Raw genomic sequence first — 71,281 nt, forward strand, 5'->3', positions numbered from 1 at the left:
AATGATTTTATAAAATTATAGGAATTTAAATATATTTAAATGAAGAGACAGATGAAAAGAATCTTAACCCTGTTGATAAATGGACATGAATGTCATGAATGGAATCAACATTCAAGTTACTAACATCTATGCCTATGGATGCATATTGTAAAAAACAATTTACATGAATGATAAAAGTTCACACTCATGATGAGGTTTATGATTTTGATACTAATCCCAATTCTAATATGATTATACGAATCAAACGCCTCTTTAGTAGCATTATCCCACCTTAGCAATGTCTATGGTTTCTAAAGCTCGCTCCAGTAACACAAGCAACATTTACATTAGAGGTTAAACTTTTAAGCAATAGTGAACACAGGTTTACCAAAACACAACACAAGAACACGTTATCCAATAAATGGGATAGGACAATTACTCATTTAGAAATTATCATAGTCAAAAGATTCCGTACTATAAATGAATAATAACTCAAGGAAACGTAATCACGATAATATTATTATCAGCAAATTAAGGAAACATCCGGATACGACAACAATTATTAAACTCTTTGTGGGGTGTGTTACCATATTAAACTCTAAGCCGAGGCGATTTAAAATTAAAGGGACCACACATAAAGTGTATCTGGATGATTATAAAAGTCTAAGTTGAATAGTTAATGCATTTTGGTATAACTCCAAAATGTTGGACTCCAGGAAATTCAGCCTTTTTTTCCCACACAAAATAATGGGTCCGAGAACAACAATACGCACATTACCGTTTTGACCCCAAAAAAAATAAAAAGAGACTACCGCAATTTGCATTTCTTATTATCCTATTATGGAGTCGACTCGAGTTTGAGTAGTGTATTATTCGAATAAAAATGCTTGAGTTCAAACTCGTCAAATTCTTTAAAATTGAGTTCGAACTCGAGTTCAACCTTATTTTACCTTAGTCGAACTTGGTCTCGAACTCGACCAAATCGAGTTTAAACGAGTTCAATTGAAACTTGATTTTTTAAAATAAATTTCATAATTAAAAATTATATTATAAACACACTACTCGACGAAGGTTCGACTAATACATGAAATTTGGTTTTTTCTACTCAAACTCGATTAGCATCAAGTTGAAGTCGATAGTAGTAAATGATTTGGAAAGGAAAAAAAAGTCTACCACAATATGAACTTCTCATACTGCATCTGGACGCCATAACCACAAGGGGGAAAAAAGGCATGCTCATTCACGCATGTAATAGTCAATACAGTAATCAATCATTTTGGGTGCGGTTTTACATTTTGTCTGTGTTTTTGCCGAGCATCATTCTGGGCTAGTTCGTTATGCAGTGTATACTTGTAAGCCTCTACTGGTGCCTTGCTGGTTGCTTTCCAAGGACTTCGTTTTGGCTATGTTTGCGGCTGAGTGAATTGGAGCAAATCAGCAAAATGATTATTCTACTGTACTACCAAACTGGCCAATAACGATGTCATGACTATTTTTAACCACAAAAAAACATTGGGAGTGAGATCGATCTGTACACTAATGATCCAAATCATATTAGCATAATGTAACACTAACCTAGCTCTTCTATTTCATACAATAATAAAATCGCATCGATCAAATGTTAATTGATTTAAATCATAGTCCTTATTCTGCAATTGTCAGTGACAACTGCAAAAGCCCTGAATTCCGGAAACACCACCCGCCGGTCATTCCAGTCCAAGAGCGGGCTCATCATAGTAGCTAGTATATTGCTGGAGTGTCCTAGGTTGAAAAATGCAAAAGCCATATAATTAACACACTATTTAGCAAACAAAGAATTCACGTTAGTGGGGTTAGCTTTGATCACAAGGGATCCTCCTAGAATTGTCAAGTCTTCAAAATATAAAATAGCTTTTATTTGGGGTAAGTCGGACAAAGACTAGAGATGGGGAATGATAATAATCATCATCAATCAATCTAAGAGAGCGTTTGATAAAATTGAAAAATCTAAAATATGAATTCATTAAATTAATAAATTTTTATATATTAAATCTAATATATTTTAGTGTATATCGTATTAAATAATAAGTGAATAATTTATCACTTATTTTTTATATCAAATTTTGTCTAAAAAATTCAGTGACACTTAACTAATTCAGATATTTAATTTTTTATTATTAAATATATTTTAACATGTTAAAATATGAATTCATTAAATTTAAATATTAAATTGAATTATTGGGGCCAACTCTTTATACATTCCACCATTTGCGTTTCCTTTAACGTACAAGAAAATACAAGTAAAAGGAAAGGACGAAATAGTCATTCAACTGAATTTCAATAAGGTCGGCGACCTTTTACTTTGTCTGTTTCACAACTAAAACGATCACACGGGTGGCTAAGGCCAAGCATTCTTCTTCCTTTCTAGTTTCTACTCTCTCTTCCTCTCCCCGCGCTTTCTTCCATTCCTTTTACTCTCAACACTGTATCTTTGTTCTTGGCTTCTGCTTCAGAATTAAGCTCAATCTTCACTCTTTTCTGCAGTGGATTTCATAAAATTCGTGCAGAAATTTGTTTGTCGTGTACAGTACGTGCTACTCAGGTAGTTAATTTCCCCCAGCAACTTTTATTACCACTGCGTGGTGGTCTTTTAATTGCTTCTCCTGCCTTAAACTTTGTACTTTTTTGCTGATTGGAGCTTCTAGAGGATCGGAAAGGAATCTTTTAGTACCCTTCTTTGCAAATATAGCTCAATTGGTTGGTAAAAATCAGTTGGGCATCATGAGGTTCCTATTCGACTCTCACGCTCTCCTTTTCTCTCCTTCCCCTTCTACTGCTCTCTTTTTCTTTATTCCATAAATAAATGAAAAAAACTGGGTTTTTATTTTTTAATTTTTTTTGGGGGAAGGGGGGGGGGGGGGTTGTTTTAGCTTCTCTTTCATTATGCTCTGCAGCTATATACTGCTAATTTGTTATGCTTGATGGCGTTGTATTTAATTTAACGTGGAAAGTTTTTATGGGGTGTTGGCTGATTTAAAATTACGGGCTTGGATAGTGGTATTTTGGTTGTTGGATTATGATCATGATCTTTTGTCGTCCGGGAAATATATGCTTAAAAAATGTTTTGCTATTGCAATTTAATATTAGCGTTTGTTTTCTTGGACTGGTCACCGGTGAAATGGTAATTGACGTGTCTCAGGTTCTCGAACTTAATAATTGTTTATTGACTTTAGGGATGACTTTTCAGGTCCGTTTCTGCTACTGTTCATTGGCCTGGTGAAGAAAAGTCCATAGGCTGAGTTGATTGTTTATGTCCATTTCTGTTTGTACTAGCAGCAGCCTGCAGTATTACTAGATAAGTAAGAAAAATAGGCCTATGCAAAAGACGCTATTGAATTTTGTTTCTATAAGTGACTAGTTTGTGTAACTGAGTCCATGGGTTTTGCGTGTTTCAAGTCCTAGCGGTTACTCTGTACTAGGTGTTTTGTTAGCACCCCGTCCAGGGAACTGCTTGCTTGTGTTTAATTTTGGGAGAAAAATTGAGTATCCGATAATCATTAATGTTTTCATGGCGGATAAGATGTTAAGAGTGATAAAGCAAGAGAAATGAAGTTTACTCATGAGATGTGTCAATAGGGCAGATAATGTAAATTGCAATTCCTTGGACATGTTTTTCTCATGGCATTGACTTTGATATTAGACGTCCCATTTTCCCATTGCTAGAAGATTAGTATATTGGCGTGCCTTTTGGAATTCTAACATGCAACATTAAAGTTCAATGAAACAAAATTAACATATGTGTTGCAGGTAACGCGTCACATGAATAAGGATATTCGCCAAAATTGAATCAGGTTCAGCAATACAACTCATGGAGCATGAGGCAACTGCTATGCATAAGGATCAGTGGCAAAAGCAGGATAATTTTCTTGAGGTGACTTTAAAAGCTGTTTAATTAGGAATAGTTTCTCATTAATATGTTGTAAGTTCAGTTTTTTCAGCAATCGGGTAAGTGAAGTTCCTGATACTTGGTGTTCTTTAGGTTCTTAATATAGAGAAACAGTTATTGGCATTGATCCATTCTAAAGGTCTGTTACACAAAGATGTTCAAGAGTTGTACCGCAAGGTGAGAACTGCTTATCAGAGCATCATTTTGAATGACTATGATGTTGTGGACCTTCAAGAAGTTGAATACTTTTTGTGGAAGCTTCACTATAAGCACATTGTTGAGTTTCGCAAAAGCATGAGGCAACATTGGATGAGTGGAGAGAGTACAAAAGGGGAAACTTCCCCAGTTGACATTGACTCACAGGGCAACATCAATAGATATGTGGATGGATTCAAGACATTCCTGTCTGAAGCGACTGACTTCTATAGCAATTTGACCAAGGCTTTCAGAGAAGTTTGTGGTCTGCCAGGGGAGGTGTTCCTGTATAACAAAGGAGACAGTTCATTTTCTACTGAACAAATGAAATTGAGCAAGTGTCAGTTTGCATGCCACCGCTTTCTAATATGTCTTGGGGATCTTGCTAGATATGGCGAGCTTTGTAAGAAACAGGATGCTTCTAAATGGTCGGTTGCGTTTACTTACTACTTAGAAGCAAGCAGGATATGGCCAGCTAGCGGGAATCCCCATAATCAAGTAGGTTTCTTCATATTACTTAATGATGAACACAGGCTTTGCTTAGCTCTGGAATGTTAGAAAAGCTTTGTATTTGTCATTTTTGCTCTTACACTATTTTCAGTTCCAAATTCTCTACTAGTGTTGGGGACAAGCCTGAATTGGCGAACAAAAGTCACTTTTGAAACCATCCTGCAGACCTTGTTTCATTTCTAGATTGATTCTTTGGCAACAGTTGGAGCAATTGTTTAATCCTGATTTTTAAGAAGTTTCTACATTCAAATTCATTTGCTAAACTTATTCTACTGTATATTTCCTCGATCTTAAAATTTGTGTTTCTTTGCAGCTGGCACTGTTAGCAACATATGTTGGCGATGCTTTCCTGGCATTGTACCACTGCACGAGAAGTTTAGCTGTTAAAGAACCTTTCCCTGATGCATGGAATAACCTTATGCTACTCTTTGAAGAGGTAAGAGTTCTTCTTTTTTATTTATTTTTTTTCATCCTTGCCTTTTTACCAAAACTATGTAACAAAAGAGGAAGGAGGGAGGTAAACTCAGTAATTTTACTTGTAGTTTTTAGAATTCTTTGCTTTATTTTTAAATTTGATTTTTGAAGTTAAGTAGTTAGGAATCTATTGTTTCTTCTGATTTTGCAGAACGGGTCATCCCATCTGTCTTCGCTTTCCAGTGAGACACACATCGATTTGTTAAAGCCATTTGAAAAAGTCTCCTTGCAGGCCGCACCACAGTCTCTCACTGGATCTTCAAATAAGAGTAACTTGGAAACTAACATCATCTTTTCTACTGCAAAAACTGAACTCTGGCCCCTCTTTGTGAGATTGATAAGTTTTTTCCTTGGGAGATCCAGGTAATTAGAGCAACACAATATTCTCTTGATCTGACTTATATTCTGGCTAACCCATCAGAAGACAACAAACAGGATTAGTCCCTGCTGATTTTGTGACTATTTTCATTTCTGTTATTAGTTATGGTGCTTGTGAAGATAAAAAATCATGTTGTTATTTGCTATTACTTCTGTGTGGCGGACCATTAGTTAGTCAAGCTTGCAAGAACGTGTTTTAACTGGGTCACTCCGTAGCAAACTCGGCAAGTTTAGTAGGTGTACCCTAAGGCATGGTATATCTTTCTTGAATTTATTTGGAATATCATCCTACAAACTGGTCGAGATCATCACCTTAATTCTCTCAGTTCCCTGTTTGGGAACAACAGGGAAATTCGTTATCATCTCCTCAATTCCCTTTTTGCGAACTACAGGGTGGATGTCAGAGAAATAGTGAATTTTTGCTGATTGAAGAGGAACTGATATTGTAGTTGACTGATTTAAACACCAAAACTCCACTATGGCCTGTGGAGTAGTAAGAAAAGCATTTGGTGCATCAGATTTAGTTGAGAGTGAGACCATGAGAGGTTATTTAGTTGGCGATTTATGTCCTCCATTAATTTATGAGAAGAGGCTACGATAAAGTGAACTTAGAACTAGAGGCTGATGAAGATTTTTCTACATCTCAGCTTTTAATTGCGAATTATACTGGTTACTGGACCATTCCTGCAACATCATTATAGTACTTGCTTGTGTTGAACGCAGCTTGATTAATAGAGTTAATAGGTAGTTCAATAGATGATGACACACATCAATCATTTACCAATTTTGTTAAAGCCCCTTGGTTGTATGGTGACAATTCTCTTATCTTCTGGCTTATGGATCCTTGAGCATTTTGAGAATTATGACACTGGCATGCAATTTTGTTATTTTACAATGACATGTAATGCTTATATATGCCAGAAAGAAGATGTGACTGGCTTATAAGAGCTTGTGTTATGTGCTTTTTACATCTTAATTAAGCATTTTGGGTCATGATTTTGGGTTCTAAAAGTTAACGAGTTAGTGCACATCTAGGTTGTTACAGGTCCTGAACTTCAAGATGGATGTGAAGCGCAATAAGTATATGCACAATATAGAGAAAATTTGTCCTGGTTTTAAGCCCTTATCTATTTTGAAAGTCCTTTCACATGCTTCTACCTTGTAAGTTACCCTCCTTCCCCACAGAGCAGAGGGAACTAAAAGAAAATTGAGAAATATCTAAAATTCTTTTGGGGCTTATTTTGTTTGCTTTATGTGAAGACACTGTGATTTGGGAGTGTTCCTATGCTTATAATGTCAATACAGCTTGAAAGCTGTACTATTGTTGCAGAAGATGTTTTACTTACTTTCTGCATTTTTTCTTTTGGAAATGCAAACTTTATTAATGGTTTTACACTAGAGTGCTCCAGTTGCACTCTAGGTACTCGAATACTTGGGGCCTTTTGATACAAATCATTAAAAGACTCTATGGTGCTATCTAATTCTTGTGGATGGTGGTTGTGGTGTTTTTAATGTTTCATTTTTATTTGGTTCGATCACAATTTTCTGTACAGCCTCAATAAATCACGTACCAATGTATTCAACTTATTCTTGGAAATATGATACTAAGAACCAGGAAGATTGGTAAAGATGCATAAATTAAAATTGCATGTCTAGGTGATACTCTTGTACATTGAGACCAAGTTATTTTCTTTTTCCCTGTCCTCTTCTCTGGCAATTCATGGATATAAGTTTGCATGTTTCTGTCTGGCTTCTTTCTTCTGGAAGGCTGCTATGTTATGTGAATGTCTAATTGATTCTGAAGTTAACCATGATGTTTTCCTTGTCATGCAGTTTGGAGGAATTCGAAAGCACTCTTTCTTCCACTGTCGAACATTTGGAATCTTTGGTACTTTTAGATGATGAGCAACTGAAAGCTGCTTTGGAGTCATATAAGCTGATGGATTCATCCAGAAAAGGCCCTTATCGTGCACTTCAACTTGTTTCAATATTCATCTTCATCTTACATAACCTTACAGAAAGCCCTCAGAATGAGAAGCTGAATGAAAATGACAAGCAGCAGAAATCTGGGCTGACCCAATTGGCTCTAATTGCTACATATATTTGTATTGCTCGCCTTCTTGAGAGATGTCTAAAGTGCAATCAACTGGAGAAGTGTCCGCTTTTGCCTGCTGTGCTGGTCTTTGTTGAATGGCTGGTTGGAACACTTGATGAAGTAGAAAAATATGCTGCCGATGACAAAGTTATGAGTGCCATGTCCTACTTTTTTAGTGCTCTTGCTGATCTTCTCAACCGATTTAATATAGGAGAGGGTGAAACTGCTTGCGATAAATCTGCTCTTTGGGAAGATCATGAATTGAGGGGTTTTGAGCCAATGGCCAATGCACATGCCTCTCTGGATTTTACGAGTACTCACTGGGAATGGATGGAGACTTTGGATTCAAAACGTTCGCATCGGATCTTTCATGCAGGAATGAGGATTGTGAACAGATCTGCTAATAATAAACAGTGGATTTTTTGTGACAAAAAAGGATTGAAATTCTTTACCTTTGGGTCAATGGAACTTTTAGGCCAAGGAAAAACAGTAGGGGTATCTAATTTAAATGTTAAAGTCAAGGAGGTGGATGAACAGATTAGTAGAAATGTAGAAGTACATGAACAAGATTCTCTTGGGGAAACTCAACCTCAACGTTGTCAAAAGAGTGTACCTGTTTCCACTGAAGAGGAAGAAGTCATTCTCTTCAACCCTATTACACGACATAACTCAGCACCGCTCTATAAATATATCACTGAAAATGACCATATGTATAGAGAAGGATTGAAGGAGCCTGCTTTATCTGCTGATGAATGCTTGCGCCGAGCAACATCAATGTTCATTGGGAAAAACCAGCCACGAAGTGATCGAGCAAGTTTTTCTCCTGATGCCACAAATGTGAAGTACAACAAACCATTGAAGGAGTCAGCAACTTACCCTGCTGGACCTCCCTCTCTTAGTGCCTGGGTATTTGATAGGGATAAATTAGATTATGAGCCAGAGAAAGGGATCAAGAACTTCACTAAACATGAGTTGATGCCGATTCAGGAAACAGCTTTTGAATCCTTGACTGGTCTATTACATGACAGAACTAGGGATTCTGTTGCTGGTTCCGCTCATGTCTCTGCAGCCGTCCAAACTCTTTCTCCTCCTACATATGTCGCTCCGGTGCCTTCAGCTCCTTTATTGCCGGATGATGCTACTTGGTCTAGGGGTAACTTGCCAAGTTTTCCTGAGTATAAGAGTGCACTTGGTAGTAGGGAGACAGACGGCATTCTTGGTGCTCCACCTGTAAGTGGCTACTCGAATGGTTCTGCACCTCATGGACCATTGGATTTTAGCCCTGTTCTTCCAGGATTAGTCCATGGATACCCTCCACTACTGGGAATGAGTTCTTCGGAATGGCTTTATCACTACAGAAACAATCACAAGCTTGATCAAACCAGTACTCTTTTCTGGCCAGTTCACATGAATGGACCAGGACCTCTATCAAGTTTCCAGACAAATGACCTCTCAAGGTTTGATCTTTTCAGTCAATGGGGAAATCCTTTGGCTTCTACTCCAACCTTCTATATGGAGAGCCCCCAGTTGCATCCAGGTTCTTCTTTTGTTTACAGTGCAGGTGACCCACAAAAAGATAGCCTCCTTTCTTACCAAAGGGCATCTCCTTTTGTTTGTGGTGCTGTTACCGATCCAAGACCTGAGCAACAGCCACTTCTTCATTACCTCAAAGAGAAAGAATGGCAACTGCATTCTCCTCAGTTCAGAGGTTCTGCATTTATGGGAAACTGAAACCCTGATATCTTAAGCACTTCATGACTGTACATCTGTCTTTGCTTCATGCTGTGCTTTGCTTGTTAATTACTGATTGCTTCAGAGAAAGTTTCAATTGCCAAAAAGATTGATCTTAACTCACACAGGTTTATGACTATTTGTGTACAATTTACTGGAGAGTGAAGTATGAAAATTTCCTAGCAGCGTCTGTTTCATCTTTGAAGCGTTGCGAAAAAGCCAACGCATTCTCCATTTTTAAAGCTATCTGTCATGAGCAGGATACAATATCAAAATACAATGCAATATCAATCATGTGGTTCCACAGGAATGACGCTTGAAATGGAATTGGAAGATTTTGAGATTGGGCTTCCAAATAGTTTTATCTTTTGACATGACTTTACACTTTGATTTGAATTGAGATATAAGCCCTGCATCTACAATTGTAATATCTGGAATTAGAGTAGAATTCAGTGCAAAAAGTTCTTTGTTTGGATAGTCATTATGTCTTCAAATATTATTTTGCTTATGTCACAATTACAATTTCAAATCAACTTTTTATCCTCTTAACACTCTTTTTATACTGCATACATTGCATTATAAAAATTGTTATAGTAATTATTCCAAATAATAACTCAAATAATCATTACTATACCAAAGTTCTCTTTTTCTTTCTCCTTGTATTTATTCTTCTCCACAAGCTCCAAGGCATAAGCAATTTCAATGGGTCAATGGGCACTAAAAACATGATTCAAGAGTCAAAACCACTCCCTCGATGACCAATCACCATTGCAAGACGGAAGATATCTGTACAATATATAGAGGGAAAGGAGGGAGGTTTAATGTAAACATTATTTGTCACTTTTTGAACTTTTATTTTTATTCTTATAGGAACAACTTTTATTTTAGTTGTCTAAAGACATGTTTATGGTTAGTTATTTTGGAAACATATTTTGCTTTAATTATTTGCTTTTCACCATGATTAACCCTAAATATTATAACTATCAATATAGCAATTATTATGTGAAAGAAACTTAAGAGATTAAAGTTTGCTTTAGCAATGAAAAATTCATATAAAATTTATTGATTATAAATATTATGCATTCTTTTATTACACATCAAGTATGCAAAAAGCACTAATAATGATCAGTAGTGATAAGGACACGTTAGACGTGTGTGCATAATTTTTAAAAAATAAACTTTGATCTTTTAAAAGTTCAAATGTTGGTTACAATTTTAAAAGCTTTTGGAATAAAATTTTAATGAACTTGATGGTTAAAATACTTGTGGGTGGTTATGGGTGAAAGTTAATTATGGTTATATTGGTTGGTAATATAATTAAGTTATTGTAAAAATAAAGTTGAAAATAAAAAAAGTGACAAAAAATGTAAAATGTTTACACCAAATTCAATGCTCTCCCATTATATATAACTGCCACAAAACTTGGGGAAGGATTGGCTTGGTGGTTCGGCGAGGGAGTGTAATTGAGAGATTTTGGATTTATGCACTTCTACTCACAATCTTACAGTACAAAAAAAAAAACTGCCACAAAACTTGAGGGGGCGAATATTTAGAAACTATATCGGTATATCCTATGTGAGGAGTAAATGAGAACTAGTCTCATATTGGGGGATTATAGTTGCAATATTCTCCCTAAATGTCTTTAATCCAAGAAGTAATCTGGACAGGACATATTACGCTTTAGAAAGAAATAGGGAAAATCGTTCAGAACATTTTTATCTAGGTTTTTTATTAGTTTTTGACTGGAATCTACCACGTGCCTTGCACATGATCTTTTTTTTGGGATAAAATTGTCAAACATATTTCACATAATCTGATCCATAGTCCCTCATATTTCATAAAATGAATTTTTTTTCGTCCCTCACATTTCACAAAATGAATTTTTTCGTCTCTCACATTTTGCAAAATGAAAAATTTTATCTCTCATTGATCATGTGTACGATAGTCTTTTCTTATTTTTGAAGACTCATATATATGTCTATTTGATTCCACGTGAATAGTACAAATAGCATATAATATATTTTAATTTTAATTTTACCTGAATAAGCTAATTGCAGTTGTAGATGAAATTAAATACATATATATTACATGCTATTTGTATTATTTAGATGAAATCAAATAGATATATACATGGATTTAAACAAAAAAGAAACTATTCGTACACATGATCAATGAGAGATGAAAAAATTGAATGATGTGAAATTTGATTCGATAATTTTACCCCTAAAACATGATCACGTGCAAGGGACGTGGTGGATTCCGACAAAAAACTAGTTAAAAAACTAGGTAGGGACTAAATTTTATCAATGTAAATTTGTAAGGGATGTAAAATTATATTTTTAAAAGTGATGGATGAAAAAAATTATTTTACAAAATGTAAGGGACGTTTTGAACGATTTTTCCAAAGAAATATAGAAAGGAAAGTACTAAATGGTCTCTAGAATATTTTCACAACCAATTTAGACCTACAAATTTTAAAATTTTAAATCCCTAGCCGCACCAATTCTTTTTTTTTTGGCACTAATGGCATCTTAATATTTTTTTCTTCAACAGATTATTTATTAATATTAAAAGTTTCCAATCTATATTTTGATGATTCAAACTTGCAAGTCTTTTTGTTAGAAAAGTATCTTAACAAAATTGTCCTTCGTTATCAAATATTATTATAGTATATGTTATGTTATGTACAACAAATCAATGCTCTCTGAACGAATTAAGTGACAATCTATATCTATATAAATTTGAGAAGGGATTTTTAACAACAAGCCTCCACGCATCTTCCCACTATCAATTCCATTTTTCTAGCATTTCACATTTAATTTAATTTATAAAATATATTCCTCTCAACTTCCACATCTACTTTTCACATTTGAAATTGTTTGTTACTTTTTAAAATCATTTCATTTCAAATTGTTGGTTAATGTGAATGTTATCCTATTTGAACTTCAACCCATCACTTTTCCGATTGCCTTGTGTTATTTATGATTCTACAATAATTAAAACTTCTATGAGACCATAAGAAGAGATAACAAATATAACATCCTTTCATACTTTCTTATTAATTTAAATAAGTAAGATTATTTACACTCCAGTTTTTGTTATTCACACTTCAATAATCATTTTGATCATATAATTTTCATTAATTAGACTATATGATAAAATAAATAGTGGAATTGCAAATAATAAAAAATGAAGTTCAAATAACATTTTCTTAAGTAAGCAGTGGCTCCACTTATATTGGAGTTTGGTTTGAAATTTATTAATGAGAGGGTAAATAAAAAGAAAACATTGCCAAACTTAGTAAAAGTAAAAAAGTAAATGATAATATTTTATCTTTTAACATAGTAATCCTAAGTAAAAGGGCAAAATTAAATAGAAAACAAAAAGGAAATAATGTCGTGGATTTAAAAAATCAAGAATAGTACCATTCATGAAATCCAAATTATGAAATCACTAAATAAAAAACAAAGTACTACTAGCCTTTTAATGTGGAACTTTTTTTTTGAAATATTCATTTTTGATAAAAAAATAATGATAATAACAACATCAATTCTACCAATTTTTTTTTTAAAAGTAACATTATAGTTTAAGAGAGAGATATAGAACATTCAACCCTAAAATACTACTTAATTTGTATACATCTGGCCCAAATTTGACATTAGACTTGAATAAGAGTACAAAGCCCAAACACTATGGATAACTTTTGGTATTATTAATTATTTTATGTATTCTTATTGCTGTCTTCATGTGTAAATATGTATTTGCTATGTTAAATATATATATATATATATTGATTGTAGTACTTGAGGATATTATAGATATTATCAGTTTTTCATTTCCATTTTTAGATGCTAATAATTGCAACCATTGTAATCAATTTTCAATTTTATATTTTCATTATAATAGGTAAAGTTAAATATATTGGGTAGCAGGGATATGAATTTAGAGGTTAGGTATAGGGGGGGAGGGAGGGAAGAAAATGGTGAGGAGTTGAAAAGTGGCAGAAAAGGTTGAAGAAGAAATATGGGTTAGAAGTATGGGTGGAGAAGGAGAGAAGAAGAATGGGGATTGCAGGGATATGACAGAGATGACAAAAAAAAAAAAAAATAATAGAAAGAGTGGTACCATGATAGAAGATATGAAAGTCGTAGGAGACATTTGATGACTAGCTGACGGATAAGAGAAGAGGGAAATGATAGTGATTTTTAATAATTTTGAGAACTCTAAAAACACATATTACCGAAATTTTTTTTAAAATATACGTTAAAATTTATGAAAAATGCTAATCTAAATGCAGTCAACAATTTTAGGGGCACAAGATAGAAGAAAGATTTTTTTTTTTTCTAAAAATAAATTTGGTTATAATTTATTTTTTTATATTATAAGTTTTGATATATGGATATAACATAATATGTTTTGTCGGATATTGATAAATTGACTTTTTTTTTAGAAAACTCTTCTTACCTTACCACCCAACCTAACCCTCTCCTTAAATGCGTTAACAATTCTTTTATCATGTAAATCATTATAGATTAATTTTGTTTTCAAAATATTAAGCATACACTTCTTTAAAATTTTTAGTATATATATATATATTATTCTATACCACAATATATAAATATATATAATATTATTTTGATTTGAAATATAATCCCGTGCATAGCACGGGTCAAAATACTAGTTCCAAAAACTCCCAAACAAAAAAAAAATCTAAAAAGATATCTTGCGTTATCCATTTAAGAATCCCCTAGAATTTGGAGTTAACAGGTGGGCCGGTGGGATATTGGTAAAGTTTTTTTTTTTTTAAAATTAAAAAATGGTTTTTTTTTCTTTTAATCTTTTATTTCACATTTACATTTTTTTCAACTGGATAGATCAATTTTTTGACCTGAAGGACCAGCCTCTAAATAAACTATTTAGGGACCATGTAATTTAACCATAAAAGTTTAAGCATTAAACAGAAATTTAACAAAATAATTTAGAGACCATGTGGTTAATTTGACAATATTCTTTTTTTTTTCTTCCGAAACGATAGAGGAGTTAATTTGACAATATTCAAAACAGCAAAACTCCAGAGCTCGATCCTAATGATTGTTACTTTGTCCCCAATTTCTTCCGCCTCAAAAACGCGGTAACACAGAAACAAAACTCTTCAATCTTTCATACATCCCCATCCGGCCATCCCCCAGCAGTTTAGGCTTTAGACACCCAACATCTCCCCTCAAAATATGGAAACGAAAGCTTCCCATCGAGAAGATCTATCATCAGCACAAGCAGTATTGATGGGAGCTTTAGCTCCTGGGGTCAATGTCAGTACAACGTTCCCAGTTCATCGTCTCCTTATAATTTCCCAAATCCTAAAATTCAGTTCCCATTTGTCTAATTGGTTTTCTGATTTCAGGGTCCCACTTGGAATACACTAAAGATTGCATTTTTTATGCTGGGTGTAAGTCTGGTTGCTATGCTAGGCTTAGCATTCTCCTCTAGTGACTCTACATTGACCCTCCATGTTGCTGTTTTTGTTTTTCTGACTGGAACCCTTTTCTTTCTTTTAAGCAGGTAGCTTAATTGATCCTTCTACTTAAAACCCTTTATTTTCTTTCACTTATTCTTTTTTCCTTTTATTTGGTTGTTTGTCTGGTTATTTATGCATTTAAATTATATATATATCTAATTATAAGGCATGAATTTGTACATAGTCGACAGTTGGGAGTAAGAATAGCATATGATACGAATTTGGTGGACTTTCTATGATTACCTATCCAATGTGAACTCATCATGAAGTGGTACAAATTTGTCGCAGAGTTGCTTATTCCTCTCGTTCAGCTGGAGATTGAATGAGTAGTGAATTAATAATTTCTGGTTGAGATACTTGGAAAAAAAATGTTGAATGTAAACTCAATATGAAGCAAAGAAATTCTAAATCTCTCATGTTAGCCTATACTTGATGATACATGCTCTTATGCAAATTTTGCCACCAACTGCATACCTTGCTTGTATATATAAAGCTTAGGACACCTATTCTAGGTTTTTCTCTCTTTTTTATCTTTTTGTAAATACTTTTTGGCTGAGTGGTTGTGTTTCTATTGTTCAAAGTGAAACTTAGTGAGTTGTAGCTGCGGCTTGTGAAAGTATTGACGTGAAAGGTAAACCTTAGTCATGAGACCACTACCATTGAAGGTTGGCAAAGACTTATGGATATGGAACACTACCCCTCCCTATAAGCATCGTAAAGTTTGGTGCAACTCTAAGGTTGTGATAGCTTTGTATAATTGTGGTGGCGAGGCAATGCCATGATTTTTCTGCCCTCCCCTCTCACAAAGTGTCTTGCTGGAAAGCTCTCACAAGAGCAAGCATAAATGGTATTCCTGTAAGAGATGTGGTGCATGTAAACATATTTTTATTTAGTCCATAAAGTAGAGGTGATGCACGATCATGTGAACATTCCAAGTGATTTTCAAATTTCATAGGCTTTGGGAAAGTTAAACTGATAAAATTTTTTGGTTCGTTGCTTGACCCTAGATTGATTTAATTCATGGATTATTGTAAGTAGTCATATCCTACTAAACATTTTCTTGCCTCAATCTGGAGAAGATACAACTTAAATTCGTTTTGGTACTAAACCATTCTTTGCCCAGAATATAAAGAAGACACAAGCTAAGTTCCTCTTGGGAGCACATGTTATATTACTTTAGGAAACCATAGATAAAGTCTGCTGTCCTACTTGCAAGTGCATTTGGCCTTCCTGAAGATTGTTGCTTTTAGAATAAATCATGTAAGACAGATTGAACTCAAGTTCTAAGCTTCTATAACTAAGGTCTTTGAGCTTAAAAATTGTGGTAATCTTTTCCATCTCATATAAAATGTATGTGTATGAATGTGCAATGGAATCATGGCGAAGAAAATTGAATTCATCTTAGGGTAATCTATGATTCTATATGAAAGGGCTGTTTTGGTTTTGACAGCTCACATGTAAAGGGTAGTGAGTGAGGAGCATTTTGGCGTGAAAAGGACAGGGCAGAAACAGTTGCTTTATAAGAATGATGGCTTTCAGACATAAACATTGGCCAGGGATCTAAAGTAAGGAATTTTTGCAAGCAACACCAACAGAATATGTTATATTGCAAATGTTTGCGGTGTCTTTTGAATGGCTTTTACTCGTGCACTGCATGTGAGAAATGATGGGCCTGAAGGAGAAATAAAGGAATATGACCGAAGTGCAAAAAGGATTAACCATTGATTGCTTTTTAGTCGGGGTTTTATTTTGATGAACAATCAAGGTTGTGATGTAACAGAAACTAAATATTAAGAGCTAAGATGAAAATAGTGCTAAACCTTGGGCCAGGTTTAATGTAATAACCCCTTTTATTTATCTGTGCTCCTCTTTGACAAATCCTATGTGGACTTTTTTCTTATTGACTATGTTTTTCAAGTTTGGCAAACGGTGATAATAATCTTTTTTCTGGTGACTTTTATCCTTTGGCTGTTCTGGATTTCCAGTTGATTTATGTTAATACTAAATTAGTCAAGTAGAATTGGATCTATGCTCCAAATGTTTTTTTTTTACTTGAAAGTTTTCTTGTCTGTATTCATATACCTATTCATTCTGCAGCTTTCTTGCACAGACTGGTCTGGTTTCAGTGGAGCATCAAATGCAAGAAATAGGTTTGGCACCCAAAAGTTTTGGGGATGTTAAAAATGATAAGAGTAATTGACATCCAAATAAAAAATATTTACAAGTGATACATGTATGATTTCTGAAAAGAGAAACCCCTAAATGGCTAACTGGCATCTGCAAGGAGGTAGGAGGAGGAAGGGGAAAGACCAAGCATCCTTGGTCAATCATTGCTTCTGTGCTGATCTTCATTTACGATGGAGAAGTGTCAGTCTTCCTTCTGCTCCTTCTCCTTTGATTTACTCTTTCTGGACTTTATGAAGCAGAAACATGAGCAGCAGGGAAATTGCAACAAGAACTTCATGCCTTATCTTTTCTGGATGATGGCAATGTTCATAATACCAAAATGTATAGGGTGTTACAACCCTGTTTTCTCTTTTTATTTGCTCTTGGATTCTATTCTGTCCTTGAAAAGATGCAGATGCCTAGCTTTTTTGTCGAGTGAGTGATGCATCTTTATCTTTATGTTGTATGTACGTGTCTTCTAAACGCTCTAATGCCTTGTGAAAGAAAAGGTTCTTTTTCAGAATTCCAGAAAAGAGAGTTACATTTCATTGTTTAAATAATTTTGCTTAGTTGATTGGACTAAGCATAATGATCATAGTATTGTATACCAATATTTGTTCCTGTATTTTTTTGGATAGGTAGTTTTTAACCCTTAAAGGTGCACGAAGGATGGAATAACTTTGCCTTGCCGCTCAAAGTAATGTGATCTTTAGCAGAGATGGTTTTCACTTTGTAACTTCCTTGCCATCCGGTAAGTGCCTTGCCTAGCTATTAATATTAAATTACTCTCCTGGTCAAATTCTTTACTGTTCTCTGCCCCTTTCACCCAGCCTGCTGCGACCTCAAAACATTGAGGTTTCAACCGTTTGATAATTCATGCCAATCAAAGTCCCAATTGTCCAAGGCTCCAATCCCAATACGAACCATATTAATTTCCTATGAATTTTCATTTTGCCTTTTAATCCACAATTCTACTAAAAAACAAATATACCCATCACAATGTAATTGCCAATATTACAGCACTTTCTGGACCTCTCGTTTGCACTCCATCTTCTGAGCTGCCCAACCCTTCGCTCCCCCTTCCCCCCACAGCGCTTTCTGGAGTGGCTATCCGTTAACAAGTGCTGGCTAAAATTTCCAAACCAAATTTATAATGCTCATCTATAATAACATTTTGTAAAATGACTTCTTATTCCTTACTACAGCCAAATTGGTCTGAAGACTCATTTAATTGGCAATTTTTCTTTGAACAGGCTCTCAGAATCCATAACTCTGATCTAAATGGAATGGACATTTTTTTAACAAAAAGAAAAAAGAAAAAGATCTAAAGGGACAGAATTTTTTTTTTAATTTTTTAAAAGAAAATTAAAGACCAAGTTTTCCATCTCTGATCCTGTGAGCTTTGTCCAACTTAAATGAGATGATGCAAGACGTAAAAAATCAAGCCATTGCAACTTTCGAGTTTAAGTAGCAAACTTAAAGTTTAGTTCAAACAAAAAAGATTGTGTAAAATGAAAAAAAAAATTGGACCGATAATGATGATTAAGATCTCGAAAGTGCATATTTTTTGGTTAGCTTTTAATTCAGATATTTGGTAAAGTTAAGCATTTTGTCATAGGATTTAGATAAATAGTCTATTTCAAAGGAATATAATTAGTGCCTAAAGTTAAGCTTTTCCTAGTTGTAGGAATTGGCTATGTAGTCTACTTGATTGTGATTGAGACTGTACATATGAAAATATGTACGTATGCCTAAAGTTATGTAGAAGTGTCTTATCACTAAGGATATGAAAAAGTAACTCAAAAGAACTAACACGTGGATCAGTGAAATTTAGAAATTAGAGTAGAAATCTTTTCGTAATTATGAAAACTTCATCGGAGCCTAGATAGAAGTCTAGTCCAGCTCACTTGCCACGTATCTGGTTCTGCCTTGGAACACAATTGTTTCATAGTGTGAAAACTGCAAAATAGAATTCAAGCTTGATTGAGATCGATTGAACTCGATTAAGCTTGATTTGGTCAAATTTGAGTTCGAACTTGAGTAACGTAAAATAAACTCGAGCTCAACTTTGAAGAATTTGACGAGTTCAAATTACTCAAGATCGATTCGACCTGATAACAGTTCTTCTATGTCTAATCCAGCTTACTTACCAAGTTTGTTGTTCTGCCTGGGAACATACTTGCAATCTTGTTTCATGGTGTAAAAAGCTGGAAAATAGAATTCGAACTCTTACCTTTTCTTTATGGATTTTTTTTTTTTTTTGGCGCTGCTGATGCTGTGAGTTGATTCCTTGGTGTCTGTTTTTCCTTTGGTTAATGCATCGAGGACAAATGCAGTTTCACTAAACTGCCCTATTTCGTTTCGAAATGGCCTCAATTTTATATCTAACTCTTTACATTTGTCCATCAACAAATAATTTTTGTCTTTGTCCTTCCCTTTTTCCCTTTCTTTCGTCCACCACCCCAGGATAATATTAGAAGCCAAAATTTCATTTAAAAAGAAAAGCAAAATGACTGGGGGAAAAAAAAAAGAAACAAAAAGAGGCGGGCTTATTTTTAATATATCATAGGTTTAGAACGCAAGTCAAATTTCCAAACGTTCTTCAAAAGGTCAAAAATACCCCTGTGAGCGAGATACGTGGCATAAATTAGTTTGGTTGGCACAGGCAAGAATACAATGCACCACAGTACACAATAACTACTATAGCCTGGCCGTACCATAAATAGGACCCACAACAAAATCCATCCTCGTCCTTCCAACAAAATCCATCGTCGTCCTTCCACCGTCCCAGTATTTCCTTTGTCTGCTTTCGCGGAAGAAGTGGGGGATGAAACAAAAGCCCAAAAACACGAGGGACAAAAACAAGCCAATTTCTTGCCAGATAGTAAAATCAAGCCAAATTCTTTTTTCCTCTTCGACTCTCACCGACAAATATTGCTATGAAAATCCAAAACTCCACTACTCTTTTTTCTTCTTCTTCTTGGTCTCTTCTCTCTCTTACTCAAACCATATTTTGTTTCTTTCTTCTTTTTTTCTCTTTCAGTTCAACTTTTGCATGGCTCTCTGTCCATAACTCCCTTCTCGGTACACTGGTACATTACTGCTCCACCGCAACCCACTATTTTCCCTCACCGCTCACCCACACACACACACACACACACATTTTGTATCTGGCAAGAACTCAAAGCGGTTTTAAGCAGTTTCTTTTCAAGTTGTAGCTTCTCTTTTCTTTTCTTAAATATTTTTCTTATGAAGAGTCCAAGATTATCAACTCTGGAAAACCCACGTTTTTTTTCCTTTTCTTTTTCTTGCAGTGAAGGGGTAGTTATTTATCATCTTGATCATGGCGGATTGGAATCCTCAGAAAGTGTAACTTTCCCTCTTTTCTTGTTTTTTTCAGAATAATTGGTTCATCTCACTTTCCCTATTCTCTTGTTTTATTGATTACAGCTGGAATTGTTCTGACATACCTCATGTTTTTTTTTTTTTTAATATTTTGTTTCCACTTTTTTTTTGGGCAGTCTTGATAAGTATGTTCATGACTACATGATCAAAAAGAACATGCATGAGGCTGCTGAGATATTTGTCCAGGAGGATAACCTTGGTGAACATGCAGTTGGTATGTGTTCAGCATACTATACATTCCAATCTCTTAGTTCTAATAGATGCATTTATGTCTTATCAAATGATTCCTTACCATACTTGCCATTTTTAAAAAATTTTCCTTGTTTTATTATTATTTTTTAATTTTTCCTCTTTGTGTGGGTATGCAATATTAGCTTAATTGGACAATCTTGATAATTCATGTGTTGCATGATCAATCTGATGATATATTTTGGTTGTCTTAATATCAACTATTTTCTTTGTCATAATAATTGATGTAGTGACATAAGGTAATCATGCATCTTATAAGTAGTTGATGAAATCTATCCCTTTACTTGATTTTTCAATACATATGTTATCCATCTTGAGTTAAATGGCTATTTATATTAATATGTCATTTGTAAAGCAAGTAGTTAATGCTAATCCAAATTTTTTTCCTTGGGGAAATGTCTCAGCTATTGATTGTCCTGAGGGGTTTTTGAAAGAATGGTGGTCTTTATTTTGGGACATATACTGTTCTAGGCTTTCACAGGCCAATGAAGTTGGTGCAGCGGAACCTTCTCCAGAGGTATTGTCTACTGAATCTTTAATGGTCATTTTAGCTGTATTATTGGTTGCAAAGTTCATTATCGCATGCATTCCATGTAAATCTCAGGATATAGTGCCACCAACCGGGAATGTGCTACAAAATATCCCTCCTATCATGCCAAGGCCTATTATGCTGAGGCCACCAGTGAGTCAACAAACAGCTAGGAACAAGCAGCAAAACCCCTTTGCTTCATTGCCAAGGCCGCAATTGATTCAGCAGGCCCTGAATTCAATGCAAACAACCTTCCCTCTTCTGTCAAGGCCGGAAATGATCCAGCAGCCCGTGAATGCAATGCAAACACCCTTTCCTATGCTGCCAAGGCTGGAAATGATCCATCAGGCCATGAATGCAATGCAAACAACCTTTCCTATACTGCCAAGGGCAGAAACAATTCAGCAGGCCATGGACACAATACAAACATCCTTTCCCATACTGCCAAGGCCAGAAATGATTCAGCAGGCCATGAATGTAATGCAAACAACCCGTCCTATACTGCCAAGGCCAGAAATCAATCAACAGGTCGTGAGTGCGATACCAATGTCAAAGCTAGATTTCTCTTCAAATTTTGCTGTCGGTCGAGGATTTGGTATGCACCGTGGAGAAATGCCAACTTTATTCTCAAAAATGTACGACCAAGAGTATCTGAAGTGTTCTTTTACAGATTTAACTGCTAATTTCCAGCTTCTTGAAGTTGAAAATATGACTCAAATGCTTCCATCTTCGAGCAACTTCAGGTACATTCAACGAAAGCAGTATGATAAAATTAACTTGTCTTCAAATAAATTCCCATCTGTTGGATTAGATAGTCCTGTCTTATCATTTATTGATAGTATACCTTGACTCTCCCCATCTCTCAGTTTTCAGCTGATTGAAGTATATGAAAACTTTTGCTTATTTTTATTCAAGAATAGACATTGGAAATAGTGATAATTGTTAGCGCTAAACCTTTTTGTGTTTACTGGGCATTTATCACTTGGCCAAAGAGTCAACTTTCATATCTTTATGGGCAACTACTAGGCCCCTAGCTGTTCAATGCACGCAAATTGCATGTCTGAAGTAGTTGCTCATAATTGGTTGTAACTTGAGCTCCTGAATAGTGATGGGATGTGCATTTTTTAGCCCTGTGGATTCATAAAATCCCAAATGATTAAGATTTACTTTTATATCTTAAATGTGTTTTTATATTTTCTCCAACCAATATTGATGTCTTTCAGCCGACAGCACCAAATTCCAGAGGAGATTCAGAGGCAAAAGATGTTTGAGAATATTCAACCACAGTTTGCCAGAGTATGCTTATGTTTATGTTGATAATAAGAGCATCTGCTTTCCTAAAACTAAATTCAAGATAACAAAGGCTTACCCTTTCGCAGGATGATGGACATGGTTTAAATCTTGAAACATCCAAAGATGCTGTCCCAGTACCTCAAGGAGCACCTCAGGCTGCAGTGCAAGAAAGAGAAGTTTTTGACGCTGGTGAGTTTTCTTCCTGCTTTCAGATCTTTTCGAAATTAATTTCACTTATATTGCAATTAGTTTTCTGCATCTTATACATGTTAGATTATGACAATGAATCACCGTACATTCTAATATTGAAAAATTTATGCATACAAAATAACTGCTTTAAAGCTGGAGCAGCACTAACTTTGAAGTATTCTTGCGTGATGACTTGTTTCAAACATAAGATCATGATGGTTTAATTGAATTGCAAATATTATATCAATAACTGTAGACTGAAGCCACCATTCTTCAGATATTTTCATAACTAGTATGTTTAGTATGCTTACACTATGAGATAACGAGTCAGATATGCAATATGGCAAATACATCTTCTTTCCTCTCTTTTGTCCTTTATCAATTTTCAGAATTCCTTTTAAAAATTGTATCACATTTTAAGTCAAGAAGCCTTAACCACATTATTTGGAAGCAACAACATGCATCTTCTTTCTATATTTAGTTCATTGTTTGGCTTATTTATTCATAAATGACCAGTTAAAATTCCATTTGTCACACTGTTCAAATTCATCCAATGGTCTACCTTTACTTTAAATGGGTGAAATTAATTCTCTGTGTCAAACTAGGTGCAAATGATATTAACATTTTTAATGCATTTTCCTTCTAATCTGCTTCATACGTTTTGAAAATATTTCATTTTGTTTAAGATTCAAGCCATCTACTTGTCTATTTTTGTTCTCTGTGTATTGCTTCTAAGACTTCTTTCACTGACCAGAGCATACCATGATAGAAGTTTCGTGGAGATCTCATCACCACATTTTGGAATATTCCTAGGGCATCATATCTTGTCACATTCCTACTGCACCCATCTATTAAACAAAATTACGTGGAATGATTTGATATGGTACCAAAGGATCTTAAGGTATTGTGGATAAGAATTTGGAATTAGCTTAGCCTGGTTTTGAGCCAGTGGTGACCATGTCAAAAATTAATATAAGTTCCACCGAGGCAAGAGAGCGCCTATCAGTCTTGTTCTGTAATATAGTTGTGTAACCAAAAGTAACTTGGTCAAAGTCTGGCGGATAAGAGATCTATTTTTATGTAGAGAAGGAATAATGGGGACAGGATTCTGTATGTCTTAAATGCACTTTTCATGGATATTGGTAAGTCAGGGCAATTAGCTAAAAATTATAGTCTGATTAATCAAGTGGTTTGCTTTCTGGGTCAAAAACAGTAGCAGAATGTGATAGATACTCCTTCGCTGCTGTTCCATTAGGATCTGCAACCAACTCCAATGCCAGCTTTAGCTCTAGCTGTTGAACTTAGTGACCTCTGTCTGATCTAATTGATGGCATGGAGAAGGTTATACTATAACTTTGAGTTAAGCTAGAGAATGCTTGTAACTATTTTGCATGCTACTATAGATTGTTTGCAATTGGGATAGAAGACATTATACTAACTATTAAGCATTAGTTGTCTGTTATGATATCTTACAAAGTTATGAGACAATTTGCTTTCAACATTTCTATGGATGTTTGCTGTTATAATCTTGTGGAATGCATTTCATCAGAAGTCAGCCTATATGCATGCGAGAAGTTGCAATGTGACTTTGTTTCGGACGGGAAACTTGTCAAACTCTCTCCTCTTTTTCAACCCAATGCTCGTAGGAAGACGGTAAACATCTGGTGCTTCTTGGAAAATGTTATTAAGCTTCAGTGGAAGCAAGTAGTTTATGGTACATCAATGTTTATGATGATAATCTCGTGCGCCAGATATTGTGAAGCGGATATAGGAAGAATGGACAGTATAGTATTCCTATACCTCTTATTTCTTGACACTGTTCTTGAGCATCGGAAACCTTTAAGAAGTATCCAAACTTTGAAATCATAACCTATAGTTATTGATATGAAGAAATCTCTCTTGCAAGCCCTGAGAAAATTCAGCATGTTTACCCTCTTGTTTCCTTAGAACTGCATTACCTGCTCTCAAATACCCATAAGGTTGTACCTGCTCCAACCTTAGGTTCAATATCTTTGGACAGGCATATCTTTGATGCATTAGGTATGCAGATAAGCAAAAATGCCAAATCCCTTTTGAAGATCCTTTAAGGGTTCAGCATAGTCCGATCTTATGAAAATTTTGTTCCTTTTTTGGAGCCTGATCCTAAAAAACTTAATCATACTTTGGCCTATCTTTTCTAGTATTGTATTCATTGTATTACATGGTTGTCATGTCAGTGAATATTCCAACCTTTTAAGGAGCAACCGAACATATAAAGCATCTGATGCTATTCGGCTTTCCTAAAAAGCTGAGCTGCTAGATTCTGGAAAAAGTTAAGTCATGTCTAACATGAATGGGAATATCTTCTTCAAAACTCTGAAAATATTTCTAGGCCATCTTCCGACAATCGACCTTTTTTGAGCCTTCAAAGGGAATGGCAAAATTAAGGCATACTGAAATTCTTTTCAAGCTTAGTTTTGTAGATCATTAAGTTTGATTATTAGATGATTCCTTCCATTAATATGTGTTCCTACGTCTTTGCACAAAGAAAAAGGAAGTATTATCATGAGTTTAGCAACAAATATCTTGAAAACTGTCTACTAAGGCAATAGGAGATCCATTAGTCAAATATCCTACCATCAATGCATGTGCCTACATTTTAGTATAAAGAAAAATGAAGTACCATCAAAAGAATAGACAAAGATCATGTAAAATTTCTACTAGGGAAACCCGAAATCCAATAATAGCTCTCCTTTACAAGATTGGAGGACAAAGAAAAATGCCTAAATATAGAAACTCCAAATGCTATCTATGTTGTATTGTCATCTCTCAAAGAAACTTAAAACCACTTACCTCAAATCTACTAGTTTACAATGCTTTCTCTTAAGAATTCAAATCTTCTTTCTTCTATCCATTCAATTAGACTAGAACTCACAAAATGGACTTGCTCTTACAAGATTGTTTGTCATGCCTTGGACGTAGCAGACCAACTAGCATGACTCATGCCATTTTATCCTTAACCATAACAACTTTACCTCGTCCTCACCCATTTATATACTAAACTAACAATCATACTTGCCTTCACTCATATGTCATGCTAAGTTAACTTGTCAACCAATTTGCAATCAATTGCAAACACGGTGCTGTATGTAGGATGAATGGACTAATCATAAAGTGTCCAGGGCTACTAGGTTGAAATCTTGATCTCAATCATCCAATTGTCTCCAACAGACAGACATGCTTCTATAGTCAAAATTACTTTTTCACTTCTTTCTCGTAGCTTAATGGTTTATAGGTTCTTGACATGATTTTTTCTGTCAAAGACCCAAAAATTGATATGGTTATCCCTATTGCTTGAACGCTGACAAATCTTGGAGGGATCAAGGGACATAACATGGTCCTCCAAAAGGCAAACATGAGTACTTCTTGCTTCCTTAAAAGTAAAGGGCATTTTTATTTGGTGTTAGCTTGCAAAATTGCTACTTTTGAAAGGGTGACTAGTTTTTTGCATTGTGTCTAACATGTGAAAGGTAGGCTCACAAGAAATCCACTACGCGACTCCTCGAATGACTTATATTGGTGTTCTTGCATTAAATTTGTAGCAAAAGTGGACTCCCCACTTTTACTTGTTCAGTCTTCGAATGACTTCATTTACTATTCTTGGATCCAGCACAGTTCATGTTCTTTTCACATAGAAAGCTACTTCCCATGGTACCTCCGCCAAAAGGGCAAAACATGCTTTTTCCTTTGCATTGAGAGTAATGGACGAACTCATACTTGTAATTTCCATGGTACCTTTCTACCAAATGAAATAGCATGTTTTGCCCCTTGAGAGAAGATATGACTGAGAGGGTAAGTGCTAGATCCTTTTGACTAAATTAATTAGAACTTTTCTATTTCTATCACTAACTAGTATAAACTCACGCTAATGGTCTTCTCTTGTGTGAGCAGTAGACTCTTTAGATCCAGTCATGGCTGCTCGGTAGTTCATGGCAGGAATTGGTACAGAGCCGGAGCTCTGGTACCATGTAAACTTTAAAAAGGAAAAGGAAATAAACAAAACTCTGCTTTTCTTTATTTTCCCACACACCGAATATGCCTACAAGGTAGGTATTTATAGGACAACCCTATCACAGTTCTGCCACAACTTAAGGTAATAGAACCATGATTTTAGGGATTACGTAATCAACTCATATCCTATCTTTTATTTTAGTTAATCTATTCAAACTTGATTGATCATAAGCAATAAAATCCCATAATCATGGGAGATAATATCTCTCATAATCATGGGAGATAATATCTTCAACAGTTTTAGATGGATAGAATTAACAATCATATTTTCAGTAGGGGATGCCAAAAATATAAATCATGTGGTGTGGATCACATTTTATTCCAAGATTTTGAATTTTTCAGCCTTACTAGATGGGGTAGATTAGTGTTTGAGTGCTATGGCTTTTGTTGATTGTTTGTTGGATACCTTTCAATTGCAGAAGTTAATCAATGTACATGATGATCTTTCCGATTTAGTGATAAACACAAAAAATATGATTTATAGGAAGCATTGTGGTAGAACTTCACAAAATTTGGAAAGATCTAGAGAATTATAATGATTATTATTACATTGTATGAATTTCCACAAAAACAAAAAACAAATTAGTGGCTGTGGGCAACTATTAGCTTTAAATTGTATTTACATATCATAGGAAGATTTGCATATAAAATGAAGGGTGAACATACTTTTGTGTTGGTTTTCATATCATAGTTCCCCAGTAGTGGCTTATCTTTTGTCTTTGGGCAAAAAACCTCAGCGGCCATTAAACTATTGGTCAGATCATGTTTTGGCCATCAAATTATTTTTTGTCAATAATTGACCACCAAACAACTTAATCAGTAAACACGCGACCATTTGATCGATAATTGCTATTAATATATGAAATTAGCACTACACGTGGCAAAGTAAGGGGCAATTTTGTCCAGCAACTATGTGTTTCCCCCGCAACTACAAACTCCTCAAAACTGTGGAGTTGCCACTGACCACAAACTCCTCCAGGTCACAACTCCCCCATTCTCCTCGACCGTAGAGCGCAAGGCCATCTCCACTACCAAAATGGCCCCAGACTCGCCTCCGAGGTCCCTGAGCGTAGCCTGCTCGGCGGGCATGGTGAACTGATCATTCTCGAGCTTTCTCAAAACTGTGGAGGAATCAATTGTGGTAAAGGGCACCCTCTCGAGCAAGCAAATAGCGACCATGGACCTGACAAGGGAAAAGGGCCCAACGGCGTCGTCAATGAGAAACTTGTCGGCGTCGGAGTTAGGGACCTGAGAGAGAGTTGGAATGCAAGGGGACAATTTGGAAGGTTGAGGTTGTTCGGGTTGGGAAGGGGAGAAAAGGGGCGGGAGTTGAAGGAAGAGATAGCTTTGAGAGAGAGGTTGCGAGAGGAGACGAGGTCAAGGACTAAGTTTTGGAGAGAGGCGATGAGGTGTAGCTGAGCATTGTGTAAGGCCTCCACACAGGATTCTAGCTGCTGTCAGACCTGTTTGACGGCAATCATGGAGTCCTTGCTGCTGCCTTCAGATGGCGTCTCCATGTTATGTTTTTCCTTTTCTCTTTTCTTTCTTCCAATCCTAAGGTGAAATTGCAATAATATGGAGATTGGGCTTAATTAAGGCGTTTGTGGCAGCTCCTGCGTAGTTGGTGGACAAAATTGCCCCTGTGCTTTGCCACGTGTGGTGTTAATTTCACATAGTAATAGCAATTATCGATCAAATGGTCACATGTTTACTGATTAAGTTGTTTGGTGGTCAATTATTGACGAAAAATAGTTTGATGGTCAAAACATGATCTGATCAATAGTTTAATGGCCGCTGAGGTTTTTTGCCCTTTGTCTTTTTGTACAACATGAAAGTTTAATTTCATCCATACAAGAAGTCCTGCTTGATACAAGAAACAGATCTCCTTTTCATGCATCATGTGCATTTCACTTCAATATAGTACACAATGTTCTCTACATCACCGAGAAATGTGGTTACCATTATGATATATCCCATTTCCTGTGGGTAAAAATGTTTATCTATATTTGAGTTCCTATTGTGGTCAATGCTTGATTGTACTAACTCTAATCTTGGACCTCCAGGGAAGGGCAAATCAGTCCAACAGATTCCTGTTCACGATCATCTTTTGAGAGTAAGTGACATGATAGGTTTTTACCCTTAAATGGCTTTAGTTTAAGTTGCACAGTTTAATTTAGCTGTTGCATTCACTGGTTAATTACAATTTTTGATCTTTTACCAGGGTGTTGGCTCATTTTCTCCTGGCAGGAGGCAACCATACTTATCAACTGTACCACTGCCAAACCAACAGCAACAAACTCCAGCATTTGGAGCCCACTATCAACAATATCATTTAGCTAAACCAGAAGTGCAGAACTCCGGAAGACTGACATTACCTGTTTCAGGAAGTTTTTGCAATCTGCCTAGTCGCATGATAATTGATTTTGACTTGGGGAAGGTTTTACAAGTAAGATGAAGCAAGCGAACTCTTAGGTTTATACAATAGCTTAAAAGTATGAGGTGTTTTATTTAGTCATTGGTGTCTTTGGCATCCGTGATTTTCAGATTCTGGAATTGATATTTTTTTATTACCCTTAAAAAAGAATCTTTTGAAGATCATTTTCAGCAGAAATTTCAGGGCAAATTATGGATTTCTTTTCGCATTCAGTTTTATGGAGATGTTTCACAGCTAGTTGAAACATATGAGGCTGAGAGCCCTATATACTTCTGCTGACCTTCAGTGAACTCTAGAAGTGCAAAATCTAGATCCTTCTCCTGTATTTGACTTGAAAACGAGTACTTTATTTGCACTTTCTTTCCCAATCCTCTTGGCTGATTGTTATTTTGATTAAAGTCTTGGGGAGTGTTTTTTCTCCATGGGAATTGTTGACAAAGGACATTATTTTCTCAGAAGTAGAATGTTGGAATTGTTAATTGGAAATTTTACTAAATTTATCCTTAATGATATAGAATGCCTTACCAGAAGTCAGCCATAATTTATGCACTTTGTCTTGTTCAGTTTAGTCAATTCTACTTCTTTCAGAATTGCCAACAACAAGTTTTGAGTTGTATTTATGAACAGGTGACCAGAATTTTCATTTGTTATATCTGATAGAAAAGGTGCTGGAGTTGATCAGTTGAATTGAGCCATTATGATAAGTGAACTCGGGTTTTGGCTGGATATCAAATCATATTGCTTGATATAGAGGTGCATTATGGAGATTCTATGTCTTGCTGTATGTCTTTGATCAAGATTAAAGCAGTTTCTTTTGCCATGGCTGTAGGATGATGATGGTAATATTTAGCAGCATTAATGTGGGTGGTACTTCTCTGACAGTTGCCAAGCATACCTTCTTATAGGGACCATCCTCAGATTCACCCTCCTCAAGTTTTAGATTCCTGGGACAAAAGAACTTAAACTTGAAAAACCTTAACTCTTGAGCAATATGTGATGCCACTACAAATTTTATTGTCTTAAATCTTTGGAGAGAATAAATGGACATCTAGTAATGATGGATTGTAGGAAAATTTTGTTTTTAGCTAATATTATTGTTTTTGATGAACTGAGCATGGCATATCAGTAAGAGATTAATTTTCATTCTTAAACCTATTATTATGAAATTTGGATGCAATATGCATTTATAAAACTACCTTAATACCTATTTCATCTGATAAGAGAGCTTGATGGGCTTCTTTTACCCATGGTTAAGCCAATATACCAAAGTGATTCGCTTTCTAAATTTGATCTTCTACATGAAATTATGTAGTTATGGGCTTTTCTGTGATCAATAGCTGCCAGGTAATGCTCAAATTGGCAGTGGAACGGTAGTACAACAACGGGTTCCTGGGTTACAAATGGCCAAGGAAACATTAATCCCTGAGAAACAGCAAACTCCTGAACTAAAACGGCACAAGTCGAAAGAGGTTGGCTCTGGAGTAGTAGAACATGTTTAAGTCTTTTAAATTTCTCGGGTCTTTCTTTTTTCTCCTTCTGGCACAAAACATCATAGAATGTTAAGTAACATATTTTCAAATTTTGTTTTTGTTTGTCTTTCTAATACTACATACTTCTATTGCATCAGAGTGTCAAAAGCAGGAAGAATTCATCAAGTGTTCTGCCTGTTCCAAGCAACTTGGTATATTTCATTTATTCCCATGAAATGCAAATGTACATTTTTCTTTATCTTCTTTTTGGTTTTGGGAATTGGTAGAGAAACATATGAATTCTCCCACGATTTTCTTTATTTACTTCAATTGTGTTTTGCTTTTACTGGAATGTCTCATTATTTTGTTATGCTCTTGGTCTGACGTTTAAGACTTTTCTTCTCTTATGGTTTGCCCTTTGATACCCTTTATTGGCTCTCAAGTAAAACAAACTGTCACTTAGGCTCCAGGGATTTGCCTATGACTTTCAAACTGAATTTTTTCAATGTGCTGCAGGATGGAAGTAATGCAGAAGGGCAGAACACTATGGATGAGGACATCCAGCTCCACATTCCAGATGAGAACGACAATTGTAATGACCTGAGTACTGCACTCAGTACCTTTCAGCAAACTTCACCTGCACTGGACAAGAGTGCATGGAAAGGTTAGATAAATCATGTCCTTAGCAAACTGTCAGAAATGGTAGTTAACACATATAGGTTTGTTTCCTGATCCATCTCCTGTATGCAAAATGACTTAACATTTACCAATTTTAAAGATGCATACAATCTCTTAAGGCAAAGGTTTGACAACTAAGAACTTCAAATAACATTTTGTTGCACAAAACTGACTGCTATTGAAATTTATTCTCCGTCTTGTTTCCTTCCATAAATTCAAAATCCGAATAGCTGGAGTATTGCAAAATGTGTGTCAAGAAGAAGCCACTGAACAATTTCAGTGAACAACTTGAATTGTATGACTATGTTTAAGCAATCATAACACTACTATTTTTTAGGCTTCTCCTTTGGAGAATTTGGCAGCCTTCAATCTCCAAACAACAAGCTCCTGTCCTGTCACTTCACATCAACGGGAAGGTTGTTGGCTGGTGCAGGATATGAGAAGAAGGTTGTTTCTTAGTTTCCTTCAAGTTTAAATTCCAATAAAGTTCTCACATCTTCTTCTGTCTTGATCTTCTGGGTGGATTTGAACCAGATCCTCATATGGAACATGGAAACTTTGTCAGTTGATGTTATGGAAGGGCATTCTGACCTCATCACAGATATTCGATTCAGACCAAATTCAACAGTTTTTGCGACCTCATCTTTTGATAAATCTCTTCAAATTTGGGACGCATCAAAGGTGGATATGCACATGTTTGCTGTACATTGTCAGATAGTAGTATAATCCTTAGATGTCTTGTGTCTGAATGGAAAGACTTTGTTATAGTTCTTTTTCCTCTCTTCATGCTTTCTTAATTCTCTCTTCATGCCATTCTTTGTCAACTGCAATCTTTACTCTTTCTTTTGCTATTGAGTCCACAAAATGCATTACTAATGAATATTTTTACGTTATGCATATTCACAAAATGATATTTGCAGCCATCTATGGTGGGCCAGGAACATGATAGATATAGCCAAAAAAAAAACCTACATCAAACATCACTTTTACATCAAAAAGCTTCTTTATATCAAACATTAACTTTTGCATCAGTATTTTGTAATTTTATGCAATTACATACTATTTACAGTTCGAGTTGAACCTTATGACGTACATGGTCAAAGTAGGACTGAACCATGGCAATATGCATTTTCCCCCTCTAACAGTTGTGCTTTATTGGAGTTCTTGTTGTTCAGCAAACAACTGCTTACTTTATTCCATGTCTGCAAAATTTCTAGCCAACAAATCCTCCATCTAAGCTTGATGGTCATTCTAAACATGTGATGTCACTGGATTTCCATCCAAGGATGGGGGATGTTCTCTGTTCTTGTGATAGTAGCAACGAAATGCGGATATGGAATGTCACTAGACAAACATGTGTTCATACTTCTCAGGTGAGTCTAATAATCTTTTTTTGCTGATTTAGATCATTGAATGTTATTTTACTAGTTATGCATCTGCATTCTGTCGTTTTATGCTTATTAGTCCATCTAGTTTTTAAACAAAGCCTTGGTGGTGACCCCCCCCCTCTTTTGACTTTTGTTCTGTATAGTAGCTTTTTTGTGTGAAGCTGGCCAAACAAGTGGACATGAATAAAGATTGGCTAAAATATTCCTTATGATTATTCTTCTTGATATTGACCACATTTGTGATCTACCAGATGTGTGAACTTTTGTTGGATCTGGAAGCAGATTTTCCCAACTATTATGAAGAGTTACAGTAATTAGACTACACTAAAATAGATACTACTTAATCAAAGAACAAAACATCGATTACTCTATTTCTCAAACCTGATCATTTTGGTGTTATTCATAGCAACATCGACCTTGATCTTATTGAGATGATTTTTGAATTCTTACTGATCTGAATCCAGGGAGGTAGTAGACAAGTTAGGTTCCAGCCACAACGTGGGGACCTTTTAGCATCTGCTTCAGGAAACATCATCAATTTGATCGATGTTGAAACAAATAAAATCACTTACCAGTTTAAGGTAATAGATTAATACAGTGACTCATCTTCTCATACTTCTCCAAATGCATTGAGTTACTCCAAAATTGATTTTGTTCCTCTTATATCTAGGGACATGATAAAGATGTACGCTCATTATGTTGGGATAATGGTGGGACATATATAGCCTCTGTCAGTGAAGACAGTGCAAGAATATGGACAATCAACTTAGGTGGAAGGTGCATTTATCACCTGCACTGCACTGGTAATAAATATGAGTCGTGCACCTTTCATCCTGGGTATGCTCAATTAATGGTGATTGGAACTAACCAGGTGCAAACTGAAATCTTGTCTTATTAAATAGTAGAATTTTTTCTTGGCAAGATTTGATGTCATTTTGAATGGGGGTTTCCTCTAGTATGTGTATTCTCCTGGAGGATGTTTTTCTTCACTCCTTTTGATTTCATCTCAATGCCTCCAGGTAAGCAAGCAGTGCAATGTCACTTTCTTTGACAGTTGGAACAATGATAAAGATATTTAGCCATACTTGACTTGCTCTCTTTTGCCTTGGAAAACCATGTCCATTTTTTCGTCAAATTATATCTATTAAACCCCCTACTAAATCCTCACACAAAAACCAACCTGCTTATGTATATAACTTCAAAAGTAACAGCATTTTTTATGATTTTCCATTCACTAATGATGCTTTCAATTGGAAGTCCTTGGTCAGTTTTTCTTTATATTTTTCCAGAAGCTGCTTGACTGGGGTATTTATTTAGATACGACTTGGTACGTGAACAAAGTTTTTCATGTGATCTGCTTTGAGCAACCTCAAGGAAGGAAGTCGCTTCTGGTTTTCCATCTCATATGCCATTAAACTAATAATTTAGAAACTCTAATAGGTTGTAGGAATGATATGCTTAATTTATGTGTTTGGCATCTAAGGTATCTAAAAGCTCTGTAACTAGCCAACCTCTCCCAGAACCTCTGCATGAGAGGAACTAAAATTTAAGTCCCAAATTTTACAGGAACTTAGTGAACAGGAAATGAAGTGTAAAATTGCTGTTCTACAAGTTTGTAGGCATGAATACAGATAAAATGAGAGCTTACTGCTGTTACTAACAAGGTCCTTTTCCTTTGCCTAATGTTTTTGCCTAAGAAATAACGTTACTGATTTCAATATAATGGTCAAGACTCTTCTAAGATTTCTCTTGATGTCGAACCATCTCCATTCTCAATTATAGTGTTATTCAATCAATTGTTTGAAAAAGCCCAAAGACCTATTCCATTAGCCACAAGATATTACTGTTTTTCTGTTCATTGTTCTAAGTTTTGTGGTGTTATTTTCCCTAGATTTTCTGATCATAATCACTCTGAGAATTCTTGCAGAGACTGGAACTCTGGAGTCCAACTGATACCAATAAAACACAGTCGTATGATGCACATGATGACATAATTGCAGCATTAGCAGATTCACCGCATACAGAAACCATTGCCTCAGCAAGTCATGACAATTGGCTGAAGTTGTGGAAATGACCTTTAGTTTCTTTGTTTCTTTATCTTTTCTAGTATGTGATCATAAATGTGTTTACTGTGGATAATACCTAAAGGAGACAGCTTTGTTTACTAGGATCTGGGTGTAAATAGATCCATTGGTGCTGGTAAGATCATCAGGAACAAAATCTGAAGAGATATAGCACCAGGGAGAAGATCAGTTTAGGCGACAATAAGGCTGGGATTTGCCATGTTTTTGGAGATAGAACTTCCATTCTAAGGATGTAGTATGCACATATATAAAGTGTAAGTAATCAACCAATTTCTCAGCTGTATGTAAATGTTACTTGAATCCAGTCTTTGTGCTTTGCCATCTCAGCCTTCTTCTTCTGCAGTTTGCAATTTTCCTGGCTTCTTTATGTTTTCATTAAGAGAGTACATAGCTTTGGTCATTATGCTTTAAACCATTTGTTGTTTGAACTTCCATTTACTCTGTGTTGGTTTGCGAGAGTGCTTTGCTAATGAAAAACTGGTGCTACTTAGCGGAGTTTCTTGGCCATAACTAGATTTAGGTGTTCTAATGTTTCTGACCTCTAATAAGAAACGAAAATAGCTGCTAACTCCCGAAGAGACCTGCTACATTTGATGATGGATGATAAACCTTAAGGTGTCTTTTAAGTATCAGATGAGTCTATAGATATCTTCAGTATGAATTATAACCACTCTGCTAGTAACTGCTAACAATTGAAATTATTACTACTTCACCTATGAAGATGGCAAAACAAGAGTGCGTTGGATCAGTCGGAGCAACTCCGATTCTGTCAGGCATTTGTTCATGCAACTCCATGAGCTGTCTTGTTGATCTGTCTTGTTGGATACGAAGGACGGATTAGTATTTGCAGTACCCTTAGTTCCTTACGGCTGCCCCAACTCCCCATACCAGTTAATGGGCACTTGGCACCCTGTTGTAGTAGCAGAAAATTACCCTGTAATGAGTGAAAGATCACATTTGAAAAGATGTATTGATTGAATGAAAAATAATCAAATAATAAAATTTGTATTTATATCCAACAGAAACAAATCCCCTTTTTTTGATAAACACAAACCATACAATTTCCATGGGGCTTTGTCAAGAGTAGAAAATAAAAAGGTGCACCTGTTACCTATAGATTTGGCGACAACTTGGAAAGTGTATTTAGATTTTAGACTGAAATCCCTGTATTCTCACTTCCAGAGCTCTTCCATTGGGATACCGCGCTCTTCTGCAACTTCACTGAAATGCCTCATTTTCTGCACTGCTATAATTGTTGCTCTGGCATTATTGAGGGGACTTCTACTCCCAAGCTCCTTCCCAGAGGCATTCTGAACTCCTGCCATATCTAGAACAGCTCCTCCTGCAATGATCCCAGTGCCTGATGAAACAGGCCTAATCATCACTTTTGCTGCCCCATAATTTGCCTCAGATCTGCCATTTAATTGAATTTAAACATTAATTAATTTAATAGTATTCATTTGGCAGTGAAATCCAATGGATACTTGATAAGCATACTACGTAGCTTGCATTACTAGATGGTTCTGAAGCGGGCAAGATGAGGTTTTACAAGCCTAATGTATCTCTTTTAAGTTTTACTACTACATCCTACCTGTTTCAGTACTAAAGATGCAATACTTAAATATTTCCACAGCAGCAACATGTTATTTAACAAAGAATCCAACATTGTTTAACATTAAAAGAAACAAATCCAACACTAAAGAATATTTTTGACCCGTGAGGCATTGGCACAGTGATGATATTCTTTCTAGCATCCATAGCAGACTTTTTGATGGCATCCACAATTTCTCTAGCTTTGGCAACTCCAACTCCCAGTCTTCCCTTTTTATCCCCCACCACCACAACAGCCCTGAATCGCAACATTTTTCCGCCTTTAACCACTTTATCCATCCTCTTCAGCTGCACAACTCTCTCCTCAAACTCATCTTTGACGGGCCTTTTCTCCTAAAAAGTTCTCCCGAGCCCGTTCTTCTTTTGAAGCTTAAGAGTCGCCCATGACTCTTACGTCATTGCCAAGAAAACTCTCCCCGCTATAGGCTGGACCGTACAATTCTTCGTAGGCTTGGGCAATTTCTTCCTCTGATTCAAAGGGTTCTTGGTGGGACGAAGCCTTCTGGGCGTTCTGGAGGGTTGAAAGTAATGAGCATTTCCGGGTCTTCTTCTTCGTTGTCGTAAAAGGTTGTTTCGATATCCCGAGGAATGTTTCTCGCCTTTGATCATTGGTCCCTGTTTGTTAAGCTTCGAACGTTGGAAGAAGGGTGTCGAGGTTTAAAGGGATAGGAGGGAGGGAGACGTGTGTTGGGTGTGAAGGGAGAGGAAGGAGAAGGCAGAGAGAAGGGTTGTAGAGACGGCCATGATATGGATGGAGTCGGTTCGAAGTGATCGGTGATCAGGAGGACAGAATTTAACATTATTGTTTTATAACAAACTCCATCAGTAAAAATCTAGAGGAGGAGTAGAAAATAACCAGGGATGCGCCTAGTGTCTGCAACAAAACCCTAGATCGAACTAGACAAATGTGAACCAACCCACACCTGCTACAAGTAAAATGGCTTCTCCCTCTCCATCTTGATGGTCATGGCTTCAAGGTGAAAGAAAGGCTTGCTTAGATCAAAGTATGCAATCTCACTCCTCTCTTCTTCTGTTTGCACATTTTGATTTTGGTACGTGAGGATGCATGCATTCATCTTTCATTCCGAAGTCTAGCTTGTGTTTTTTATGTGACAGAGAATTTGGATTAATTTCACCTGCATGGCCGGTCTCATGCATCACATCAACATACAAACTAAAACATTCATATGCAACAAAAACACAACAATTTTTGTTCTGTCTTTAAAACGTGTATTTAAATTTTGATCTCATAATATCCCTCAATTCTACTTTATATGACAGATATAAATTAAATGATAACCTATTTTCTTGATTTTAAGAATTTTCATATTTATACCTACTTTTAGACATATTGTGATTTTAGACATCTACTAAAGATGGAATTTGTATTCATATTTTTTTCAAAAAAAAAAAAAAAAAAAGGATGTTGGACTGAATTGGATGGTATTAATTTTGCATCATTCGGATCAGTACATCTCATGCGGCATTGTGCGATGGCGTTTTGGTGTCGTTGCACGAATGAAAAATGGCGTGATGACGCGTTTAGTATAATGGATATGGTTTACTATTTCGTTATTTGAGCAAATATTCTTTAAAGTAAGAGGATAAATGTCATCGACTAAGGCAAAATATATAAAAAATTGAAAAGATCTCTTGAAATAAAAGTTAAAACCCTAATAAAGAATTACGATAAAAAAAAATTCGAAAGTTTTAAGAAAAGAAAAAGGCATATGAAGAGATTAAATAAAGAGCTTAAACTATCACTCATTGCGTTAATTAGAATTTGTTCCCTAAACTATCACTAACTTGCAATTTGCACTCTTAGCTATCAATTAAAGCAATTTTATATCTCGTAGTATTACAAATGTCTAGTACATTGCTCAAATTGATTTAAAGAAAAGATTTTACTAACCATGAATAAGAGAGCTTCAGTGAACAAGACAAATTGAGGGTGCTACAGTCTCTCCACTACAAAATAGCAACACAAATCTATTAATTTGCTGCTCGTTTGAGCAACGTGCATTTCCTTGATAGTAAAATGTATACTAAGCACTAATATTGATACTTTAGGCTGCAAATAGAAAATTAGTAGTAATACTTTTTTTTCGTCGTTTAAGAAGTTTTCTGCTTTCCATTATCAAAAAAAAAAAATTGCTGCTTTCCTATCCCAGGCTTCAAGAACTTTTTCTCCAAAGCTGGCTATGTTCTTGGTCAGAGCCCAGGAAGGACAACTTCCTCACATCTCCTAGGTGAACAGGGAAAACAGAAAGAAATTAATGCAATAGTCAAAAGATAAGGTATCAACTGTTCACCATTGATTATGTGATACCAAGTCATCATGTCCTCCATTACGCCAAATATATATTTGTTAACAATGCACTAAAAAGTTAGATTATGACACAAAAAGAGGATGAAGGAAAATCTCCTCAAATACGAGGGATGATTTTCTGTTTTTTCTTTTGTTCTCTTTTCCCACAAGTTTCTGAATCAAGAAGTGTACTAACAACAGATTTGATAACAACATATATAATATTTGAGAAAAACTGTATGTGGGACTACATTGCTGAGTAGTTGGATCTACAGAGAGAAGTTTGACAACAAAGATTTGGTCAAGTCCTTCACTTCCAAAGCTCTTCCATTGGAATACCACGCTCTTGTGCAACTTCACTAAATTGCCTCATCTTCAGCACAGCCACGACTGTTGCTCTTGCATTATTGAGGGGATTGTTACTTCCAAGCTGCTTGCCCAGAGCATTCTCAACTCCAGCCAATTCTAGAACAATCCTCACAGCTCCACCAGCAATCACTCCAGTACCCGGGGATGCAGGTCTAAGCATGACTTTTGCCGCACCATAATCCGCATCAGATCTGCCAAATTACATGGATATCAGAAGATAAATTAACCACATATCAACAATAACCAGAAATTTAGTCAGAAATGATACCCTCTTAAAGTGAACAAAGACAACTCTCAAGCAGGCAAGGTGAATTCTGTGTTGATGCATATGTACCCTGTCTGGATAGACAGAAAGCACGAGGTACCAAGTGAACTAAAATATCTGAGGATCCCAGTCAATATTGTCAACTTTGCTATCCATATTGCCATTGGAAGTTTTTGACAAGGCAACAAGTGAGTTTACAACACTTTCTCAGAGCTACCATGCTCATGCATGAAGTTCCCTTTGAGCAGGGCTACAATATTTTGAGCATAAATTTTCAACAAAATTCCAGAAAGAAAAGCCTTGTTGCTCATAGCTGATCATCTACCCTAAAAACCACATACCAAGTTTACTCCATTCTTCTGCTGAAACTTAACAGTACTATCTGCTCAAGAAAGATGATAGGATGCCATGATCGTCAAAACAGGTCTAAACCTCAAAAAATGGAACAAACATCATCCATCAAAACTTCTTAGGACAACACCATATGACCACATGCAAGCAATGATCCATGGCAAGATGACAACATGCAAGCAATTAAATATCAAAGAACTTATTTTAGGCAGTTTACATGACAAGGACATTTAGTTCTTTGTTCACTGTCATATTCTGCCTCTACAGCACAAAGTTAGAAACCGTCTTCAAAAAGGTGGATATTCTATACAGCAGCTCGTGGTTTAGGCTTTGAAGTAGAGGAGAAAACTGTAGAGAAGCTGATTACTTGATCTGTAAACGCATAGATACCATAGCTGCTAGAAAGACTGATTTTTATTCATGGACTGCAGTATCCACTAGCTACATGCTTGTAGCATAGCTGCTGCTTTGCTTTTTGGATATCTTTCCATGCTTTAACAAGCAAGCCCAAGCCTTGAACTTATAAGCCCATAGGATTGACTGGGCATAAGCTGAAAGTCAAGTTGTACGTATGAAAGGATCTGAAAGGTGCTACTACCTTAAAAAACAGCAGAACATTGCTGGCTGAACAAAACATGTAGCTAGGCAACTCAAAAATTAAAATTGTAGCTAGGTAGATGGCAAGTGCTGTCTAGCTTCCAGCTGTTCTTTATCCTCCTATGGAACTCAAAGCCAGGTAAAAAGAGCTTGCTGTTGGATCATAGTCTGCAAGAAACGTGAATAAACAGGGAACTAGTTTTGAAAAAAACTAGTTATATGATCAAATAATCCGAGCTTTGACTTTGAAGTTCGCTTTTGGAACCAGATTTGGCGTAAACTTAGCAGTTACAATGGTTCAAACCACTGTCATTTTGCAAAAGAGAAAATTTCAAAAGATTAACCATAAAAAGCTCTCGTAATTGCAATGGAAAGAAGCGCGTAACAAGTTCGTCTACGCATAAAGTTCACTTCATAGGCAACTAATGTACCTAATACTAGGGAGCTGTTTATTAACATTTCTAGTTATGTTAGACTGCCACTTCAAGTCAGCTAAAAACTTTTATCTGCCCTAAAATGACTGATCCGCAGTAGTCTAGGAAGAACACAGCAAATTCCTGGCAAATGCCTATCTTCATAGCTCAAACAACTGCTAGAATCCCACATAAGATTTCTTTCTTTCCTTTCAAAAGCAGTATATAATTAGTCCAATGAAAGTTCGTAAGGTTGACACCCAAGAAAAGCTTCATATGCACCATAATAACAAATGCTACGTCACAATCCAATAACTTTTATTCAAAAACAGAAGACCAATCCTAAAATGCCAATTCATTACACAAAATTCCAATTCCAAGAACAGAACTTTCAACTAAAACAGAGCTAGCCCGGATGATTTTACCTGTGAGGAAATGTCAGATACTTGGTCATGGGCACTGTGATGACATTCCTTCTAGCATTAACAGCAGATTTCTGAACAGCAACAGCAACTTCCTTAGCTTTCCCAACTCCAACACCAACATGTCCCTTTTTATCACCCACAACAACCACAGCCCTGAAATGCAATTGCTTGCCGCCTTTAACAACTTTGGTCACTCTGCTCACTTGCACCACTCTCTCGTCAAAGCCATCTTTAACCTTTTCCCTCTGGCCTTGTGACCCAAACCCACTTGTCTTTTTCACCTTAGGATCCATCACATAGATGTCATTTCCAAGAAAAGTTTCACCACTGTATGCTGGCCCATAGATTTCTTCATACCCTCGGGCTATTTCATCTTCTGTCTCAATTGGCCCTTCGTCAAAAGAAGGAGGTGGAACAAAGTCTTCCGGGCGCTCTGGTGGGTCGAATGTGGAGACTTCTTCCGGGTCTACATTGTCAAAATAAATTGTTTCCGCACCACCAGAAGTAGCCTTGACGGGGCTGATTTTTGTGACTTTGGGAAGGAGAAATAGGGAATATTTGGGGTTTTTTAAAGGGGAGAGGGAGGGGTGAGAAGAGGGGAGATGGGAAAGGCGTGGTGGGTGATGAATGGAAAGGGAGGAGAAGGTGGATAAGGAGCTTGGAGAGGCAGCCATGTGGTGGAGGCGGTGGTGGCTGGAGATGGAAGTTATCAGTGGAATAGTGAAGTGTAAGCAAAGGGGGTGAGTCTTATCTCACTTCTCTTTTCCCAGTTGTGAGGGAAGATGAAACGGTGAATCGGATTTTTTTTTTTTTCCAGACTTTTGAAGATGAATCGGATTTGGATGCGCTTTTTTTTTCGTTTTTTTTTTTTTTTCTCCTCCTGAGCTGGGGAAAGGTCAGCTTCATTAAAAGGAGAAAAATATTACACTATAGAGTAGGCGTTTGTATTGTACCTGATGATGTCCAGACCAACTGAAGGAATGGAGGGCTAAAAATCTGGCAAAATAAGCAACCGGCCAAAAAGTAATGTAATGGCGGATAGAGTTGCCTATACAAAGAACTATTTTCCACAAAATTATACAAATAACTATTGTATGTTTCCCTTGTTTTTTTAGAATATAGATACTAATACAAAGTGGCTTGGTTCAAATATTTTTTTTGTCACTTTTTAACTTCAATTTTTACCCTTACAAGAATTAATTTTGCCCTAATTACTTAAGCACAAATTACCAATATAGGTACCCATACACATTGTAATTATCAAATTAATTATAATATTATAGGAAAAAATATTAGTAAAAGATCACAGTTCTCGGTACTAATGAAAGTTCCATATATAATAATCACATAAAGAATAATTCATTTCTAAGTTGCACAAACACGGCTTAACACTAGTAGTGATTAATTGACTGATCCTTCCGTGCTCTAATGAATTGAGTTTGAGCTGAATCTTGGGACAACCTCTAAGGTTTGTTCTCCTGAATAAACAAACAAATTTTGATCATTGCAAATGTGCTCAACTGGGATCTTGGGCCTCAAATAAGGTCTCGGCCCATTTTCAATAACATCAGCCGAATAAACCGAAATGGAAACGTGGCATCGGGGCAACACGTGTCATCTACTAAGGGCACGTGGCATCACGTGGCACGGTCCTCTGCTTTCCCACGTCCATAGAAACATTACTACAATTTTTTAGACAAAAAACTGTTGGATAAAAGTTTAGGTAAGTTTAGTTTCAATTATTATCACGAGTTAAAACGTGTCTTCGAAATCATAAATCTCTATAAATAGATTGTTCATCAATATAGATGTAGCAAGATTCAAATACACTTTTATAAAAAATAGCATGTTGTTATCAAATTAAACCAACTTATATTGCACAAATTAAAGGCCCATGCTTTTCATCTATAAGTCCCGAAACCTCAAAAAAGGCAGCCTTCACCTTTAGCTCCCGAATTCTCCACCAGGTTCACCGAGCTCTTTGATATATTCATTTCTTTTAATTTTTCAATAGCGAGCATCTAAAAACGAAATATATATATATATATATATATCCAAGGATCACATCACCCTGCAGACCATGAATTTTTTTTTCCACTAGTTGTTCAAATGTGAGATGGGGTATAATTAGAGCTGTAAACGAACCGAATCGAACCGAGTATCTCATGTTTGAGCTCTGTTCGTTAAGCAGTTCGAACAACGTTCGTGTTCGTTCGTTAATTTTCGAACTCCAAATCTGTGTTCGTGTTCGGTTCGTTAAGTAAAATTCGTGTTCGAGTTCGAGTTCGACTCGTTTAACATAAACGAGCCGTTCGCGAACATGTTCGAAATGCTCGAATCCAAATTATTTTATGCCTTAAATATGCCATGCAAATTATTAATCATTCTAAAAAATAATTAAAGCACTAAGTGACTAAATTTTATTATTCATTAACTATATAACTAACATTAACATAAAAATAACAAATAAAACAAAGAAATTTGCCCTCCAAATATAAAAGTCCAGCCATAAAATTAACCCTAAAATTTGTTAAATGATAATTATGTCTATGTTCGCGAACGTTCGTTAAAACTCGCGAACATGCTCGTGTTCGCTCGATTATTAATCGAACAAAAAAATTCGTTCGAACTCGGTTCGTTTAAAATTTCGAACGAGCCTTTCACGAATACGAACGAGCCGAAACGAACCGAGCTACCGAACAGCTCGGTTCGTTTAACAGCTCTAGGTATAATTGATCTATTGATTGAATATAATAGCTATACGTATATACATAGATAATAATTAGGGAAAATTGCAGAAACCTCTCTTGAGGTTTCTAATAGTAGCACTCACCTCCCCTCTAATTTAAGAAATTCCATTGACCACCCTTGAGCTTAAGGAATCTATTACAGATTCGGTCCAAACTAGAAAGAGTCCCATTAAAAAAATTGTTTTAAGAATTGAGATCAGAAATTTGTGCCTGATTTGTCCTTCATCTTGCTTGCCTAGTAGTATTAGCAAAGAAAGGACAAAACCTATTAAGGATTAATAAACTTCAAGGGGTATAAGTGCATACCATTTTCTAATGCACCTGCAACAGGTTAAACATCAGGTAAAAGCAACGGCTAAATGAGATCTGGTTTAGCAATCCATTACTACAGTTGGTTTTACCGGTAACACAGCTGATTTCCTTGACTTTAGTTTGGTAGTATAGAGGCGAAGTGTTGTAGCAAAAAGCATGGCTTCTTCTAGCCATGGGGGAGAATCATAGAACTCCCCAACATCTTTCACAATAAGGAACAAATATTGCACCTGCAATTGAAAGGCAACACTGAAGATTTCTAAGATCGAAAAGAATTCCAACAAGTTATATATTTTTTTTTTGTGCAAAATGCAAATACTTCTAGTGGTATAATGGTCCCTAAGAAGAACATTAAAAGCTCAAATGCTAAAATCTCAACAACAACTGCCTTCTTCCTCAGCAATGCAAAGGAAAAGGCCAATCGTAGTGGCAAGGGTAGGAGCTCTAAATGTAGCAGTCAACATACTTTTCCATTATCAATCTTTTCATAAGGTAGTTTAATTAGTTACTCTATTTGTTTAATTAGTAATTAATTAGCTTATTTACTCCCTCAATTTATTAATAACCAACATTCATTCTTTTGTAAAACTCGTTCATCGAATAACCACAAATAATTGGGGTAGCTAGGTAAATTCACACAATCTTTTGACAGCAATAGACCCCAATTAGTTCCTAGAGGAGGTCACTGCTATTTTTGTAAATTATAGGAGAGGTGAGTGCGCAATTATCCGTAATAATTATATATACATCGATTTTCTTTTTCGTGTTCTGCATTGAGAAGTTTTACTACTCCACTAAACTAGACAAAGATAAGTACTACGCAGGTGACCAGTGGCCCTATTGGGTTGCGCGAGAGAAGACCCACCCAGAATTAAAAAATGAAGAAAGGAGTCCGAAGAGGATTGAGCAATCGGGTATCAACAGCCACAACACACTTTTGCAATACGTGGCACTTTCAGCTACACGTGTCAGCATGAGAAAATGCCACCCTCTTTCCTTCCTGTGACTCCTCAAATCCCGGCCCACCACGATAACTGTGGGAGGCTGTGAAGATTTTCCAAATTCGGTTGAAAGTTGAAACCTGCAAAAGATTAATACTAATAGAAACTGTCGAAGAAATACAGATTCTTTCCAAAATTGGAGGTCAGTCTTTTTGATCAACAATGGCAGCCATTCCTATAGCTAAAAACGCCGCCTTCAACCTTTCCAAGGCTTTTCCCCGGTCCAATTATCCTCTTCTTTACGGCAAAGTGTCCAGGGTCTGTTTCACTTCTGCAACAAAACATTCCGAGGTAACAACAGTAACAACGCTACCCTTTTTACTACTAGTACCACTAGCATATATAATATATTCTTTTAACTTTCTTTCTGATTCTGCTTCATATTGCCATTTTAATTTCTGGGTTTGAGTCACTAGCAATTCTTTTGCATGTTTACATGTTTTATTAGAAGTCTTGATCTTGCGGTAGTGACTTTTCCCAAAAATGAACTTAATCACCTCTTTGTTTTATTTTTTTTTAATGTTTCACGCCTTTGGACAAACTTGTAGTGTTGTGCTGACTGATTATGTATATGCTTGCTGTGAAGGGTCAATATGCAGAACACGATGATAGAAGAAGAGATCACGGTAGGGATCTTTATGCTGATAAGTCTGATGAAGATGCCGCTGAAATGACTAAGAGAGCAAGAGAAAGTGTGAAGGAAAGCATGGGCAAAACCAAAGAGCGAACCCAAGAAATGGAGGAGAAGGCCAAGGAGGCTGCTGAGAAAGCAAAGCACAGGACTGAAAGCGTGGCTGAAAGGGCAGCTGAGAAGGCCAAAGAAGGGAAAGACTGGGCAGCGGATACAGCGCAAGAAACTAAAGAGAAGGCCAAGGATAGAGCTGATGAAATGAAGGAGAAGACTGAAGACACGGCTTATGAAATGAAGGAGAAGACTAAGGGGACGGCCGAAACGGTGGCCGAGAAGACGAAGGAAGGGGCGTATAAGGTGGTGGAAACGGCCGAGACTGTTGGGGAGAAGGCTAAGCAGACTATGAAGGATGCTTGGGGAGCTGCAAAGGAGACTACTCAGAAGATTAAAGAAACTGTGGTTGGCAAGGATGATGATGATGATAAGGACCGTGTTGAAGATTTCATGGAAGATCATGTTAGGAAGCCTGCTAGAAAGCACAGGGATATCCCTGTCACTGAGGCACCTAAGGGAGAGCACCCTGACGGTGTGACAATGGATGAAGATGTTGTGGAGCTGAGGAGGAAAGCAGGGCAGCATGATCATCACGATAAGAAACACTAGGATTTAATTAGAAGTTGCATATTTACTTCGTGTTTTTTTTTTTTTGAGGATGAATTAATAATTTAGTCCAGTTGTATTAGTTTTTTGACCCTTATGGAATCATCCTCCATTTTGTGGTGTCCTTTTCTTTTCTTTTTTCCTTTTTGGGGGGTTAACAATTGTTGTTACATGTTACCATTCAAATGCGCAATGCGTTAATTACATACAAATTTTTTAAGAATGAAAACTTTTTTTTTCGCAATGTCATCTTTAAAAACACTATTGGGTATTACTTGCTAAGTTAATATTTTAATTTCAAAACATTGCTAAAAATAAGTAAACTTGCTATTTTTTGTGGAAGTTAATGTTCTACTCTCAATATCAAATCAATTGGTAAGAACAGGAAAGGGAATCATAGCTAGGAACTTGGACTGGAAAACTACTGAAAGTAAGAGGTGTAATGGAACGCAGGAATGAAAAAGCTACGGAGGAAGAAGCTCTGGCAATAAGAGTTACGTTAATGATGGCCAAAATTGCAGGATGGACTAAGATAGAAGTCCAATCAGACTGCAAATTTGTGATGGAACCAAATCAATGCAAGCAATGTTCAAGACATTAGTTTTGCAACAGTCCTCGAGGATACTAGTTTTGCAACAGTCCTCGAGGATACTGAGGAGATGAAGGGAGAATTTGAACAGTGTAACTTTTCTTTTGTGTATAGAGTAGGAAATATATGTAGCCATGCATGAGTTTAACGTGCAATCAAACGGGAGAATTTGAACAGTGTAACTTTTCTTTTGTGTATAGAGTAGGAAATATATGTAGCCATGCATGAGTTTAACATGCAATCAAACTAGTACATGACATAGAATGGGATAATGAGCTTTCAATGGATATAGCAAGGAATGCATGAGTTTAACGTGCAATTAAATTAGTACATGACATAGAATGGAATAATGAGCTTTCATGTGGCTAATGGATATAGCAAGGAAAGATATGAATGGGATAATGAGCTTTCATGTGGCTAATGGATAATGGATATAGCAAGGAAAGATATGAAGGCAATTGCTCCTTTTGGTAACTAACTCATGATGTGATATATACTCTCTTGCAAGGTCAATGCAAGAGAACAAAAACTAATTGTGATTAACAGCTAGGTATTTTTATCATTTTTACCATGAAAAAAACTTCAGAAATTAAAACACCAAAAACAAAAAAGTGAGATTCCAAAAAATAGTCCCTTTATCTGTGCTCTGCCCCTCTTAAAATAGAACTCTGGCTTTGCAACTGACGTTTAAGGTTGAGATATTTAGGTGGGGTATCCTTCGCGGTTTCCATGGCCGGCTCGGTTACAGGTTTTCTGACCAATTGTGAGGCCATAGCTGAGAAGTCAGAAGAACAAAAGAGGGATTCGTGAATTAGAGAGGGCAACAAAATTACATAATAGCCCAAGTGGGGTGCTCGGCGTGTATAAAACCATAGTTCCATCATCCATGTAAGAGAGTAGACATTCAGGAAAAGGTTTGCTTTATTGTAGAAAGAAAAAAAAAAATTTTCGATAAATGGCAGGTCTTGAATTACCATCTCATGCTCATAATCTATCCCTTTCATGGGGAGGGATGCAAGGATTGCACCAACGGAAAATTCTAATTCAATAATAGCGTGCTGGGCATTAAAAGAAAGGACTTCTGGATGTAAGAGTGTAGATGATGCAGTTGCTGTCAAACTGGCCATGTGCAAGGCAGCAGAGCAGCAATGGAGGAAAATTAGCATTCAAAATCTAGAACAAGGAACTTTTGGGACTAATATCATATCAAAGAGCACACAGGACAGCAGGTTGGCTATAGTGGCGGAAGACATCCGAAGTTTAAAGGTGTTGTTTCAAATGTACTTCTTTTATTTAGTTAGAAAAGATAAAATATATGATTAGCCATAGAGTTAGTAATTATGCTTTAGGAGGAAGTGATAAATCCTATGTGTCATTAAACACTCTTGTATAGTTTTGATCGAGTTTTTGCTCGCTAATGTCAAGCGTTTTTATAATCAATACAAATCTCTTAAAGTTTCGAAAAAAAATTACTTATAATCATTCCCGTCTTACCACTAAATCCAACTCTCAAAACTTTCCATTCGCTTTAATTTTTTTATATTTGAATTTGGAGCACTAGTCAAATTTTGTTAAATAGAGGCGTTAATGGCACGGAACTTTCAGGCTCAAGATGATTGGGATTGAATTATTGAAGTAATGCGAGTGTGTTTAGAAAGGAGATTATTTGAAATAATTATTATACCACTTTTTATGAAATGATACATATATATGAGAAAAAAAGTTAATTAGAAAAATAAAAGGTTGATTGAAAAATATATTTACGATGCAAACAAATAATATTTTGCAAATAAGCCTCAATCCAAACAAACCCAATAGGTCTAATTTTGGTTGTCAAATCCACAATAGATCAATAGCCTCCCTATTTTTTCTTATTTGTTTTTTGTAATAATTTTTTTCTCTCTAGGATGCTCTTAGTGAGAGTTAATTGAAAATTCACTTTGCAAAGTATGTTACCTGTACAAATCACTTTTTAAGCTACTTGAGAAAAAAAATACATCTAAATTGTAAGTTGAATTTAAGTTAAGAATAAAATAAATATTTTCCTCAAAAGAAAGGAAAATAGTAATTCAAGATTTTCAGCAAAGGTTGGAATTATTCATTCAAAAAAAAAGGTTGGAATTATTAACACAATGCATGCGGTCTATCTGGACCAAAGTTCGTTTATTTAGGCCCCAAAGAAAAATAAAATTTCCTCCAAAAGCCATCTTTAAGTGGGCTGAAAAAAATTTTCAGGGCTTTGTACCATTAACATAGGCCTCATCACGTCAATGATTCCGTCTTTCCGAAGCTGTGGGCTTCAAAGGATATTTGTATCGTTCCTTATGGGGCCTCCAAAAGGCTTCCTACCCTTGAGCAACTCATATGGGCCTCCACATTTCATTTGCTCCATCTTGACCAAGCAAAAGTTCAAAATAGTAAATCTTTCTTATTAACAAAAACTTTCCATGCTAAACTAAAATAAAATTTTTGGACTCAAGCCCCATTTGGAATCGAGGTACTTTTGGTAAAAAAAAAATATATTTTTAGGTGTTAAAAGCACTTTTAAAGCGTTTGATGAACATCATCCTATAAAATTAGGAACAGAACTTTTAGTGTGAAAAGCACTTTTAGGAAAAATTCAAATTTGGTGCTTTTAGAGTAGCTTTTTTTATTTAAAAAATAAAACATTAAATTTAATCATTTTATTCTATATTATAAACTAAATAAAGAGATAAATATATTTAAAATTTTTAAATCACACGTTATCCAATATAGTAAATACTTATTGAACTATGTCTCCAAATAGCATATTTAAAAGCACTTAAACACTAAATAAATATTTTTATTAAAAACCCTATTAAAAAAGTATTTTTTTAATAAGCTATTGCAATCCCAAATTGGCCCTCAAATTATTACAAATCCTCCTGATGAAATTTGGACTTTACTGTATAGGATTGACTTATCCTCGTGTTATTTCTTTATAGTTTTTGCTTATAGCCTCCATCTGACCAAAAGAAATAATAATAAAATTTCTGGACTAAAAACGTAATGAACGTTTTAAAATTGGAATAATTGATCAAAGCATGCATTCTTTTAACTTTTGTGAATAATATATTAATAGTCAATGGCTAGCCAAAATTCAAATATTCTAGAAATTTTTTTTTTAGGTAGAACATTCTTTACACATGTCCCCGCCAACTCTGAAATCATGCATGCAACTCTGTCTAATTACATAAGTTCCTATAGGAATACAAAGCTTGCTGATTTCTCCCTTGGAAAACAAATGATATTTGCATTTTAAACTAAATTTTTTGACACTTTCTTTACGTTATAAAATGTTAAAGTGGAGCCATGAAGTGCAAAAATCAATTACCCTCAAGAAAATTAAAACTTTTTTGAAAAACATTCGAATACCTTTTCCCCCCTTTTGTAAGGAATGCCCTAGAATAACTAATTTGTAAAATTTGGTGACCAACTCAAGTCAAGTTTTATTTTCGGAATAGACCGTTGGTAAAATGGTAACAGGAAAGCTTCCGAGAATGAGAAAATGGAGGACTCCTAAGTCAAGGTCCTCGTCTGACGTCAGAACAGACATTAAAAAATTGAAATACGAGTAAGAAAATTCTCAACTCCCCAACTCGTAAGAGAAAGAAATGAAAATTAATGACAAAGAAGAGGGAGATATCAAAGTGGAATGAGTGAGATAGAGACAGTTTCATTTTCTTGCAGGAAGAAATATATTTTATGAATGAGACAGATAGAAAAGCATGAAAGGAAGAGTTCATGAGAGAAGAATCTTAGTATAGCAAGTGATCTGACAAAGCCCACCACCCCTATTCTACCGCCCCGCCACCACCCAACCTACTGGCGGGCCGCTCTTCAGCCGCCTCTGCACCCTGTAAAACACCAATCCCTTCTGTTACTTCATCATATATATCATCTCTCTTTTGACCTTAACTAGCTATACGTCTCTTTCTTGCTTAATCTTTGTTTTTCGTTTCTTGCTTAATCTATCTTTCGATGTTCATCCTCTACTACGTTTCATGTTAACAGGTGATGTGGTGTTCTAGGAAATGAGTGATAAGTAGGATTTTGGGGAATTTTTGGACTTAATTCGACAAAAGAATCCCATTTTATTTTGTCTAATTTAATTCTTCAGGTTTATGATACCTTCCCTTGATAAAACTTGACCTTAAGTTCAGCGTTATCTAAAGGGACGGACACCGTACAAAAGTACAGTTTTTATTGTCTCTATTTTTCTCTAGGCTTGGGGGGGGAGGCTCTTAAAGAAGACCTTGACCTTATGGATACGGAAGAAACAAGAATATAGCAGGTGACCTTCAACCCTCCTCTCTCTCCAGTCCAGTTTATTTCACGGGTTGACCTCTTATTAGGGAAGTGAATCTATGTGGATTGTTGGTGGATTTGACTAAAGATTATGCGGCAGATTGAGGGGCTTTTAATTCTTGTTTTGGTTTTTCTTCTGCTATGGAAAGTATTCAATTCAGCTTCATTATGAGGCAGCCGGAGTTATGATTTTAAACCCCGAGTTGGATAAACATCCTCAGTTTCACACCAGTATTTATTTCCACCAAGCTGAATTCTCGTAATCTCACCAGCACATTTGTTCAGACTCCATATTTGAGGTATATCACATTAAGTTTCCAGTCGAAACATTTATTATTTCGTTGTGCATGCCGTCAAGGCTGCTACACCGGAATCTTTTGAGGGCAAGAGGATTTCCATCATAAATACTCGCCTGCACTTTGCTATATTCGCACCGAAAAGTTTCACAGCAAACAAGTTTGTTAGGAAAAAAACAAGTTAGAGGTATAAATTCCAACATCTCAATCAAGAATGGAGCAAGAAGGACAGCAACAAAGGCAATCCAAAGAGGTGGAAAATCCTGCTCCACATCAGCCACCACCACCCAGGAAATGTCCTAGGTGTGAGTCGCTCAATACCAAGTTTTGCTACTACAACAACTACAATCTGTCTCAGCCTAGGTATTTCTGCAAGAATTGCAGGAGATACTGGACTCATGGTGGAACCCTAAGGAACGTTCCAGTCGGCGGTAGCTCTCGAAAGGCCAAACGGGGCAGAGTTTCGCCTATTTCATGTGGTGGAGAGAGCTCAAGATCTCGACCTTTCCCACCGACAAGACCACAACAACCACCACCACAGCAGCAGCCAGAGGGTATTTTCCCAAACATAGCCAACATGGCTGCCTTGGTTTCAGGGATTGTTAACTTACCCCCGAGCACCCAGCAGTCCTCGAGAACCATTTCTTGGGTTCATCCACTAATACCAAGTTCAATTTATCCAAATGGGCTGTTTGCTGGATTTGATGGCATGCAAATGCCACCCTTGAGCGGCCAAGGTCAAGGAATGAGTCGACCACTCCATATTGGCGGTGGGATTGATGCTACTACTGGAGCGGGTGCTAATACCCCAATCTTTCATGGATTTGATTTCTCATCCATGAAACCCCAGCAGGCTCCATCTCAACCGCTGCAAATTCGCGATCAGCCCAGTCAATCCATTGGAATAGGTAATCAATACAAGGACAAGCAACCTTTGTTCACACCTGATGGAAACATGGCTTTGACTGCAGGAAATCTGAATTCTTGGACCACTGCCGGGAATTCCAGCAATGCTAGTACCTCCAACTCCAACATCTGGACCAACACCAATGGAGCAAGCACCTCTTGTGGCCCGACTGATTCTTCTTTCAACCCGAATGACTGGCCTAATATTCCAGACTATGATGATGGTGAATAATTTTCTGATTGCTGAGAAATCAGTTGCAGAAGATCATGTGCTTTTGATTAGAAACTTCGTTGAATCACTGTGTTGCCTTATAGATCTGATATACATAAGAGTGGAAAGAAAATCGGGATTTAAAGGTTTAGGAATCTATGTAAATGGAATAATAGCAGCCTATAGCCAGCAGATTATGGCTAGATGATGTTTAATGTTTACCTTCTTATAGAAAATGTTTGGCATTCGGTTTAGGTTTGTGCTTTAAACTTTTTGAGTTTTTGATCAAAAGTTAAATTTAATTTGCGTGTTAACGCTTTTGTTTTGTTCCTTTGATGCTTTTCAATACCAGTAAGAAAAGAAAAAGGTCCTCGCTTTATTGAACTTAACTAGTAGTTAATTAGGGTACTTTGCAGATTAAAGTTAGAGAAAAGCACGATGGTGAAGAGAATAATGTTTGTGGGTGGATGGCTGAGCTCACATGTCTCCTTTGCAAAAGGTGATAGACAAGATGGATCTTATTTTTGCATGTGCCTTTCTAATCAGAATAAACATTCCAATCATCCAATGCTCCATCCTGCATTACCATGAAATGGAGTTCCTCTACCTAAAGCAAAAAATACCTTCCATGGGTTGCACGTACTAATTTGGAATTGAAATGGTTCTCTCACCGCAAATAGCGAATGATACAAGGCATAAACCCTAAATGTGACAAAATGTTGCCACGCTTCAACATTACTTTTTGTAAATATAATTGATTGTATTGTATAAAAGAGTGTTTTTTTTTTATTTTGAGAAAATGAATAATCATGGGTATGTCCACATTGGACCACACCTTTCAAAAGAATCACTACTTTGTTCACCGTAGAAATGTTAGAATTGAAATTTGCTTATTGATTTATTTTGAAAATGCATTTCTAATCCCCAACTTACACTCTAAGTCCCACCAAATTATAGGTCAAAATACATACTCAACAATCATTGGTAAAAATTATCTCTAACAAATAATCTATGGCCAAGAACAAATAACATCATCACAAAAGCTTTGCATGATCGAGATTGGTCTACCTTTATTTTTCTCTCAAATCATAGTTAGTACTTACAAGAAGTCAAATTTTTTTTAAAAAAGGTAGAATTAAAATGCGTGAATGCTGAATGATGTGTGACAAGTTAACTTTTTTTTTTAGGTTCTTTCATCCCATTAGGATCAATGAAGGGGAATTTAGAACTCACAAAAGGGTACTTTATCAGTGCACAACCCTCTATCTAGAGCTTACTTTGTATTTCTACAGCGCAGAACAATTTAGCTGTCAATAACAACAGGGACTTACACCAGGTGGTGCCCTTTTTTCAACTTTTACGTGAGCTACATGATGAAAGACCATGATGCCATGCAAGGCGTTTTCTCGAATCACCATTCGAGGGACACGTAAATATTCTGATCCCTAGAATATTTCTATATATATCCGCAACACGAAAACCGCACACGCCCACATTCATTTGAAAACATCAATGGTTCTGGACTTCTGGTTACTCAAATTCATAGTGGTTGGCGTGCACGTCCGTACACAGTTTTGAGAAGATAGGTTGTGGATTTGGTGACTTTAGAATAGTTGGCACAGAGCACACCCGAACCAACAATACGTTGATAGATTCAATGCACAATTTTGGCTTTATGGGTTTTGCAATAGAGATCAAATTCACGTAGGGTTGAAGTAATTCGTCCTAATCATAATTATATGTACGTGCAATAAATAACTTAGAGAGAGTGAGGCTTCTGTGCCCTAAGCTTAACGTAATTATTATAAGTTGATGGGATTAAGTTGCTAAACCATTGATTATGTGGTTTTGGAGAAGGGGTTTTTCGAGCATATCTTTCAGCACTGCCATTGAAGATTTTCATTCCGGGAATATGCGCACGGAATAGCTGGTGTCATATGAATGATATTGATATGCCTGCTAGAAGTTTTTGTAGCTATATATGAGATCATCTCACACTAGGTTTAGATCTGAGTTATGAAATATATATTCTAGCTAATCAAAAAGCGAAGAAAATATTGGTTATTCTATTGTTTTATGTCAACCTTTTCTGAACATTCTTTAAAAAAGTTTTGAAGAAAGACAATGTAAGAAAGCAGAATCGACAACTTTGAGAGGCTCATTCTAACTAAGACAGATGAGAGGGAATACTCATAACTCTCATATTATTCGATCATCATGTTTTGTTTGAAACTTAAATCTCTATGCATGGAATCAAAGAAAACTATTTTCTAAATTCTTTAGTGAACCGCCATCAACTTTACAACTCAATCTTTAAAAAAAAAAAAAACTTTACAACTCAATCTTCTCAAGAATTCCAATTTAAAATGAATCGTACGTTGTCCACTTATTATGAAGACATGTTCCAATTCATGTCTTTATTTGGAGAAAAGGCAAAGCTTTTACCAAGCTCCTGCGATTATGTATAATCTCTTCAAAGTTAAAGGAAAAAATTTATACAACCTATAGGTATGACCATTTTCTTTTTCATATGTAGTGCAATTTAGTGGAACAACAGTTATTGCTAAGTCATTAGTGACTTTGAGATGTCATGTACCTAGATAGGTGGTTAAGCCTGTAATGGAGTCGGAAGTGAAATACCCATCCTCTTCATTGATTTATAATACTAGTTCGAAAGTACGTGAATGAAGTGGTCTTCTTCTATCTTTTTTAAGAGTATTAAGAAGATATTTTAAAAAGTTGACCTACTATTTTAAAAAGGACTGAAGCAAATAAAAGAGGGTAGGAAAAATGTGAGTCCAATAAAGATAAAGAAACATTAGGAATCATCAACATACTTAATTTCTTGTGGTGGAAGTGGAGTAGGTTTTGATTAATTTTAAACTAAACGAGTCTATAATATGTACTACATAGACAATTACTTGTATATGTCATCTGTGTCCACCTACCATATACCTTTATAGTCCCTTGAACTATCCTTTGGCAAATACTTTTGTGCATTGCGGGGCAGTAGGTTTGAGTGAAAGCTGATATTACTTAGTCATATTGCAACGGTCCTACAAGCTGAAATTCGTAAGTTGGTGATGTAAAAGGGAGTTGAATTAGCTCTACCATATCAGCAAGACAACAAATTAGGGTGCATCATCAGGAAATGGGCCGACATTAATGGAAATATTGGTAAATGCGCATTTTTATTACCTTAAAAATGCTCAAAGATGGATGGAGGAAGTAAGAATCGATCAAACCCTTTTCTGCTAGGACCAAATCTTGTAAAAAGAAACGACTCGTATAGCAGGCTTGTTTTGTATGGATCAAAAGGTAAAATTGATTTGCGTAAAGGTTTAAAAAATACCGTGCTTAATTAAACATATCGGAAGAATGAATCTAGCACAATGTCTTTTCAGGAACGCATAAGTTTGGTGACTAGTTTGAGATAAAAGTGTCAAAGAAATTGTGACACATAACTTTACCATTGCGATAGCAATATCAGATATAACAATAAACTAATGTTGGAGCAGCAAAGATAAGTTAAAAAAAGGAACTAAATTGGTACAATATAGTGGTAAAATAACATATAACCGTTGTAAGAACATTAGTTGAAAATTTTGGAAAATTTACCATTAGGTCTACAAGTTTTGGCTTCTACGCAAAATTTGTTGCATGAAGTGATAAGAAGTTCCATTGAGATACTACTGATTCAATCTGATTAGCAAGTTCTAAAATATGCCACATGCACGTGCGATCTTAGTGGTATCTGGTAATTCAAGCGTAAGATTATCATTTACCAGGTCTACCATCATCACGTAATATATCTTCACTGACATTCGTCTATGAATTATGGTTTTTTTGTCCAATATATTTTTCTTTTGACAATTCATGCTGCTTGATGTAGCTATCTTCGACAGCATTAACAGAAGAAGCAGAAAGAATAAGTTTTCAATTAGCTGATAATTAATAGCGTCTGCATTTAGGGCTGAGGTAATCCATCTCATAATCAAAAGGTTGAAAGTTTATTATCTAAAACTAAAAAGTTATAGAAGGTCATAATCCATCTCATAAAATCGTGTAAAACTAGAACTTTTAAAAAGTTATAGAAGGTCATCTGTAACAACCAGTAACAGCAACTTCAACCCAATATGTACACCATTAATTGGGAAAATCTAGAAAATCATCCATTGAAATAACAAGAAATTCTCTTAAAGATGTGAAGGAAAGCAAAAGATATAACTAATTACACTCCTCTTAGCTCGGCAAATGCTAATATCTTAGGTGTACACTAGAAATGACACGGAAACAATGGCATGGCACATGGTAGCATTTTTTTTTTATTACTGAGTTTTTCGATCTTTGTTGTACTTGTGTATATAGTGCTTCCTGGAAAAGCGCCGGTCACATACATTCAGGCAGAGGTCCTTGAGAATCTGGCTTGAGTAGAATAGAAAATACCGGTTCATTTGCAGGCTCCCGGACAAGCATTATGAGTGAACTTGTGTGGGTAAAAGCTGCTTTAATTATTCGGAGTTGCACTTTATCTTTGTTGTTTCTTTTGAGGGATTGGTGACAAATGCACAGGGGAACAATCCATTGTCTGGCTTTAACACCACAAGTACATAAACATGATAGAATTCGGGACCCTTCCCTACATCATAGCTCTGAATATATACCATCACACACATGTTCATATGCACTCTTCCTACATAATTAAGTATTTCATTAGACTTCTCATATGTGTTTGTGGGCTTGATACCCCACACGATATTATCATTTTGGTCATGAATCGGTCTTGGTCAAATTTGTGCTGTGGAGACCGGAGAGTTCAAGAACTTTTCCTGTTTTTTGAGTACATTTTCAGTGGCCAATCACAGCACAGCAGTTGACACTTTTCTGGCCAAACTTGTTACTTTGAATTATGCTGTGTTATGAAAGATTTTAACGATCGATATAAAGTCCTATTGTTTCTCCTTAATTCGTGTTTTTTTTTTTTTTTTTGCTGTAACAGTTGGGAATTAAAATTTGATTGTCCTCTCGGTTGAATTCCCAATTTTACTTCAAGAGTAAGCTATAACTCGTCCACACTTAAGGTTCACATCGTAATTCTGGCCTTCTAAAATGAAAAAGCTGCACTAAATTAACTAGATCATAATAGACTTGTAAGGTGAACAAGCCCTCCAAGTGACTTGAAGTAGTTGCCATGACTATGGTTATTGTGCAACACAGAGATTCTAATTGGCTATGAAACGTTGTTTCATATATATTTAGTTCAAAATGAGAAATACATTTCTGTGCAAAAGTATTCCTTCACGTCATGGTTGATATACCTACTAGGATAAAATACGGGATGGTAGAATAAACATGATCGTTCATGTTATGTTTGTTCTTTTCTGCTGGATTGTCCTTTTTATCCTCCATGTGCAATTGCCTATGGCAGAGAAGGTTGGATCTTGCAGTATTGTCTTCTTTAATTTAACCATAAAGCTAGGTTTTGATGCATGAAAGCACTAATGCTGCCCTGCCCCACAACTTGTACCCTTTTGCTTTCAAACTTTAGTTATTTGTCTCCCTTCATGGGTCGATCTGAAGCCTTCTAGGCTAGAATTTGGAGAGACACAGAATCTGCACGTCCTTTTCTTTCCTGGCGAAGGTGCCGGGCATTGTGGTTGCGTAGGGGAAAAGGGTTTGGAGCCATAAATACATATATGTATAATTCTCATTGGCTTGTGAAATTGGTGCATGCATAAGCAATGACCCCCTCGACTGCTGGTTTTGCCTTGGTGGGTAATATTTTCTTTAGAATTGCGTGGACTATGGGTTTGAGGGAGGGAGGTCATCATGGACAAGATAATTTAATGGCATTGCGACTGTTGGAGCAATGATAATCAAATTCCACGTAGATGCTACTTGTCCTCTTCTAAATATATGGTTCATCAAGAATATGATTCTTCAATAGCTTGTAATACAACTAATCATAACCACTTGTTACATGACTTTGATTACAATACTAGGACATTCTTCGGGCTTCTAGTTTAGGTTTGTCTTGTATGCTAAGATTAAAACTTCATTTGAGTCGTCTTTACTTATCTTGGTATTCATCAGTTTTCGTAGACGATGGCTTATATCCATGATTTCTGAGCTTTGTGCACATTACAATACGACTCGACTTTTGTAGTCATAATTTAAAAGATCATGACCTATATAAAAAATTTTAGAATTAAGGTGTTCGAAGAAAGGAAATATTATAGGAAATAAATTCATCTTCAAGTAGATAAATATATTAATCTCTGAAGACGAAATGTTTGACAGTAGAGACAATGAAAGAAGAAATGAGGCCAGCACACACAGCACTAAGGCTTTGGACGGCAAACTCAATTATTTTATTATTCATTTCTCAAACTCATGCATGCTAATTCATATACCATGAAGTAGCACATGTATATGCAGCTGAAGCAAGGTGGTCCAGAACGACTAAAGACTAAGATTAAGAATTGAATACTCTTTCTTTTTTGATAAATATTATTTGCACTTTCATTATTTATTTTATCATATAATCTAATAAATAAAATATATATAATTAAAATGATAATCTGATTAATAAAACTGAGAGTGCAACTATGACTTTTCTTTCTTTCTTTCTTTTTTTTTGTAATTGAATACTCAATAGCAGGAAGAAAGAAAAAAGAAAAACTACAAAGTTGCAATCAAATTTCATCCTGCAATTGCAATTGCAAAAATACTAAACTTATTAAATGATGACACACAAGTACACAAATGCAGCTCAGTTTGATTCTACATATCGGTCGTCGGTCGAGTGGAAGTGGAAGTTAACTACAGTCTACATAGGTTTTGGGAAAAGAAAAGATATGGTATATTTGTTATGCATATCAACTTAGTATCTATACAAAATTTCTATACACATTTATAAGAAGCAGTTGGAGTTTACTCTTTGGCGCACTTTTCGGCTTGCATTTTCATCTGCTTTATTGGTGAGAAAAAATTTAAAATGTAGAGATATGTATGTTATTATGCAGAGGGAAGCACCATTTGTTCCTTTGTTCTAGAAAATTCATCATCTCATATAGATAGACGGTAGTTTCATGTCATAATCCATTAATATCCTAGGGAGATGTATCTTATTATGCAGAGGGAACCATCATTTTTTCCTTTGCTCCAGAAAATTCATACAGATAGGCAGTAGTTTCCTGTCATAAGCCATTAATATTCTTGTTTTACCGGACTACAGCAATCAAAAATATAATGACCTTATTGCTCTTCCACATGCTTGCTTTTTGTGCAACCAAAGGATCATAGTCATGGGTACAATTGTACATTTGATACCTTAAAATTCCATTTGTGCCGCCACATTGTTTTTGTGCATTCCAGGTGGAGCTTTAGTTTTGTGACGTCTGGTTTTTGTTTGTGCGAAAGAAGATAACCCAGTGAAATCCTTATTTGACCAGCCTACAGCAATCACAGTATATAATGACTGTATTGTCCTTCGAGATGCTTGTTTTCTTTGCAACCAATGCATCACAATCACGGGTATAATTGTACATCTGATATCTTTAATCCCATTTCTGCCGTCACTTTGTGTTTGTGCGTTGCCGCTCAAGCTATAGTTCTTCGAGGTTCTGCTGAAACAATATAAACGTTGTTTGTGGTTTCTTTGTTCTCCATCTTGCATTTTTTTCATCATCTTCCATTTTCTTCTTTGCAGCTCTTAAACAATATGCATTTTCTTTCTTTTGTCGGCTTCTAGCTTCATTTGCTACTTTTTATTCCTGCGATTTCGTTTAGTACTTCTTATCCCTGCAAAGTTTATCGTTCCTGCTTCTTATCTCTGCAACTTCATTAACTGCTTCTTATCCGTGCGAGTCTCCTCACCAATTTCAGGTTTGGTTCTGTGCTTTCTTATTAATATCGCCGCTCTTTTATTGTTTGTTAGGAGTGTCGTTATATAGTTTTTGTGCGCATGTTTCTTTTCGTTGTTCTGCTGTTTATTGAATATCTTATTGGTTTTGAATTGCTAAATGTTGCACTTTTGTTTATTGGCTATCTGATTGTTGTTGTCTAATAAAATGAGCTTGTCCAAGTTTGTTGTTGATTCTTCTGATTCAATAACTGAAAGAAAGAACCAACGTAATAAAAAACTAAGAGAACAATACCCTGCACTTTCTCCTCAAGAAAAGCAGATTCGCTTGGCCAAACAAAGACTCAATTGCTTCCTTTTACAGTACAAGAAATTCAACAACAAGAGCAACAGGTGAGCATATACAAACTAAATACATTCTAACCTGCTATTATTACACAAACACCTACATATACCTTACACTGATAAAAACATGTGATTCTCTTTACGTTGTAGAACGCACTCAATTATCAAGCAATAGAAGACAGTGTCAGCAACAACATAATAGTCTGCTTTATCAAGAAGACTGCTTCGAACTATGCTCCAATAACCAACACAAAATACTCAGCCATCATAGTACACAAACTTCCAAATTCACCAACACTTCAGAAAGTAGCTCCAGCGCAATTACTGGAGAAAAAAATACAACAAAAATGCTCATCGACTCTCCACCATAACCAGAGACAACCGAAGTTGCACATACACCTGAATCTTTAGCAAATGTAGATAGCAACCTCCTCACTGCACTCAAACTCACAGAGAGCCCCATCAAAAAACAACGCACCGACACCTATACAAAATAAGCTTAAAAACCTTTAATACTTTTGAAACTCTAAAAAGCTCTTAGAAGCTTTTGCTGTAAATATGTGTAATATGTGTGAATGATCCTATAAACTAAATATAGACAATAATCCAGATAAACCTGTCCTTTTAAAAACATCTGGAAAATTGTCTATATAACAAATGCAATCCAGCGGCCTTTTGCAAAATATACTTCTCACTCAGCTCCTCAACACAGTAATATAGAAAAAAAAAATTCCCTCGACACCCGCGCATCGCACGGGGACCACAACTAGTATATAATATATGACACATACATATGTGCACATATATGACACATATATAGCATGAGCCCAAAAGCCTTTTCGCTCATACTTCTTTACCCCATATAATAATTTTTACTTTGTTTCAGCCGTTCGTCGAGCAAATTCAAGATCCAAGATTTTGCTGCAAAAGTTTTCATCGAGCAATAATGCAATGCTTGTCCCTCCTCAAACAAAATATGGGACCTCCACCATCAGTTATCATTTTAGCTTCTTATATTATATAGTGCTAGCTTAAGATGCATTTTTCCAATATACATGAATTGATAATGTTCTTGTTTTTCTTGGGCTCTTTTGGTTGATTTTATCGATGCTAGATCTCTTGAAAGTATTGCATGCCCTGGATTTTATTTGGCTATAAACAACGCTGGTGTTCTATACTCTAAATTTTGGTATCGTTTGTATGCGTATATAGCTTTAAAAACAAAGTCCAGCTTTTTTCATGTAAATATTACACACACATATAACTATAAAAGTGTGATTAAAGAAATAGAATACTGCTTCATAATCTTTTCGATAACATTTAAGAGCCTTTCAGATTACTCTTTCATTTTTTTTTTTTTGCTTGATTATTTCATCTTTAGAAGCTCAAACTCTCTCCTAAGGTTCTTAGACCACTACTAGATTTCTTTCTGCAATGTAGTAATACCATTTCCTTTCAATCTTGATCTGAAAAAGCGCAGAATGTGGCAAGCGATGCTTAAAACGGGGAGGTCGGCTGCAAATACTCAAGATGTAGTAATACAATCCGAAATGATTAGGTAGTACATATATAATACGAATAATGAAGCTTAAGGTCCTTTCAAATAGACTAACGTAATTCAGCATGTTATCCCCAATAGAAATTCGTGGATTAGTAGGCCTATCATGTATTTCCGTGAGCCTAGAGCAAACAACATCCCTAAATCGAATTACTTTTTTAATTCAGGTTAATCGAATTAATTTAAGATAGACCTTTTTTTTTGGATAAAACATCATAATTTCATTAAAATCTGTACTAATGGCAAAAATTACATCATCAAACATACATAGATATCAAATAATAAATCTGAAAAATGAATAGAGAATACTACAAATTTGAAGAACAGATAAAAATTACACTACAAAGTTATATTTTAAAAAATGAGATAAAATAATTGTAGCCCCATGAACACATTTGTGCATGTTTTCAATCGCTAGATCTACTGATTAACTGATTCAAGTTCAGATATTATAGTGAGATTTGCCTAATAGATCTAAAAAATTCTAGATCTAATAATCAAAATTTAAAAAAATTCAGATCTAATAAAAGAAAAATGAAAAAATTACCTAAAACTCTCACTATGAAACTCTAGAATAGACTTTATTCACACAATTGGAAAAAAAAAACTAGGGAAAGGACTCTTTTAATGGAGAAAGATCAAAAATTCTGATTTCTCTCCCATAATTTAAGATAGAGCTAAACTATGGCGTTAGCTTTAGATCTTTTCTCATGTAACCTTACATTTGATTTCCCTCATCAATTTTGTCGCCCTAAATCTGCATCTTACACGGTCAATGAATATTTTTCAATTTCATCCTTACCCTGCTATAATAATTAATAACAGTTACACCCAACTTGCACGTGACCTTGCCTTACCTCTATCAACTTGTATACTTCTTACTATAAAGGTGTTATAACTACAATCAGGATGCTTTTTAAAAAGAAAAAAAAAATCACAACCAAGAAATTCTTCAAATGGGAACATTTTGACATTTTTGTGTTAACGTAATTTATCTCCAAAGCTTAGAAATATATAGTATCTGTTTGCTCTTCAAATTAAATTGATATGGTCATTGAATTCTGTAATTATAGCATAATGCCATGTGAACAAATAGCAGGGAAAGCTGGTGCAAGAAATTTTATTTTATTTTATTTTTTTTGTGAACACAGATGAGAACCTTAAAGTTTATCTCGGTAAGGAAATTAAAGATATTTTGTGAGAGTAGAATTTAATTACAAATTTACAAATATATTTGCTTTTACCTTGGTTACTAGCTCTTTTGGCACAAGGGAAGAGAAACTGTTTTTACTGAAGGGTCTTCGCACTTCGTTTGATTGGAAACTTGGGAAACAAGAAGCAAAGATACAGGAAAATTGGTTTAAGTATTGAAAATATTCATACGTTAGCAATCACAAGGAATTTATTTTTTTTTTTTTAAAAAAGAACCCTTCGCAAGAAAAATATTTTTTAGCATTAAATTTTTATCCACTATCAATATAATGAATTTTTTACACTAACAAGTGTAGATGTATGTCACATATGTAGAAAGTAAATTTAAAGTTTAAAATTAAATTACGTGACATATATTTAGAGTCGCTCAAACATACACACTAACCGCACATGAAAAATTACTTTAACTTTTTAACCGTGCATAGTTTTTTTTGGTTTCGCATTTTTCAGAAATTAACGTTTTGGTCTTACAACCTCGCTGGTTTATGGTCACGGTCTAGGGCCTCGAAGTAGATAATTGGGCAATGTGGAATAATTAAATGGGTAGGGCTGGAAACTTTTGGCCCGCCAATAAAATGGGTTGAACGTGGATGCCAAGATTTGACCACTACAGCCTTAGTCAACCTATAGGGGCTTGTATTATGTGGTTGTTTTTATCATTTTATGCAGCTGTGAATTTATTTGCTTGATTTTTTTTTCAATACAGGAGTATCTTAACTTTGTTAGACTAATCTCTTTGTACTTGTGCACCTTACCCCCCAAAGATACACAAGCGGTAAAGAAGTGACTCGAACACACGATCTCGAGACCTAACTAGGCTATTCCAAGACAAACGGAGAATTTATTTGCTTGACTAGTGAATCAAAACATAATCCTTATTACACATTCATGCATGGCAAATTAAAGCTCCTATTACCTACAATCACTCTTGTATCTTTTCCAAAAAAAAAGAAAAACAATCACTCTAATATTGTGATTCTTCTAAATGCTCATAATAAATCTTTTCAATCTTGCTTTCAAAAAATTATTGCCAACATTCTTGTTTTTTTTTTTTTTTGGGAATGATCAAAAATTTCATCGGAACGAACCTTCTTTCTGCTGGTGTAAGTGAATGAGAGCCCAAAATAATAGTGCATCACATTTTTACAGCTACAGGTAAAGGGATGTTACATTATTATGTTTTTCAGCTAGAAACCCAAAAGAAGAAGAAGACTACCTAATGAAGTAAAATATTGGATGCAGATTCTCAAAAACCGGTTTCATATGCATTCCTACAAGTATTTAATCGTAGTTATGCATATATCTCAGACGTGGTGACACTAGCAATAAAGTCTCTCAAAAGCTTAAATGTGGAGAGTAATTTGGACAAATCTGCCTTTTTTCTGATTTAGAAAAGTAACATGCTTAGCATTGTCTAGGGCATAAAACTCTTTAGAGTTAAGACTAATGGGTGGTAGATGATCACTTGAATACTTTATTTAAGGCAAATAGTGAATCTTTATTGATATACCAAGTGAAGTTACTCAAGCTGAAGTTTGCAATACAAGTGCAATCTGCACTGTAGCACAAAGTCGACCACCTATCTTTATTTTTCTTTTTTCAACAGGAAATTATAAGAAACTTGCACTACAAGAAAATTGATCATCAGTGACAACTTTTCTCTGTGACGAAAAAAAGTTGTCACAAACGTGGATCCTTTATTGACGACTTTCTAATTCGTCACAAACCTCTAATGGGAGCCAACTCATTTGTGACGACTTTTCTAAGTCGTCACTAGTAAATTCCCGCCAAGATTTAGCAAGAGCGCGGGAGTGTTTAGAACACACAATAGTGACGACATTAAGAACATCATCACTATTGCTTGGCCTATTTACGGACGACTTTTTGTTGTCGTCACTGATCACTAAAAAAAAAAGTTATTAGTGACAACATTTTGTAGTGATGACAATAATTCGTCACAAAAGGAGCTTCTTTAATCGCGACACCTAAAGTTGTCACAATTGCATCAAAACAACTAAATGTTTAGTGACGACCCGTTATTTTCGTCACAAACTACACTGCAAGAAATATGGTCATTAGTGACAACATTTTGTAGTGACGACAAGGAAAGTTGTCATAATTGCTCAAAGCAACTAAATCTTCAGTGACGACCTTGAAAAAGTTGTCACTAAAATAATCTATATAGTGACAACTTCTAATATCGTCAATGTCACTCTACCGATTTGGATTTAGTGACAAGAATTAATCGTCACTGTTTAAAGTACTTATTTCTAAGTCACTTTCATTAATTCTATTGTGCCACCCTAACTTTTGCGATTTAGCCCCAAATGTTGTAAAAAATTCCATTAATTCCATTATGATACCTTAACTTTTACAATTTAGCCCCATATGTAGTGCACCGATTTCTCCCCATATGTAATTCACCAATTTCATTAATTCTACTATGGCACTCTAACTTTTGTAATTTAACCCCCATATGTAATACACCAATTTTATTATTTCTATTATGGCACCCTAGCTTTTACAATTTAGCCCCTATTTTTTTATTAGGAAATTGCGAATGGTATCTTGATAAACTATGCATAAATATTTTATAATTTTCTCAAACTTAAGTAATAATTTGTTATAAACTCTAAAGATATATCTTTCATTACAATAGTTATAAGGCAGGCAGGTCTTTTTATCAATGGAATAAGAAATTTATGCCAAATTTATCCTTTGTACTACATGCCAAGTAGTATTAGCAAAGGAATAACAAAGTACTACAAAGTAATTAACAAAATAGCCTTCAGGGAGTGTAGTTTATGGGCAAATGAGCATTATCTATTCAAAATACCAACTTTTTATGGGCATTTTACTCTCAAACATATAATTTATGATAAATTTATAAATGTTTGTAAGTAAAATTCAAAAAGTGTAACACTGATTTCTTACAAAACGAAAACTGGCAGGTTATCTTTTCAACATAAATTAAATTTTTTTAAAAAAAGAAATGGCCCATAAAGTACCAACTCTTTGTGGGTTTCCTCCATTACATGAACAAATATTCTGCTCTTTATGGGCATTTCACTCTGAATCATTTAATTTATGTTAAATACATAAATGTTTGTAAGTAAAATTCAAAAAGTGTTGCACTAATATTTTTATGAAAGGGAAACTGGTAGGTTTTGTATTTAACATAAATTAAATATGTGAAAGCAAAAAAAAAAAAGAAATTACCCATAAATCTATGTCTTGCAAATCTATACTAGTAAAATAGTTTCAAACACAATTAAACATTAAAATAAACTGTAATTTATACATATTAAAATATCTGTAATTTATACACATTTTGCAACTACTACTTTGTGTTTTCTCTGTAATGAATTTTTTAACTATTGAGAACTTAAGTTTTGTCTTGCAAATCTATACTAGTACAATAGTTTTAAACAAAATTAAACATTAAAATAAATGTTTGAAAAAGAACAAAAGTACATTTATCACTTGCAGTAATGTAACAAAATTTTCTCAACCATTATCAATATTTTCACAAAAGTATTAAAAACTAGCAATTGACAATATTAAAAACTAGCAATTTAATTAGTGACGACTTTTCTTGTCATTATAATCTTGAATAAATTAGTGATAACATTATGTCATCACTAAATTTTCTTTGATTTTGACTTAACAATAATGTCTTATTAATAGCATTTGATTATTTTTAATGAAAGTCTGTTATAACCATAGAATTTGACTTTCGTTATTTTCAATTAATGATGTACTTTAGTGCTGCAATTATAAAAAATTGTAGGGCTAAAATATTTGCAAATTATAAAAGTATATTTTCACTTATATGTAATTAACAAATTCTGCCACCTATATTGATGAAAATTTGTGTTTTTGTACTAAAAAATAAAGAATAATACTATAGCAATAAAATCTATGCTTCAAACCAAATTAAAAATAAAAAAAAAGCATGATGATTGGTCTTTAATGTTGGGAAAATGATTATTTTTATTGAAACTATGTTATAACCATATAATTTGAGTTTAATTATTTTCAATTACATGATGTTCTTTAGTGCTGCAATTATAAGAAATTAGTATAAAATATTAGCAAATTATAAAAGTACATTTTCAATTATATGAAATTAACAAATTTTGCCACCTATGTTGATGAAAATTTTTAGTTTTTGCTAAAAAATAAAGAATAATACTATAGCATTAAAATCTATGGTTCAAACCATATTACAAATCCAGAAAAAAACATGATTTTTGGTATCAAATGGAGGGAAAATGAGTGAAATCAAAATTTTGATCAAATCATAGTGAAAGTGCCGCGCAACAAAAACAATATCCAAAGCAAAGCAAAGACCAAAGCAGCGGAACACATTCTGAAAACAAAAGCAACGGAACACTTGGTCTGAGTTAAAGCAACGGAACACTTGAGCAACACAAACTTTCACCGAGCTGAAACAAACAAGCTTCTGCACTGAGCACAAAACAGAGCTTCCGCACGGCACCTGATACCTTCACCCACACAACAAATCCGTTCTCTGGCTTCTCACTAGCATCACCATGGCTGTCCAGCATTAAAGGCCAAGGTTTTCATTGGAAAGGTTCATTTTTCTCTCTCCTATACATTTTCCCCAATTTTTCCAAATCCCTAATATTCTACAATATTTTTTGCAAATTTCTGCCCAAAATCTTTTAGCAGCTCTTGATTATTAGATGCTATCATAGCTATGTTGTACTCGGAACTCCCCCCGCTCGACTCGATTCATCTAACCTGTGGCTGATTTGTTTCAAGTTCATTTCTGCAAGCGTGATTGGTCGTTGAGTTGGATGTCCGTTATTTCGAAGAGGAGTCCGCTTGATTGGTGCATCGGTCAGGTTTGAGAAGCTGTCTATTCGAGTCTTAAACGTCTGTCAAATTGTTAGCCATGCTACTACATTTTCTTCTCTCCTTTTTTTTTCCAATCTTTTGCCCCCTCTATTTATGTCGAGGAAGAAAAGGGGGACGTGGGCAGGGGAACGAAGGAAAAGACTAAAGTTTCATTTGGGGGCTGGTGATTGAGGAAGTGAAACCAGAAACAGAGAAAGGTCTTGGCCTAGAGGGGACACAAAGAAAATACAGAGCAACAGCCGCTCATCGGCCATCACAGCGCGCAATCTCCATAGCTGCCGTCACTCTGCTCTCATCCAATTTCCGCCGCCTCCAAGTTCCGCCACGGCACCTCCATTTCGTGCGCCGCCTAGCTGCCTGACGCATCTCCCCTTCCCGCACGGCCTTTCTCTCTCACTGTCGCTCCTCGATTTCATGTTGCCACCCACCACCTGTGCCCAGCTCTAGCGCGGCTACCATGGCAGCTATAGCCGCCTGATCATTCGCACCTTCCTTCGACCATCACCATCGCCTACAGACTTCGCCAAGCAAACGCTGTAAGCCGTCTGCCTTCTTTGAATTTTAGTTTTCCATTTTTAGTATGAACATTGAAAAATCTCAAAGCATGTTTGCCGTGCGTTTGTTCAGTGCCAACTTCATGTTGATTGCTAACGATTTTAGATTGTATGCTATTGTATGTTGTTTGGACTGAAATCTCTTGTGTTTTGACAAATTTTGGGGGGCTAATTACAGTCCCAATTGAGTAAAAATTGTTGGATCCTTCTATGCCCATGTACTGTTTGTTAAAATGCCCGAGTGAAGGTCTAAATAGAAGATTGATGCCTAATCTGCTTGGGGAAGACGATCGTTTGCTTAAATTTGCAATTCCGGTCATTCCATTTTCTTTTTTGTAATTTAGCCCCAGAGTTCCTGAACTTCGTAATTCGACCCTAAAACATCCATAATTCATTCAGTTAAGTCCCTATTTGGTTGCATTTGAACCCCTCTAAGAATATCACTTTCAACTGAATACCAATGCTTCATGTCTCTTATGCATATATCAATAATAGCAAACCTATGATTGTAGAGCAAAATGGAGGAGTTACAGCTAGAAGCTCATTGTGGTAATAGCAAACCTGTGATTTGTTTTTGGTAACTTGTGGTCATTGTGGACTGTTTTTTGGTAATAGCTGGTAATAACATTTTTTGGGGTTGATGTTATCCATCATTGTGGACTATTTTTTGTTATGGTTGTGCAGTTTATGGTTATGGTTATGGGGCTGATGGTTGTGTAATAACATTTTTTGGGGCTGATGTTATGCATCATTGTTATCTGAACTTATTCTTTGGGAAATATCTAGATATCATGTATATAATGCTGTTAGTTTATCAATAGAGAGGTAAAAATCTGATTGTTCATCTGCAATAGTATATTATTTCCAAGTACAAGCGACAGACCATGCATGGATAGCAATCTTCTTTTTGCCTATGTAGTGACTTGAAAGAAATGAATATAATGCAAAGGGGGCGTTTGTGAACTTTGATTGGTTTCACCTATTTAGATGGTCTTCACTTTCACATTGTGAGGCAAATAGCTCATTCTTTACCCATTTTGCTCCCATAAGGAACTGATAGGCTGTGGAATCATTTATAGTTTGTCAGATGTATTCTGTTAGTTTCTCATATTCTGTTTTAATTTATTTGTCTTCTTTTACTGTAAAGGCTCTGCTGTTAGACAGTTCACCAAACCAGCTCTTGGCTAAACAAATAAGATATTGATTTCAATATGAAGATTAGCGTGCATTTCTAGTTAATAAAAATAAGTTGTATTTAATGATAAAACACTAAAGCTATTAAAAGATTAGTATTAGAGACGGTCCAGGTAGACTGATTATTGTAGGTGAGTTCTGGTTTAGAAGTTTTGAAGTACATTTTGAATCCCATCAATATGTTTCAAAGTTGTGATTTGATCATCCTTGTTTTATTCTTTTCCATGTTTACTCTCTTTTTTTTGTGTCCCCCACCCTCCCCCTACCCCGGCGGCGGACTCTCCCAGTGGGGGAGGTGGGATTTAAGAAACGGGGAGGGGGACGGGGGGATTGGGTTCCTGGGGCCTCAACCTTTGTCATGTTTACGTAAAGGTGAGGCTTTTGCTGTATACATGCCAACATGGTGGTTTTTATGGTGGTTGGTAATTCTTTTTATTGTCGTTTGTAAGCGCGAGGACGAGGACTAGAGTTTCATCTGTTGAATAGTTATATATAGGGCCTCTGATTTTTTTATTTTCGCTAAACAGATTTTTGATGTAAAAGAGTTGTTCTTACTCATTCCAACTAGGCAAGACTGTTTGTCCATTATCTGGACTCTTAAAGAATGACTTGTTTCTTTGAAGTTGTGAAGTTACTGGCTTGCAATTATGAGTAGCCACTATACAAGGGAGGAAGATCAAAACTGATGATATTGCATTTTCTAACAAAAGGGATAATTATTTTTTTATGAAGGTCACATCTGAAGATATTGTATGCTGTGGAAAAAGAAAGAAAAGCTTTATAGTAATTACTGTTCTTTCCAAGCTGAAGTATTTCTTTTGAAATACTCTCTATTTTTAAAAAAAATGAGCAGTAGCCCAACTGACTCTGTATCAAGATTTGCCAAAGGCATGCCACCCAAAAAATGCAT

At 35.6% G+C, this 71,281-nt stretch overlaps 5 protein-coding genes and 1 pseudogene across 13 annotated transcripts; 4 read left to right on the forward strand and 2 right to left on the reverse strand.

The window, feature by feature from the left end:
• The first annotated feature begins 2,348 nt into the window (after positions 1-2,348).
• Positions 2,349-9,472, forward strand: LOC113730988 (nonsense-mediated mRNA decay factor SMG7-like). Of its 2 annotated transcripts, none has more exons than XM_027256008.2 (6): positions 2,349-2,560; positions 3,766-3,889; positions 3,998-4,597; positions 4,923-5,045; positions 5,235-5,446; positions 7,295-9,472. In XM_027256008.2, exons 2-6 carry the CDS (start codon positions 3,827-3,829, stop codon positions 9,285-9,287), a joined length of 2,991 nt encoding a protein of 996 aa, XP_027111809.1. In that variant the 5' UTR covers positions 2,349-2,560; positions 3,766-3,826; the 3' UTR covers positions 9,288-9,472. The 2 variants fall into 2 exon arrangements, with proteins under 2 accessions (XP_027111809.1, XP_027111810.1); XM_027256009.2 differs by lacking the exon at positions 2,349-2,560 and adding an exon at positions 3,211-3,317.
• A 4,763-nt stretch (positions 9,473-14,235) lies between these two features.
• LOC113726034 (uncharacterized) lies at positions 14,236-35,062 on the forward strand. Of its 7 annotated transcripts, XM_072078940.1 has the most exons (21): positions 14,236-14,596; positions 14,689-14,846; positions 16,900-17,719; positions 20,283-20,337; positions 20,490-20,587; positions 21,027-21,139; positions 21,227-21,746; positions 21,822-21,894; positions 22,375-22,447; positions 22,531-22,633; positions 28,747-28,796; positions 28,905-29,129; positions 30,455-30,586; positions 30,745-30,798; positions 31,103-31,250; positions 31,602-31,711; positions 31,799-31,945; positions 32,482-32,637; positions 33,117-33,233; positions 33,323-33,523; positions 34,580-35,062. In XM_072078940.1, the coding sequence occupies exons 4-21, from the start codon at positions 20,312-20,314 to the stop codon at positions 34,724-34,726; spliced, it is 2,493 nt and encodes an 830-aa protein (XP_071935041.1). In that variant the 5' UTR covers positions 14,236-14,596; positions 14,689-14,846; positions 16,900-17,719; positions 20,283-20,311; the 3' UTR covers positions 34,727-35,062. The 7 variants fall into 7 exon arrangements, with proteins under 7 accessions (XP_071935041.1, XP_071935038.1, XP_071935042.1 ...); XM_072078937.1 differs by having other exon boundaries at positions 21,227-21,894; XM_072078941.1 differs by lacking the exon at positions 30,455-30,586 and having other exon boundaries at positions 21,227-21,894.
• A 232-nt stretch (positions 35,063-35,294) lies between these two features.
• On the reverse strand, positions 35,295-37,319 carry LOC113726035 (small ribosomal subunit protein uS5c-like; annotated as a pseudogene).
• A 1,439-nt stretch (positions 37,320-38,758) lies between these two features.
• Positions 38,759-42,031, reverse strand: LOC140036651 (small ribosomal subunit protein uS5c-like). Of its 2 annotated transcripts, XM_072078944.1 has the most exons (3): positions 41,076-42,018; positions 39,293-39,363; positions 38,986-39,215 (listed from the first exon to the last, which is right to left on the reverse strand). In XM_072078944.1, the coding sequence occupies exons 1-2, from the start codon at positions 41,747-41,749 to the stop codon at positions 39,297-39,299; spliced, it is 741 nt and encodes a 246-aa protein (XP_071935045.1). In that variant the 5' UTR covers positions 41,750-42,018; the 3' UTR covers positions 38,986-39,215; positions 39,293-39,296. The 2 variants fall into 2 exon arrangements, with proteins under 2 accessions (XP_071935044.1, XP_071935045.1); XM_072078943.1 differs by lacking the exon at positions 39,293-39,363 and having other exon boundaries at positions 38,759-39,215; positions 41,076-42,031.
• A 3,151-nt stretch (positions 42,032-45,182) lies between these two features.
• On the forward strand, positions 45,183-46,554 carry LOC113726037 (uncharacterized). The gene is made up of 2 exons (XM_027249507.2): positions 45,183-45,429; positions 45,725-46,554. Exons 1-2 carry the CDS (start codon positions 45,301-45,303, stop codon positions 46,430-46,432), a joined length of 837 nt encoding a protein of 278 aa, XP_027105308.2. The 5' UTR covers positions 45,183-45,300; the 3' UTR covers positions 46,433-46,554.
• A 4,102-nt stretch (positions 46,555-50,656) lies between these two features.
• LOC113726039 (uncharacterized) lies at positions 50,657-53,014 on the forward strand. Its single transcript, XM_072078945.1, has 2 exons — positions 50,657-50,898; positions 51,054-53,014. The coding sequence occupies exon 2, from the start codon at positions 51,858-51,860 to the stop codon at positions 52,779-52,781; it is 924 nt and encodes a 307-aa protein (XP_071935046.1). The 5' UTR covers positions 50,657-50,898; positions 51,054-51,857; the 3' UTR covers positions 52,782-53,014.
• The last annotated feature ends 18,267 nt before the right edge of the window (positions 53,015-71,281 follow it).

This window comes from Coffea arabica, chromosome 2e (assembly GCF_036785885.1).
Source record: "Coffea arabica cultivar ET-39 chromosome 2e, Coffea Arabica ET-39 HiFi, whole genome shotgun sequence".
Taxonomy (NCBI): domain Eukaryota; kingdom Viridiplantae; phylum Streptophyta; class Magnoliopsida; order Gentianales; family Rubiaceae; genus Coffea; species Coffea arabica.

What these genes read in the sequence shown, in the direction of transcription:
- LOC113730988 (XM_027256008.2), top strand. Translation starts at nt 3,827, where the DNA reads ATGGAGCATGAGGCAACTGCTATGCATAAGGATCAGTGGCAAAAGCAG. An exon ending in GCGGGAATCCCCATAATCAA is followed by an intron (nt 4,598 to 4,922) that starts GTAGGTTTCTTC and finishes GTTTCTTTGCAG; the next exon opens with CTGGCACTGTTAGCAACATA. An exon ending in TTATGCTACTCTTTGAAGAG is followed by an intron (nt 5,046 to 5,234) that starts GTAAGAGTTCTT and finishes CTGATTTTGCAG; the next exon opens with AACGGGTCATCCCATCTGTC.
- LOC140036651 (XM_072078943.1), bottom strand. Translation starts at nt 41,749, where the DNA reads ATGGCTGCCTCTCCAAGCTCCTTATCCACCTTCTCCTCCCTTTCCATT. An exon ending in TATCTGACATTTCCTCACAG is followed by an intron (nt 39,216 to 41,075) that starts GTAAAATCATCC and finishes GTAATTTGGCAG; the next exon opens with ATCTGATGCGGATTATGGTG.
- LOC113726034 (XM_072078937.1), top strand. Translation starts at nt 20,312, where the DNA reads ATGGCGGATTGGAATCCTCAGAAAGT. An exon ending in AAATTTGGGACGCATCAAAG is followed by an intron (nt 31,946 to 32,481) that starts GTGGATATGCAC and finishes CAAAATTTCTAG; the next exon opens with CCAACAAATCCTCCATCTAA. An exon ending in CATGTGTTCATACTTCTCAG is followed by an intron (nt 32,638 to 33,116) that starts GTGAGTCTAATA and finishes ATCTGAATCCAG; the next exon opens with GGAGGTAGTAGACAAGTTAG.
- LOC113726037 (XM_027249507.2), top strand. Translation starts at nt 45,301, where the DNA reads ATGGCAGCCATTCCTATAGCTAAAAACGCCGCCTTCAACCTTTCCAAG. An exon ending in CTGCAACAAAACATTCCGAG is followed by an intron (nt 45,430 to 45,724) that starts GTAACAACAGTA and finishes CTTGCTGTGAAG; the next exon opens with GGTCAATATGCAGAACACGA.
- LOC113726039 (XM_072078945.1), top strand. Translation starts at nt 51,858, where the DNA reads ATGGAGCAAGAAGGACAGCAACAAAGGCAATCCAAAGAGGTGGAAAAT.